Here is a 61429-nt window from a genome sequence, read left to right as displayed (position 1 = left end):
ATACAGTATGCTGTGAGGGAAATTTTGCCCGGGCAGCGGCACTATGGCTCACTCTTATATCGAATTCCAACTGCCAAGGGATCTTTTACATGCATGCCAATGTATACACGGGGCCTCAGGTTTTTTTGTCCCATCCGAAGGACTAGACAGCTGTCCTTGTCAGGCCCTCCGTCCTGCACCACTGACCAGGATGAACCACGTTGTTTCAAATACAACTGGAAGGCTATTTTTCTTCTCACCCATTGTAAGACTTGGAAATTTCTGCCCCGAGACTGAATCGATCATGTATGCATGTAAAGAATTTTGTAATGAAAATTCATCTTAGGTGGCTGACTCGAATTCCAATCAACCATTCAATCGTTGACAGTTCACAGAGACGTAACCATCGGGAGAAATTTTTGAAAATTTAACTGCTGCAAGCGCATTTTCCTGTCCTTGAATACAGCAACTTCAATGTGGTCCAATATAGCCTACCTTAGGTGGCTGACCCGAATCCCAAACAAACAACCAATCGTCACGGCGTATGGAGACCTCGCCTTCCTGGAGAAAATTTTGAAAATGTAACCGTCACAAATCTGTTTTTCTGCTATTCTAGCCTGTGAGTTAAGCAACTCCAAAGTTGTCCATTGGTTTTGTAACCGAAATCCCCCTCCATGCCGACCTGTATTCCAACCATCGAATCACACTGTACAAATGCATTCACAAATAATATTCGATGTTCGAAAATGTCCCACAAAGTAGAGCGACTCCAGACAAAATGTTTTAATCCATAGTCAATTCAGTACAAATTCGTGGTAACATTGATGTTTTATTAGATTTCGGGCACTTTATTTTGCCGAAAAGTCAGACTGCTGCCCGCTGGCTCCTACGCCTATGTGATTAAGTCACACCGATGTCATCCCTAGCAAATATTCACTGCTGATCAGTGTGCTTTTATTTATGTTACACACAGAATAACAATTTTTTTATCAAATGACATATTACCGGTAATAACAAAGCAAAACTGGGATATGGATACATGTACATGTACGACTCAATTTACTGACAAACTCTGCATTTACTTGATTGTTGATTTTGTCCACAGATATGAAAGTCTATGAATGCTTGTTCCATTGAATAAGGGGTTCTTTCAATAACTACAAACAAAACATTTGTAAATAAAGTCTTAAGATCTTCAGTGAACATTATATTTAACATTGAATGTCAGACTCAGATGTGATAACTGGTCGGGAAATGGGGTTTAACGTCCACTCGGCACAAACTAGTCCAATTATGGACTAACACATGGTTCAATTTTATTTCAATAATCCGCTTACACGTAGGGGTCTTTAACAGTGGGAGGAAACTGAAGAAAACCCACGAGGTTGGATAGGTGATCCTACTCCTTGTCACGTACAAAAGGGAATAAAAACCACACCAGCTGACTCAATCACAGACCTTACGATTTTGCGCACATGCTAACCATTCGGCCATCCCCCAGATGTCGCATGAACAAATCAATAAAATAAGTTTTTCGTTTCTTCACACTCAACAGTTTATTTACAGTTATTTATTGAACCATTTAGTCTTCGACTTCGACCCAACATTAAATAACAAAACTTAATCTGCTTGTTTTCATTTTAAGTACCAAAGGCTACAAGTATATTCAACATTAATAAAAAGGCCATATATAAAAAAATATTCCGGTTTTCAGATACTGCAGTGTCACTTTAAAATAAAAAAAGCTGCATGCCTCTTATTTAATTTCGGTACAAAAACAATTCTCACATTGTCAGCTGTAAAGTGAAATTTCTCTATTAAATGTTTTTGAGAATTACAAATGGTATTGAACTATAAACTTGACTTGTGGCTATCAGAAAATGTCAACCACCCATTAATGCTTGAAGATTGTTTAAGTACATTCTACATGTAGTAATGAAGATGAGGAAATGATTGGAATTATACTCCATTGGCTTTGGAAAGTGCAATATTTACATTAGCAACTAGAAAATCTATGCAAACTTGAGTAGACCCAATGGAAATTAGGTGCATAAACTTGTATCCAGCTCAGCATACAGTAACAGAAGTAAATCTAAGCTAGGTAACATGTGAATTACTATTAACAGTATGAACAAGCCAAGGATGAGATAAATATAGAAATTTGAAATATGATGTTGGTGAGAATTTATTCAGCCCAGGCATCCTTTCACAAATTAAAAAAAAAACTCATTCCTGCATCAGACTTTTCTAAAGGATTGTCTGAGAAACCAGAATACTGCTTTCTGTATGGCCTAATGTATTAGAAGATATGTCTAATTCATAACTTTTTAATTTAATTAATTTTATTAACTGTTATTAATGATATGTTCTACGAAACACAAACATCATGTAATGTACGTTTGTCATTAGTAATAACTTAAAAGAAATAAACAAAAATTTTACTAATATAGAAATTACAATCATACATGCTTATAAATCTACTTTCTTTCTAAAATCACGAAGGAAACAAAAATTAAATTTGGCAGTTACTTGTAGGTTTAGCTATGTACAATATATTTTTTTTTTTTAGAGCGACAGATTTATGTTACAGGCATAGATGTATATTATCTAACTGAAAGTAGAATTAAATCAGTTTCTGATGGCAGTCAATAGAACATTAGGGACCATCCCGATTTTAACAGTCTCAGAAATAAAAGTCTGTGTACGTATGAAATTTAAACGCCAAAATATACAGGAATGGTGTATTTACCTTGTCTAAAGATATCAGCTTAAAATATTGAGTTGTTTGCACGTGAACGTCAAAACCGCTTATCCAAACACACAACCCTTTCGGATCAATTTTTTCGTTGGGTGACCTGATAATTTATTGCCATTCTTTTAGAGGTTTATACAGTGCATGACCCACATGCAGCTGTACTTGATAACGAAAAGATAAATTTCATCTACACATTATTTTTAAAAAATAAAAGTCTGGTTTATCCAGACACCATATACCACAGCTTAGGACATCGGTCTCCATTTCTAGATGAAGACTGACAGGTTTAAATTATTTGAAAACGTATCACGTATATTGAATTAGTTGCTTGGCCTCAAGATAGGGGATTTTAAGGGTTTTCCACACAAAATTAAGTAGTTTTATTCTCCAAAATATAATCGAAATTGGCCATTTAATACTAATGCAAATTTGGGTTACTTTTCTTAGCGAGTACACGTACACTTTTAAAACTTTCAGGAATGAAGTTTGTAAGGATCATATTCATAATCCTACACGACGATATGGTTAACCAGGTCTATTTAAGGTAATCTGAACTGTTTTTTTTGTTTTTTTCCAACACGGAAGAATGATCCCCAAATGTGCATATGATTATCAAGTTATTTATGTATAAAATTACAGTTATGACATACGCATAGTTTACACCACTCTGATTAAAACACAGATCCTATTTCGATTCATTTTATATAGTTAAAATTTTAATTTTACTTGTCTTTGCAACACTAGGATCTGGAAGAGTTGTTATATAACTTGCGTTCTAGTTGATGTGAGGAATTAGCCAATGAAACGGTCTGTTACGGTGAGTTCTTGGCTTGCTCTGCACGGAACTGTTGGTAAACCCCTAGAAACGTCAATGCTGATTGATTAATCAATGGCTGACGCGACCTATCACTACAACCGGTCAGATCTTCCTGTAGTGTAGGCCATCGAAAGTATAAAGAAAAACGAGACGAAATATAGATCTGTATTTTAATCAGATTGTGTTTAGACCCAATGAAATCTGAAAACCAAATTATCTATGACCAATTTGTTCTATTGACTGAGAACCACCACAAAGATATTTTACCCTTAAATATAATACACTTAATTTATCAGACAGGTTATAAAAATAGAATTAACATTTACATTTTCATGGCACTTTCAGAAGAAACAAACTTTAAACAAAGGAGACAGACACCAACAAAAATTTATAATTAGGGGCAATTACATACATGTAGAACTAAGCACACAAAAAAATGGTTTAATTACAAAAGAAAATTATGCATATTAAATTGTTAGTATCTACTCTTTCAACATCAGTTGCTCTCCTATACATTTAATACCAGGTAAAAATCTGGCCTGCATGAACGAGATTGGAGCCGAACATAACTTTTGTCATTGAAGGACATGTTTTCCATGTATGCGTTTTCGCAGCATTTCAGCCGGTTGAGTGTAAACGGTTTCATCACATTTGCATTAGACTGACTTTTTTGCCGCCGAAACCACGTACTTGGAAAATGAGCCTTACACATGGTGGATTAAGAAAATGTCCTTGACGTGGTGAATTAAAAGAGTAATAGAGTTTTACACTGCCGTGTACGAAGCAGACTCCATGTTGAGCATGGAACTACTGTTGTGGTCTATGAATATGACTTGTATCTAAACTGAAATCAACGACATCATACAATAACAGATCAACATGTTAATATATAAAATAACACAACCGCATCATCTTACAACATCCAATTATTCTCAATTCCCCACTCTATATAAGGCAACAAGGGTATGGGTTCTACTCTATACAGACTACAAGATTGACATTTGTTGTTGGCCCGTTGAAATATACTCCATTGATCGGATCATACATGTAATGTATTCCATATATATATTTTTCTGAACTAATCACAATCAAACAGCATCCTCACTAATCACTGCATATAGATTACTTCCATGTTAGTTTACTCAGCTAGCTAAGAGAACAGTTCACTAGTCTTTAAAAGGCTTTAATATGGAACGTTCGTTAAACGAACGTTAATTAAACAAGCCTCTTCACTGACTTTGTTTCATGCTGAATAAATAAATAAATAAATAAACACTACAGCTGCTAGTCCTCTTCTTATTGTTTAGTATTTATCTATATAATCACATAAATATATATATATTTCAACGTCAAACTCAAAAGCGGGTGGTGGGTCCATATATTTAGATAATAACTCTGCACATATTACACGTGTGGTCATACGTTTTGATCATGCATGATGATTGACTGACGAGTCAGGAGAAAGTAATAAAACTAGTTGAGTCTTTGATCGGTAGTAATGTCGTAAAATGAGTTTTCAAGTCTTGAAATAAAAGCGTCCGCATTAAAAAAAATCACACAACTGGTTATTGAATCAACAAACATTCGGAGACAACCTTTCCTATCGTCTCTTTTTTTTTTTATATTCCGTTCGTCTGCTTTACACTGCAGGTTTAAGTGTTAGGTTAGCGAAGGAAGCAGGTCATACTGCTCGCTGATTGGATGACAGAACACCATATCTATTCCCCATTAACCATCTGTTCTTTCTTGCCGTCAACTTTAGGCCGTGCCTTTGAATCGGAGTCACTTCCACTTGGGTTAGCTGCTTGCTTGAAGTGGCGACTCTCTCTTGGCTGTCGTTGAGGTTTGCCATCTGGTTTGGTGTAACCCTGATCTTGCCGTGAATGGCTAGATTCAGATTTAGTATTGGCTTGCCCGTTGGCCTGTCGTTCAGCAGTTGGTTCATTGGTCGAGTTACGGTTGGCTGAGTAATTGCTGGCCATTCCATCTGTTTTAATGGAACCAGTCGAGTGAGATGGTGGTAATCCTCCTCTAGAACCACGATATGAAGGGGCTGGGTTGCTATAGCGAGAAGTACGATAATTAGAAACACTTGTATCAGTTTCCGTTCCTGAAGCCCCTCCACCATTACCACGGGTTCTATTTTTTCTACGCCGCCGCCTTCTATCGGGTCTATCACGACGTCGGTCATAATCTGAAAATATAAACAGCAAACAATATGAAAGAAGAGAGTGAAATGGGGTATAACGTCCACTCAACACGAACTAGGTCATTTCAGGAATAACAAATGGTTCAATTTTATTTCAATAATTTGTTTGTGTGTAGGGGTGTTTAGGATTGGGAGGAAACCGGAGAAAACCCAGGAGGTTGGGCAGGCGATCCTACTCCTCGTCATGTACAACCAGGGAATCGAAACCATACCAGTTGACTCAATGACATACCTTATGATACAACGTACACACGCTAACCATTCGACCATAGAATCCCCCTATCGTGAAATGGAAATGTCCAGAGATGAGTGGAATCCAAGATGGTTTATTATCACAATTTAGTTTAAATTGCTTACAAGTTTTTATTCTACATAGTGGATACATGTCAATCATTATCCAGTTAGATCTAATATTTCTTATAAACAGGAATTTATCGTAACAAATGCAGATGCATCGAGTATTAGTTCTCCATGAATTGCCCGACAATTTTTATTTTGTGCAACATGTACAATATACGGACCTCCATCTTGACTGTTGACACTGGCGTTGTCTAATACTGTATCATCATCATCTGTCATACGTCGTCTTGATCTAGCATCACGAGATTCATCATCATCATTAACTACAATATACAACATATTACAGATTTTTCTTTCTTTATTTTTAAAAAGTATTATTCTTCATTAATCTTGTTTGTGTTTTGGGATCAAACAATTCTACAGGAAAAAAAGAGTTGGTACATTATAATCTTCGGTTGGATGTGGCAAGAAATGATTCCTTTTGGTGAACAAAAAAGAATCCTGGTGAAAAATAGACCGTAAGCATTCCAAAATGGCCTTAGAACCAAAATAGCCTTAGAACCCTGATGGAGAGAGAGAGAGAGAGAAAGAGAGAGAGAGAAGAGAGTGTGTTTAAATGAAATGGAGTTTAACCTCCTACTGTTCTGCTCCTAACCTGGGCTAATGAAGACGGCAAGAGTGTGTTTAAAGTCTACTCCACACATAATAGGTCATTTCGGGAATAACATATTGTTTAATTTTATTTCAACAATTCGCTTGTGTGTAGGGGTCTTTAGCAGTGTGAGGAAACTGGAGGACCCGGAGAAACCCCACGAGGTTGAACAGGCGACCCTACTCTTTTGTCACGTACAAACAGGGATTCGAAACCACGCCAGTTGACTCAATGACAGGCCTTATGATACAGCGCGCAGGGGAAATCCTTATTTTCATATTGGTTGTGTATAGGATCAGCCAGTAACGGATAGAGTCCACAGCTGATAAGAATCCATTACTAAAGTAACTAATGTGAGATAGGTCATGTTTTGTTCATTCAACCTCTCCAAGTACAAAAGATTCCACACAAGGGAGATAACTCCCAAGGACTCCAATAAAGAACCAAGGGGAAGAAACTCTTCCATGAAAGGTGGTATTACTATACTATTCAAAAAAAGTAGGGGATATTTGATTTTGGGGGCATAATACTAAAATATGCAAATGACTACGAAAAAAGTCACTATAGAACCTAACAGAAGAAACATTTCCAGTTACATGTGACGCCCAAACGCACCAATAGCTATCGCATGGAATGCAGGTGATGCTTGGGATCATCATGGGGGTCCAACCCAAGATTTGCACGACTCTGACTTTGAATGTTACAGTCATTGTGGCATTGAATTCCAGGGTGGAAACATCAGTTTAATTGTTTTAGTGACCAGAAAACAAATTTTGATATACGTCGGCTTACCCAAAATGAAAGGTTACGTGCCCTTGGCATGCTACAGATCGGCACAACACAGGCGGTTTTGGCGCGGGCGATGAATGTTTCTCAGTCTGTCATAAGCAGGCTATGGTCCAGATACCGTGATACACAATCTGTACAGGACAGACCACGCTCAGGTCGACCAAGGGCGACAACTCAAGCCCAGGATCGATTTATCCGTACCTTGGCCTTGAGAAATCGTGTCATCACAGCAAATCAGATCAGCGCTCGTCTTCAAACAGACACTGGTGTGAGAGTGAGTGGCCAGACGATTCGGAATCGACTGCATAAGGGTCACCTTCGCGCCCGACGTCCTCGCGTGATCCCTTGTTTGAGAGATCATCACATTCAGGCAAGACGTTGTTGGTGTAAGGATCGTCAACACTGGGATAATCGACGCTGGAGCAATGTGATGTTTTCAGATGAGTCAAGGTTCACTGTTGATTTTTTGGACAGACGTAGGAGGGTGTGGCGTCGTCGAAACGAGCGCTTCCAAGACATTAACGTCATCAGACATGATCGATTTGGGGGTGGTTCTGTTATGGTGTGGGGAGGCATCATTGTTGCTGGAAGAACGGCTTTACATGTTGTTGCAGGGCGTGTTACAGGCCAGTACTACCGGGACAACATCTTGGCAGTCCATGTTGTGCCGTTCGCACGACGTCGTGGACGCCGTTTCATCTTCCAGGATGACAACGCAAGATGTCACAGGGCCAGGATCGTTACAGGTCACCTCCAACAACAGAACATCACCACATTACCTTGGCCAGCACTGAGTCCCGACCTCTCCCCCATCGAGCATGTCTGGGACATGCTTGGACAGAGGTTACGTCAACGTCAACAACGTCCTGCCAATGTCCAAGAACTTGCTGCTGCGTTGCAACAGGAATGGGACAATCTGGACCAAAATGACCTTAGACGTCTCATTAGGAGTATGCCACGTCGGATCAATGCTTGTTTGGCAAACAGAGGAGGATTTACCCGTTACTGACTTGGTTGTGATGCTGTGGTAACTTTGCTGTTTGACCCCGGGTATCATTTTACCCTTATAATGGTCAGTCTGTGCCTTACTTAGTCTAACGATCATTTGGAATAAATCGATGAATGTGAACTTCATTTCATTTTGTCATTTGTTTCTTCGTCAGTTTCATTAGGTGACTTTAATAACACTTAAAAATCAAATATCCCCTACTTTTTTTGAATAGTATATATGCTTTATGACATTAAATATAAAACTGAATTGGTATAGTCCAAATGACCCAAGTTTTTTGAGTGGTCAGATTCAATTAATTCCTAATAATGGAGACTGGAGACAGACCCCAAATGGTTGACAAGAAATTTTTTCATAACATTTTATTTCGTGAAAGATTAAGAAATGAAATGAAACCTACATCTTTCTGACATATAACCATTTCTAGCAGGATAATCTCGTGAATCACGCCATGCTGTATCTGTTAGTATAAATAAAATACATGGGATGGGATACAGAACAATGCACTATATTTCAATACAAACAGTAATGGTAAGCCAGTTCTAAAAGATTATCATTAACATTGTCAAATAACAGTAAGTTGTTTGAAAAGAGAGAGACAGAGAGAGAGATGGGGTTTAATGTCCACTTGACACAAACTAGGTCATTTTGGGACTAATATATAGTTTTTTAATTTTATTTCAATAATTCGCTTGGGCCTAGGGATCTTTAGCAGAGGGAGGAAACCGGAGGACCTCGATAAAACCCACGAGGTTGGACAAGCGACCCTACTCCGTGTCACGTACAAACAGGGATTTAAAACCACGCCGGTTGACTCAATGACAGGCTTTATGATACAGGGCGCACATGCTGACCATTCGGGCACTGGTTTGAAAAGAAGCTCCAAATTACATGGATATTATAATGACTTCCAAAAAGTCAAATGAGAAAGTATTCAATTTCTAATAAAGAATCAACATCTAATTAGTCAATATGATGTAATATTTTATTTTTAGTTTTAACTGGCTTAACCATAGTATTTTTATTAATTTGACTAAATGTATTTAGAATAGGATAGAGTTAGGTTAGGATGAAATATAAATACTATCAATTTCACTATAGGTTATTAGTATAACTTTCAATCTATTTACCATACAATATTCACATGAATGGGTTATAAATAATCATTCTAATCAAGATGCATGCCATTAGTGTTAGATAATATTCTGACTTTGATGTGAACAGAATTCAATTCAATTATCAGAGTAGTGTATAATTAATATTTATATAATATTTATACCATGTTTTTCTAATTAAACACATTTAAACCTCATTTAAATATATTAACAAAGCATGACATGAATTACTTGTAATATCATGCAATAGTTAAGCTGAACCATGCAATAACACCTGGAGAGCTCTATTATTGCATAGTTAGTGTGAAATTAAGTTCCTTGAGTTCATTGAGAATCAGGGAGCCATGGTGGCTAGTTGGTTAAGACGCTGGCTTGCTAACCTGGAGGTCGCGTGTTCGATCCCCGCATTGGCCGAGAAAGTTCATCAGGATTTCCCGACGTGGTTTCCACTTATCAGTAGTTCAGGATGTCTAGTCTTTCGGATGGGATGAAAATCTGAGGTCCCATGTATAACTTGGCATGCACTTAAAAGATCCCTTGGCAGTTGGAATTTGATATAAGAGTAGGCCATAGTGCCGCTGCCCAGGCAAAATTTCCCTCATAGCACACTGTATGGCTTATGCCTGTATTTATGGATAAATATATTAGAACTCATTTAAAAGATGCATTATGTAAGATTTAGATAAAAAGCTGGTCATTCTTGTTATAGTTTAAAAATAGATATTGCAAAATGAATATATTGAAAACTTCATTCAAATTACTTTATTCTGAGCAAAGTTATGGCCATCTAAAGTTTTGACAAGATGTAGCATAAATTGTTTATTATCGTAACAGAGAGAGAGAGAGAAATGGGGTTTAACGTCCACTCGACACAAACTAGGTCATTTCGGGACTAACAAATGGTTTAATTTTATTTCAATAATTCGCTTGCGCATAGGGGCCTTTAGCAGTGGGAGGAAACCGGAGGACCCAGAGAAAACCCACAAGGTTGGACAGGTGACCCTACTCCTTGTCACGTACAACCGGGGATTTGAAACCACGCCAGTTGACTCAATGACAGGCCTTATGATACAGCACGCACGTGCTAACCATTCGGCCATCCAACCCCCCGATAGTTGATAAAAGGCTTGTCATCTGAATAAATGTCTAAATAATAGTTTATATAATTTTTTTAAGACCTGCAATTGGCACATTTAAGTGTTACATAATGCATATTTAAGGGGTAAAAGAACTAATAGTACTGGGGCTTGTTTCATGAAATTTTAACTAAGATAAAATTTTAGTAATTTGATTGGATAATATTAGATTGATTTTAGTGCTTAGCCAATCAAAGTTGAAGCATCTACTAAAATTTGAGTTAAGATTTCGAGAAACAGGCCCAGGCCTTTAACTAAATGCACAAATATATCTCTACACTCCAAAGCCATACCTGAATCTCTCCTTAATGAAGAATAACCACTATATCTTCCTCTACCCCGCCCTCTTCTGTAGCCACGCCCCCTACCACCACTTAACACACTGTCAGTCAAGTAGCCGGATTGACGTCTTTCTTCTGCCATTACCTCCGCTGACCAATCACCTACATGTACAGGTTCTGTGTCATCACCTTTAATAAAAGATCATGAACACAATAAAGCAATGGAAATGAAATGGAGTTTAACATCCTACTGTTTTGCTCCGAGCTGGGCTAATGAAGACAGATATACGCCATACAGTGTGCTATGAGGGAAATTTTGCTCTGACAGCGGCACTACGGCCTACTCTTATATTGAATTCCAACTGTCAAGGGATCTTTTACGTGCACGCCAATGTGTACACGGGACCTCGTTTTTTTGTCTCATCCGAATGACTAGACAGCTGTCCTTGTCAGCCCTCTGGCATCACTGACAAGGGGAAACCACACTGGACAATCTGGATGAACTTTCTCAGCCAATGCAAGTAAAGCAATGATCCATGGTAAATTATAGATTTATAATGTAATCAGTCTTTCTTTGATATTCTCATCTAAAAGTACAATCTGATTCAAATACAGATCTATATTACGTTTCGTTTTTTTATACTTTCGATACTACATGAAGATCTGACCGGTCCTACTGGCTCTATGACGTCAGACATTGATTAATTAGTGTTGACGTTTCTAGTGGTTTACCCACAGTTCTGTGCATTGCACACCAAGAATGCACTTCAACTAAAACGTGGGTTATATAACAACTCTTTCAGATCCTAGTGTAATAAAGACAAGTAAAAAGAAATTTTGAACTATAAAAAAACGAAATGAAATAGGATCTGTGTTTTAATCAGATTGCTAAAAGTGACGTTTTTCCCTCAGAACCTGACAACTGTTTTACATATAAGCTTTTCCTGCTAATGGTGTTATTTTTACATATTATATCTTTTCTATTTCATAGGTTGGTATCATTATTACCTGTTCTATCATTCCATCTCCCTCGTCCACCTCTTCCTCCCCTTCCTCGACCACGCCTTAATCCTCCTCTTTCATCTGAATAAGGGTCGTTGCTACCTCTATAAATATCATAGAAATACAGAATTTAAATCACAATCATATTTCATAGCTGTAATAGATTCTCAAGTACATTATAAACCATATGAATAACATTCATACAACTCAACGTCATTAAAATGATATATTTTGGAGATGTATTCTCTAATTTTAATTGGAAGTTGGATGGTCGAATGGTTAGAGCGTGGGTGTTGTATTACAAGTTCTGTCATTGAGTCTACTGGCGTGGTTCCGATTCCCCGGTTGTACGTGACAAGGAGTAGGGTCGCCTGTGCAACCTTGTGGGTTTTCTCAGGGTCCTCCGGTTTCCTCCCACTGCTAAATGCCCCTACGTGCAACAGAAATAAATAAAATTGAACCATGTGTCAGTCCCAAAATGATCTAGTTTGTGTCGAGTGTACGTTACACCCCATTTCTCTCTCTAATTGTTAAATATCTAAAGTTGTTACCTGCGTTCTCTAGGTGGTGGAAAGTAAGGGCCGGTTGAAGGACCGGACATACTACGTAACTGTATATCAATCTCTTGTTTGGCTTGACGTAATTGTTCAACTTCTCGTAAATGATCAAGATTAAAATCCAGCAGTAATTTGGCATTTTCAATACTTTCTATAGTTCCAACAAAAACAAATGGCAGTTGACCCTGTAAGTAAAATATAAAGTTTTCATATCTGAAATTATAACCAATAACTGTTCAAGATAAACATACATTATACAAGAGCTAAATCTGTCTATTTCAGGTCTTTCTTTAGGCCTAAAATGTTATCTAATTTATTAATTAGATATTAATTAACTGATCCAGGCCACAACTCGATGTCATCGCTAGCCTTCATTATTTACTACATTTGAATATATTTTGTGATGGATGTTTTAACGTCAAAATGGATAATCGAGACATTGTTTCTTATCGTACCGACATTAGTTATGACCAGGCCTAAAATTCAATCGCTAATATCTCAGTTCACAGTAGAGTAATTTGACTGAAATATTCAGCATATTCTCTTTAGATTATCTATTTTTTAACTATTATAGCAAGAAATGTCAACTCTTTATCTTATCTCCCATAATGCTCCTTTAATTTTACTGCCAACAGACCTTTATCATGCAGTACACAGGACCTTCAATTGGAATGCCTGGGGAAACTTTCCCCCCTTGTTTACTTTACCATCGAGAAACAGGAACTTGTATTACAATAAATTGAAACTAGCACTAAGATTGTAACTCCGGACACAAACAGATTTAAATGTAAAGAAATCCATTGTAAATCAGATTCCAAGTTCATAAAACATTCTCAGACTTAAGTTAAGAATTTACTCAAAATTGTTCGCCTTATTTTAACTAAAATATAGCCCTTTATCAAACTTGTGTTGTTTCAATGTATCAAATACATCAATAAGAAACTATGTACAAAGTTTTGTGTTTCTGGATCAAAGATATTTCTCATATAAAGTGCATTGAAAGTTGAGTAAATTCTTAACTTAAGTCTGAGAATGCTTTGTGATCTCGGGACCAGTTCCTACTTACGTCTGCTTTATTAGCCTCCTGTTCGTTATCACCTTCAATCTTGACCCGAACAACACCAGATTTGTCTACGATATCTTGTATATTACGACCATTTTTACCAATAACTTTAGCTGTTCACGAAGAAATTATTATCAATTTTACCAATCAGAATAAAAAAATAATCTGATCATAGGCAAGTACATATGGATGTCATACAACATAATTATTATAACAATCGGATTAAAATATAGATCTATATTTCGTTACGGTTTTTATACTATCGATGGCCTACACTACATGAAGATCTGACCGGTTGTAGTGATAGGTCGCGTCACAGGTCACATGAGCGGCTTTTGACCCTATGATGTCAGACATTTGATTAACCAATCAGCATTGATGTTTCTAGTGGATTACCCACAGTTCCGTTCAAAACATGCCTAAAGCTCGCCGTAACAGACTTTTTCATTGGCTAATCCCTCACTTTATCCAGAACACGTCAATAATAACAACTCTTCCAGGTCCTAGTGTAGTAAAGACAAGTAAAACTATAAAAAACGAAACGAAATAGGATCTGTGTTTTAATCAGATTGGTATTATTAATAAATCAGGATATTTCGGATAATAAATCAGTGTTTATTATCTGTTCCAAAGTATAACCTGAAAACTTTTGGCTGCAGATCATTTGCCAATAATGCGGCACACATACATGGAACTCTCTGCCACTACATCTACCGACTGCTCCATCTTTAAGCATCTTCAAACAAAACCTCAAAACTTACTTGTTCAGTGTTCATATTCTTAACTGTTTCCTGTAAACTTTGTTAGCGCTTTTAGCAAACAGTATACTGTTTGGAGTCTAGCGCTTTATATGAACCCTTATTATTATTATTATTATTATTATATTTCTGATCACAACTACTTAATCTCATATACAGCGGACTCTGTCACTTCCGACATCTGAATACTACGGCATTCTGTGAAATCTGTCATTTTTTTCATGTCCCGATTTATTTTCTTATTACTTTAAACAAAAACGTCTTGAGTAGTCCGAATTTGCATTCAATTAACATTGGATAATCTGGCCTTCAATCAGTGGGTGTTAACCGACAAGCAATCACCAATCAATTATCTGCGAGCATAAAATATGTTGGTCTTTGTTGATTACCTTGACAAATTTATAATCTCTAGTAATAGAGTGCTTGGTATTTGATTTGAGTTTCTCAAGCGAATTCATAATGTGTGATTGTTCAGCAAAGGGTGTCTGTACAGATTTGACATTATAGCAGATTTTTGAGAAAGTTCCACAAACTACACAGAAGGAAATAGCCGTTAAGTATTCAATTAGTCGTACTAAGATTATTAAGAAAGTTCTACGACCTACACAGAAGGAATTAGCCGTACTACAGTATCCAACATTTTAAAGCGAAAAAATGAATTCAAACAAAAGTTTACAGATAACTTTAACAGTCGTAAGAAACGATTTTACTCAAACGCTAAGTTTGAAGACATCAAAAGAATGATGCACGAGTGGATCAAGGGGGTGGACAAAGGTACAATAATACTTCCAGTAATGACGCAATTGAGTATTCCGACATGCTGTGTAATCCGCCATATTGTATCGATCCCGTATGATGTCGGAATTGACAGAGTCGACTGTATATATTAATTTAATGAAATATTTTAGAAATGTATAATTACCAACTAATTCTTTGGGAACTTGAAAAGTTTCTTCAGCAAATTCTAACATTTTCCTAGCACGTTTCACCGATTCTTCATTCTGTAAAACGTAAATGTTACCTGGCATTAAATATTTCAATTTATTTCCCTTTAATCCATCCAGTCTATGCAATAAACTTTATATGTGTATCAGTAGTTTACAATATTTAGAATAACATTGATCAAACTCCAGCGAGAGAGAGAGAGAGATTAACATCCACTCAACACAAACTAGGTAAATTCGCTTGTGTGTAGGGGTCTTTAGCAGTGGGAGGAAACCGGACGACCCAGAGAAAACTCACAAAGGTGGGACAGGCAACCCTACTCCTTGTCACGTACAACCAGGGAATCGAAACCACGCCAGTTGACTCAATGATCGACCTTATGATACAGCACTCATGTGCTAATCATTCCGCCATCCAACCCTATTCTTCGTCAAGTAATAATAAAAGAACTGTATTCATTACTTACCTCACCATAAACTTTAAACGTACAGGAAGTTTCATCTAATTCTATACCGGTAATACCCTCTACTTTACGAGCTTGTTGTATATTGGCACCATGTGTTCCTATTGCTAAACCCATCAATGTATCCGACACAGAAAATTCTTCCATATAACCTGATCGAATCTTTGTACTCTGAACAAAAAATGGTAAACAATTCAACTAATATTGTATTTTATATATTACATTATATGAAAAGAAATTTGCCATTATGTTTGAACATCTCTGTCATTCCCTCTAATTAATGTAGGCCTACAGAGAGAGAGAGAGAGGGAGAGAGAGAGAGAGAGGGGGGGGGTTAACATCCATTGGACACAAACTAGGCCATTTTGGTCAGGACTAAAACATTATTCAATTTCATTTCAATAAACCGCTTGCGCGTAGGGGTCTTTAGCAGTGGGAGAAAACCAGAGGATGAGGATAAAACCTACCAGGTTGGGCGTACTATTATAGAAATTAATCAAATAAACAATAGCTGTGAAATTCTGTTACACTTTATGCATTATTTTCTGAAATCTATTAAATACAGGGTTTAAGAAACGAAATGAAATGGGTTTTAACGTCCAAATGTTCTGGGTTTAAGAAAGAGGTAATGCCCTTTGATGTTAAGAAATGAAAATGAAATGGGGTTTAACGTCTATCTTGGCTAATGATGACGGGCATACGCCATACAGTGTGCTATGAGGGAAATTTTGCATGGGCAGTGGCCCTACGGCCTATTCTTATATCAAATTCCTACTGCCAAGGGATCTTTTATGTGTACGCAAATGTAAACACAGGACCTTGGTTTTTCTGTCCCATCCAAACGACTAGACAGCTGTCCTTGTCATGCCCTCTGTCTTGCACCACTGACAAGGGGGAAAACACGTCAGAAACTCCCGATGAACTTTCTCAGCCAATGCAGGGATCAAACACGCGACCTTCAGGCTAGCGGGCCAGTGTCTTACTCACTTAGCCACAGTGGCTTCCCAGTAGTTAAGAGCTTGTTGGATGTGACTAATGGACAAAGCAGTCAAGCTGCTCACAAAAAAATCACATAAAATGTAAAACTGTACAGAAAAGAAAATTCAAAAAACAAAAGTGACCATGCTAAAATCTAAAATATCAAAGTAAATGAAGCTGTGAAAGACAATTCTAAACTAAACAGATTAGTATCCGAAACCTGTTCTCCTTTTACTTGATATTCCTTGCGGAGGTCCTGGAAAGATGAAATTGATCAGGCCAAAAGATGATTATCCCACAAAACTAGGTCATTTCGTGAATAACATAGGGTTTAATTTCATTTCAATAATTTGCTTGTGTGTAGGGCTCTTTAGCAATGGGAGGAAACTGGAGGACCCAGAGAAAACCCATGAGGTTGGACAGGCAACCCTACTCCATGCCACATACAACTGGGGAAACGAAACCACATCAGCTGACTCAATGACAGACCTTATAATACAACGCGCACATGGTAACCAACCGGCCGTCCACCCCCCACCCCTCTTGTATCAGTAAATATATGAAGAATATGCGCATATCTGGCATAAAAATCTGCATATTTTGAATAAATGGTGAATGCTGTATAAGAATATTTTCTGATTTCTACCATGGTGATATAAAATAATAGTTTATTTACCTGTAATTTTTTTACTGCTTCTTCTGTACGTTGTTTAAGTAATATTTTTTGCCTAAGGTTGCGTAAAAACATATCTCCTAATATGGAAGCCTTTTTAATCACAGATTCATTTGTGGACTGAAAAATAGAATTAATATAATCGTAAATATCTTGTAGCATGTTACTCACTGGAAAATTAAGGTCGGTATGTGTTGAATACATGGATATTATTTCTAGTTTTCGTAGTATTAAATACACTGCCAAGTGTAAATTAAAGATAATATAAGTTGCCAGGAAACAAAACATGTCCCACAGCATGTAAGTCATCCGAGCAATAATTTAATTAGTATAAGTAATTATTATAATTTGTTGTAATCATTATTCGTCACATTTCTGTGTTGCTATATAAAAACTTGTTGCCAGGCATGTTGGGGGCATGTTGGGGGCATGGGGGTGAGAGAGAAAAAGTGAACCTATGAATAACCCTGGCGGTATTCAGTGGTCATTTAGTTTGCTTTTTACTCTATAACTACATGCAAATCTCAAAATAAGAACATATTCAATGGTCATTGAGTCAAGATTATCCGCGTGAAAATGAAACTTGCAAGTAACAAGCCATTTTTAATAAGACCAAATTCCAGATCCAAGAGGAAAACTCAAAAATAGAGAAAGCGAGAGAGAGAGGGAGAGAGAGAGAGAGAGAGAGAGAGAGAGGGTATAACATCCACTCAACACTAACCAGGTCATTTTGGGACTAACATATGGTTTAATTTTATTTCAATAATGGTGTTTAACATCCACTCAACACAAACCAGGTCAAACATATGGTTTAATTTTATTTCAATGATTCGCTTGCGCGTAGGGGTCTTTAGCAGTGGGAGGAAACCGGAGGACCCAGAGAAAACACACGAGGTTGGACAGGCGACCCTACTCCTTGTCACGTACAACCGGGGAATCGAAACCACGCCAGTTGATTCAATGACAGACTTTATGGTACAGTGCGCACGTGTTAACCATTCAGCCATCAAACCCCCCCTCAAGAACATATGCTTATGGTTTATCAAACCATGAATACTATATATATACAGAGATAATTACCAGAACAACAAGAGCGTCCTCGTTTGGATGATAAGATACAACACCAACACCACAATGGCGTTTGAATTCAGCCAATGACGACTCTTCCTGACATCTATAAACAAAATGAAAGAAGTTAAAATATATTTTCAATTTCAAAATATTACATTGAAAATAGAGACAAGTTAATGGTGTCCTCTAATCCAGCAGTTATAATCTAATTCATGTGCTGATTTGAGACAACATAACACTAAATTTTTTAACTCTCACGATTTCTTCCTGCTTATCGCCCATTTCTTAATCATTAGTGCTGGACATGGAACAACCCAGAATAAAACCTGTATAAATTTATAGTGGAGTACTTACGCCTCTGCTAGGTCTGGAGGAATTTCTAAAGAAAACCTAAAAAAACTATCTTTATGAATGGGTACACTGTAAAAAAACAAAAATAAGCAATAAATTCAATCGTACATGTAGCGTACGTTGCAAAATAATTATGTTAGGAGGTTCTGCAGCATACATCAAATTGTCAATGAGAGAGAGAGAGAGAGAGAGAGAGAGAGAGAGAGAGAGAGAGGTTTATCATCCACTGGACACAAACTAGGTCATTTCGGGACTAACATATGATATGGTTCAATTCTATTTCAATAATTCACTTGCACGTAGGGGTCTTTAGCTGTGGGATGAAATCGAAGGACAAGTAGAAAACCCACAGGCGACCCTACTCCTTGTCACGTAGGACCAGGTAATCGGTAATCGAAACTACTATGTCAGTTGGCTCAATGACAGACCTCATGATTCAACGTGCAAGCCATTCAGAAATCAACCCCCCACCCAAATTGTTTTTCTTATACAATGTACATGAGAATGTTTTTGCTTTTAATTTACGAAAAGTACAAATTTTTGTGGTTTTCAAGAATTTTAAAGTATTCTCTGAGGTTAATATTAGTAATATCACCAGGGCCCTGTTTCTCAAAATCTAACTAAAGATAAAATCCAAATTTTAATAGATACTTCAGTTTTGATTGGCTAAGCACTAAAATCAATCTAATATTATCCAATCAAATTACTAAAATTTGGATTTTATCTTAGTTAAAATTTTGTGAAACAGGCCCCTGGTGTACCGCCACAAAACAAATTCTCTTGTGTATACTGGTAAACAACATGGCTGTTTGGTTCTTGTATAAATAAACTTTATATATTAGATACTTACTGTACAGAAGATGGACGTATTTTTTCTAAAGGGAGAATATCTGAGGCACTTTGACCACCTTTATAATCTATTACAGCAAATTCGCCTTTTAACATCTTTAATTTAGCTGGCCACCAGGCATATACTATATCATCCCCTAATTTATTGTATGCCTGAAAAACATTAAATGGAATCTTTAAAAAGAATGGATGAAATGAAATGGGGTTTAACGTCCTACTGTTCTGCTCCGAACTGGGCTAATGAAGACGGGCATTGAGTGATCACAAGGTTCAACAAAGTAAAACAAGGGCCATAACTCTAGAAGTAAATGAAAGAAATTCAATAGGATTCTTCATTTCATTAATTTAAATGATTATATAAATTTCAAACAGAATGGATGATAACTTTGTTCTTCAAGTGATCACAAGGTTCAACAAAGTGAAACAAGGGTCATAATTAACGGAAATTGATGAAATTCGACAGGCTTCTTTGTTTCATTAACTTAAATGGTACATATAAATTTTATACAGACTGAATGATAACTTTTGGCATTCAAGCATTCACAAGGTTCAACAAAGTAAAGCAAGGGCCATAAATCTAGAAGTAATTGACGGAAATTACTGAAATTCAATAGGATTCTTCGCTTAACTAATTTACTTAAGACAATTTCATACAGATCAGATTATAATTTTTGTCGTTTGAGGGTTCACATGGGTCTATAACCTGAAATGAGGGTCTTAACTCTAAAAGTAATTAAAAGAAATTGCTGAAATTCAATAGACTTCTTCATTTTACTAATATCAATAATGCATACACATTTTATACAGATCGGATGATAACAAAGAACAGCAAAGTGAAACAAGGGCTATTACCAACTCCAGAAAAAATCAACGGAAATTATTGAAATTAAAAAGGCCTCTTCATCTCACTTATGTAAACAACGTATTTCAATTTCAAAACAATCAGATGATAAATGTAGACTGTAGTGTGTTCACAAGAAATAATGGACAGGCGCGACCGCAATTTACATGTACTACCACATTTCCATGTGGTTGTATAAAAATGAAACAAATTATTAATAATATACTGTATTAGTATATTCTGAACAACATCACTCGATATAACTGATATAAGAATGTTTCAGTTTCATGTATTGAAATCTTTAGGTGTGGTCCATATGACTACCTGTATCAATGATTCAGAAGCTCATCAAAAAGAAATGAAAACCTGTAGTTTGTGATGGTGAAATCAGTATTCAATAACTTATCTCCAATATTACTGGACCAATCTCTATGTCTCATATATTACAGACCTGTGTCTATTTCCATTAGTCATACAATATTAACACACACACACTGTTACAAGTAACGGTAATTACACTAGTTGACAATGGACGTGTTTAGCAGTGTATAGCAGGCATTTTTTTCCTTACATCAATAAGCAGTTGCCTTGCAATATACGCCCACATTTTGCAAGAGGTGGACAGAAAACTAGCTAAAAAATTGATTTTGCATACAATCAGTGGGTATAATCCAAGATACTACAGTCCGACATGCGTTAATATCGAGGGAACCAAGATCTGTTTAAGTTTTATCAAAATCATATAAAAATTGTGACCTCTAGAGTGTCCAAAAGCTAAAAACACAGTAGGTCTGTGATTGTATTTTCAATAGGACAGTCTGGTTTAAGTTGGTCTGTGGTGGAATTTTAAATAGGAGAGTAGGAGAGTCTGTTTGGGTTTTTTAAAAATTAAATCGAACTAATATTAAATACATTTATTGTCTTAGTAAAAAAGGTACCGGTAATAACTCTGAGTAAAACCCTGACTTCTGTACTGTATGTCATAGATATCTAAGTTGGCTAATTTGGTCTATTTCAAAGTATTGAATTCCATTATAATATGTGACGATTTTAGTCCGATAAATCAAATTTTTTTGATATCTTTGAATATCTCCGGCCCACTTGGAGCAAAATCTTATAGCCCATTCAGACGCTTAAATTGAACTGGTTTAAAAACCCTGGGGATTTTTAAACCAGTTTAACTTAAGTGTCTGAACGCAAATGTGGGGCAAATAAACCAGTTTAAAAACCCCAGCTCGCGACCTGTCTTCGAGAAGGCTTTTTATTTTAAACTGGTTCATCTTAGCTGTCTGAACGGGTTGGCTTAAAACCCCAGCTCCAGCTTGCTTTGAGTATGCGCAGTACGCAGTAAGTTACATTCCTGTGAAAATGTTGGGGTCAGACAGTGCCAATGTTATCGAAAGCGTGCGAGAACGGAATAAAGAATATGAAGCTACCCATGCTTAGTTAACTCTAACCTCCGACCGAAGAGGTCAGAATAGTTAAACTGGTTTGGCTTATAGTACACGCAACACGATGCTGTCTTAAAAACCCCAGTGATTATGAACTGGTTTAAAAATAAGCGTCTGAACGGGCTATTAGTTCATGTTAACCCTGAATCGAAATGATTTTGACACCCCTGGTAGCTGTTTCTCAAAATCTTAACTAAAGATAAAATCCAATTTTAGTAGATACTTCAATTTTGATTGGCTAAGCGCTAAAATCAATCTAATATTATCCAATCAAATTACTAAAATTTGGATTTTATCTTAGTTAAAATTTCGTGAAACAGGCCCCTGGTCTAATTATACATGTATCTATCCACATCTATAATAAATACCAATTATATCTGCAGAAACTAAAACATAATAATTGATTTTCATTGGATTTGCTTTATCTACCATTATGACAACAGCTTGTATTCTAACAATACAATCTCCAATTCCATATAATACTACAGCAACACTGCAATTCAATATCTGAATTTTTTTTCTCGATTTTTTGAATTCATACCAGAAGACTTTTTTTACTTGCATCATAATCTAGATATAATATCTAGATCAAGATCTGGAATTGTGGTAAAGAAAAGCAACAACTAATATCAGCAGCCACTGTCCCGTTATCTTGTCTCAACCTCCAGTAGCACTGGTGGAATTAATGGTCGCAGTCATCTTTACTTTATGTTCATATAACAACACAGGGAGCCACTGTGGCTAAGTGGGTAAGATGCTGGCTCGCTAGTCTAGAGGTCGCGATTTCGCTGTTGATATTGGCCACGAAAGTTTATCGGGGTTCTCCAGTTTGGGTTACCTGTTGTCGGTGGTGTAGGATTGATGATCTAAACAAGGACAGTTGTCTAGTCGTTCGTATAGTACGAAAATCCAAGGTCCCATGTACACATTGGCGTACACATAAAGATCCCTTGGCAGTTGGAATTCGATATAAGAGTAGGCTTTAGCATCGCTGTCTGGGCAAAATTTCCCTCATAACACAATGTATGGCTTATGCTCGTCCTCATTATCCCAGTTGGAGCAGAACAGTAGGACATTAAACCCATTTCATTTTATAATGATATACATAACATTAACTGAACCCTGTCAAACAGAAAATGAAATGAAATGAAATGAAATGGGGTTTAACGTCCTACTGTTCTGCTCCTAACCTGGGCTAATGAAGACGGGCATACGCCATACAGTGTGCTACATGTATGAGGGAAATTTTGCCCGGACAGCGGCACTAGGGCCTACTCTTATATCGAATTCCAACTGCCAAGGGATCTTTTAAGTGCACGCCAATGTGTACACGGGACCTCGGTTTTTCGTCCCATCCGAACGACTAGACAGCTTTCCTTGTCAGCCCCTCCGTCCTGCATCACTGACAAGGGAGAACCACACCGGAAAATCTGGATGAACTTTCTCGGCCAATGCAGGGATCGAACACCCGACCTCCAGGCTAGCGAGCTAGCGTCTTACCCACTTAGCCACGTGATCCCCGAAATAGAAAATGAAAGAGAGCAGCAAGCTGGGGGTTATAAAATGCCCGGATGATTTTCTTATTCAAAACCGGATTTATAATATTAGTATAGAAAGTTATTATTGGGAGTAGAGATTAATGGTTAATTTTATATTCTGAAAAATTTTTTGTCTCATTTTTTGAGAAATAGTGAAATCTTACATTTTTATATCTTTTTCCATTTTATAAGACATGATGAAATTTTAAGAAAATATAAATGTATTGATATTGTACGGTCCCTGATGTATTTTTGTTTCATTAATATTTTATAAGGGGACAAAAAAACCTAGTACATACATGTATGGATCAACTTACAGTTAAGGTTAATACATGTACATTTATAAGCTTTTAAACTGATACTTCAAGTAGTAACATTTATGTTCATTTATCTAGAAATTTAACAGGCAGTTAATGTAAGATTGAAGTAGTAGTAGACACCTCTTCCATATCAAGTTACAATAAATGGGTTTCTATCAACCATCACATAAAGTACATTAATCACTCAATTCCTCAAATAGAATCAGGCCTTCAAATTATTTTTTTTTTTTGTTGAATCTGACAAATTTACAGGTGCATCTAACATGTTTAACTTTTTTCTTGACACATGGGGAGGGGAGGGGGTGGGGAGGGGTGAGAGAGAGATCCAGTGACACAAACTAGGTCATTTCGGGACTAACATGATTCAATTTTATTTAATTAATTTTCTTGCACGTCGATAGAGAGAAACGAGTTTAATGTCCACCCGACACAAACTAGGTCATAACATATGGTTCAATTTTATTTCAATAATTCGTTTGCACGTAGGAAGCGGAGGGAAACTGGAGGACCCGTTGAAGCCCATGAGGTTGGACAGGTGATCCTACTCCTTGTCAAGTACAAGCGGGGATTCGAAATCATGCCACTTGACTGAATGACAGACCTTATGATGCAACGCGCTGTGCGCTAACTATTCGCCCCACCCCCTCCCATCTTGAAATATATTTAGCATTATAATTATCCAGAAAAATAAAGAAATATGATGTCGTCAGTATCGTACAAAGTGATTGGTACCAGACAAATTATGTCTGACAAAACCTGAATTTAGGCTTGACATTGTACAAGGTGCCTTTATTTTAAGCTTGAATTCAATGGATCTTTCTTTACTTATATTCTTACAGAAAACCTTTAATGGAAAAGGTTTAATGAAATCTGAAATGCCACAATTCATCCTTTATACAAGAAAATTTCTCAAGCAAAACAATAATAATAACAGCTACATGTATCTCTGAGTAGTCCATAAAAGTCTTGTAGGTAATGGGAGGATTACATGTAACTACATGTAAGAACTCATTAAGGGCAACAAACATACCATACTCAACGCAGTGCTTCGTTTGATTAGACCTAATCCCACTCAAACACTGCTGTAGCGAAAGCAAATTTCTGTTCCAAATTATGACTGGTCAATAGTCCGATTAACAACCAATACCTAACTGTGTAACAGAATTATTTGAGTTTTAACAGAGCTCCAGATATGTTTACATAACGTTACGTGATGACTGACGAAATTTATTACATGTACGTCCAATTAACCAATGCATAGCAGAATATTGCAGTAAACTAATTGTGGGATAAACAGCTCATTGTAACCAATAGTGCTTGGAGACGAACACAATCTGGTTAAAACACAGATCCTATTTCGTTTCATTTTTTATAGTTTAAAATTTCGTTTTACTTGTCTCTACTACACTAGGATCAGGAAGAGTTGTTATTTAACTCTTGTTCTGAATGTCAGGGATAAGCCAATGACACGGTCTGTTACGGCGAGCTTTAGGTGTGTTTTGCACGGAACTGTGGGTAATCCACTAGTACATGTAACATCAATGCTGATTGGTTAATCAAATGTCTGATGTCATAGGGTCAAAAGTCGGTCTTTTGACCCCTGACGTGACCTATCGCTATAACTTGTCAGATCTTCATGTAGTGTAGGCCATCGAAAGTATAAAAAAACAAAATGAAATATAGATCTGTATTTTAATCAGATTGAAACGAATAATACTTTCGCCGTTTTTAATACATGTACCTTAAATCAATGTCCAAAGTTTTAGGGAAGACCCTAGACAAACGAAGGGCTGCCATGTTGCTGTACTTAGGAGAGGTTTGATTGAACAGGAAGAATAGATACGCTCCCTCAAAAGCTCAAGTATCAGAAGTCAATCCAGCAATGATCAAAGAGGGATTTCTTTGGCCTTTACTTCAGGAATATGATCTCTGAGTAGTCCATAAAGCCTTGACACATTTTTATTTTCCTTATCTTTTGTAAGTAATGGGAGCATTACATGTAACAACAAAATAAATGATAAATTTTACTCATTTTTTTAATTTCTTAAATATTAAACATACATTATACAAGTATATGCTTGATAACGACTTGTGAAACCTTGTTGAAACGTCTCAGTGAAATAAACCATAGTAATTGTTATCCATAAAAGTGTGTTTATGAATACATTATACAAGAGCTAAATCGGCCTATTGCAGGTCTTTCTTTAGGCCTAAAATGTTATCTAAATTATTAATTAAACATTTATTAACTTAACCAGACCATAATCAACTCTCGATGCCATCGCTAGCCTGCGATATTTAGCAGATTGGAATATATTTTTTGAAAAATAATTAAACGTGAAAATAGATAATCAAGACTTTGGGTTTTTTTTTCGTACCGTCTTTAGTACTGACGATCGAGACTAGCCTAAAATTCAAAAGCTAATATCTCGATTCAGAGTGGAGCAATTTAACAGAAATTTTCAGCATATTCTATTTATGTTATCTATTGTGTATTATAGCGAGAACTGTCAGATCTTTATCTAATCTCCCATAATTCCCTTTAATAAGAAATTACATTTTATATAAAATGGATAATTAAAACAGGGAATATCCCATCATTATGTGAAGTAATCTCAATGGAGCTTTGAAATAAACCAACTGTCACGGATATTGTCAGACACAAATTCAAGCTTTGTCAGGCATAATCCCTCTGGTACACATGTACCTGGCACAGATTTTTTTTCATTAATCAGTGGAATTAATAATATTTCCAATCTGATTATAACACAGCTCCTATTCGTTTCGTTTTTTATAGTTCAAAATTTCGTTTAACTTGTCTTTACTACACTAGAATCTGGAAGAGTTGTTATCATTGACGTGTTCCAAATGGTGTGAGTGATTACCCAATGAAACGGTCTGTTACAGCGAGCTTTAGACGTGTTTTTCACAAAACTGTGTGTAATCCACTAGCAACATCAATGTTGATTGGTTAATCAAATGTCTGACGTCATAGGGTCAAAAGTCGGTCTTTTGACTCCTGACGTGACATCAGGGCTGTCGGTAATTTTTCACAGATGATTAGCAGCACTGCTAATCAAAAAGTCCAATTTTGCCAAATTTGATTAGCAAATTTAAAATGTGATTAGCAGTTTTTCAGTTTCAACATAAAACACCTAAATAACAAGATTATTTTAATTTTAATTGATAACAAATGATTAGATTTCATTCTTAAGATTTTTTTTAGAATTTTAGCACTTCTACAAGTAGCTGTTAGGCCTTGTGTCTGGGCAGTGAGTTCTTATTTCTTCGTTAGAAAACAATTTCGTCTGCTTTTTATCATGACTGTGTTATTATTTTTGATCAATCGTATGCACGCGGTATTTTACGAATAATCTCGATTAACTAGACGCACGCGATATAAACAATAATAGTTTACGGGAATTCTTACTTTGATTTCTCATTTTACAATACGTTTACACATATTTATTTTTTATATTTTATTTACAATACGTGGGGGATACACTGAAATTAATTTTTTTCAATTTGAATACGGATATAATTACTCGAAATTGACATGTCTCGCAACGTGAGTGGTACTACTTGATTCCCTATTTCCGGTTTAATAGTTCCGATTCATAGAGTTATGTCCCTGTATTATATAGCATTGTTATATAGTATAATGAATTGAGTCTGGGTAGTTCGAGAAGAAAATGTCACACGGAGAATTCCGTTTTGTTTATAAAATTTATTTGATATTTTATCTACGTTGAAAGCGTAGAGAAATGTGGATAAATCTTTGTGTCAATATCCAAAATGACAGGCATGTTAATGATTCGCAGTTACTGCGAATCAAAAACGTTAGATTTTAATTTTTGATTAGCAACGGACAAAATATGTATCGCAAATTGCGCTGCGATACTGGTTGTCGGCAGCCCTGCGTGACATATCGCAACAACTGGTCAGATCTTCATGTAGTAGAGGCCATCGAAAGTATAAATCTGTATTTTACTCAGATTATGATATTTCTAATGCGTATACGATACGTCATAAAGATCTAAGTCTTAGGGAATAGTTCACTGACGCCGGACACCTGGTGCTTGACATTTTGTCAAATAGATTTAAAATAATTATTTCCGGGTCTGGTTATCCGATTTAAATCAATATACATGGATTCTATTAACTCTGCGTAATTTACAATATGTGTGAAAATTTTTAGTAAACAACTCATTTATCTGTGTGGGATATTTATAGCAATTGTTAGCTGTTATCATTCCGTTCACATTTGTCATAAATTATTGTACCAATCCTCTTAACATAGATCATATTTCCGCATTTCTAATCATTTTAAACAATGTTAGAAAAGATAATTAATTAATGAATTCAAGGAAAATATAAGAAAGATGGATTAGAATAGAATTGATCTTGATGTGGTTTAATAGTGAGTGTATGCTTCATATTATCTAGGTCATTCTGACCTTTACCTATGTTTATATCTATATTGTATGTGGGTCATAACATTCCATGTTAAATATATGAAGCATTGAATGAAAATGGTCAGGAGATATAACCTGTGTGATTTCTATTCTATTACGCAAATCCATCAATTTTTCTGTAATCTTTTTAATTTACATCACATTTTGAAGTAAGAAAACTATTTATGTTCCTTTTGTTAACTAACAGATGCTTAAAGATACATTATGGGAGATTAGATAAAGAGGGGGCAGTTCTCACTATAATAGTTAAAAAACTAGATACATGTACTATAAAGTAATTTGCTGAAAATTTCAGTCAAATTGATCCACTCTGAACCAAGAATTTAGCAATTGAATTTTAGGTCTAGCCTAAATCGTCATTACTAAAGTCGGTACAATAAAAAAAACATAGTCCCGATTATCTATTTTTTGATTTAATCATGACTCATCAGCAGACTGGATTATAATTACTATTTCAGTAGTCCTATGTGATGTTTTAATTTGGTTAATTATCTCTTTTAACTACTACTAGTTAAAATTAAATATTAAACATACATTAATCTGTCTATTGCAGGTCTTTCTTTAGGCCTGAATTGTTATATGAACTATTATTAATAAGACATTAATTAACTTATCCAGACCATAATCAACTCTCGATGCCATCGCTAGCCTGCGATATTTACTGGATTGGAATACATTTTTTGAAAAATAATTACATGTAAACGTAAAAATAGATAATTGAGTCTTTGTTTTTATCGTATCGACTTTAATGATGATGACCGAGGCTAGGCCTAAAATTAAATCACTAATATCTCGGTTCAGAGTGGAGCAATTTGACTGAAATTTTCAGCATATTCTATTACGAGAACTATTCAACTCTTATCTAATCTCACCCAATGCCCCTTTGATGTACGCTATGCTCATTAAGATATGCTTTTAAATGTAATAATAATGGAATGAAATGGTGACTAATGATGGTACATGTACCATGTACTGCTTTTCTGCACAAACCGAGTTAACCATGCAGTGAGCTATGAAGCAAATTTTGTGGCGAATTGCTTTTTTCTAATTACTAGTATTTTTAATTAATTAGTAGACATCTAAAGTACACAAATCAGTTTCCCTTTAAAGGAGCTAAATAGGTCATATTTGGGGCCTAGAAATTGACACAAATGGGTCGCAACGCATATAATAATGTAATATGAATGTACATGTATATAAACTGATTTACATTCGATCATTTCCGTTTTTACTTTAATTTGAAATCAGTTATGTTTGGCGAAATACGGCAGAAGTCTCAATCGAATGGCAATCTCTAGAGTCTGGTTATTCAAGTCTACACCGATAGTATTTATTGCACATGGTCTCCAGATAAGAATATGCTGTCACCGTTTTATATGACTTGTGGAATATGTCTAGCCTTGTTCTTCGAGTCTCCTCAATTGATGCTGAAGTGCATTATGGTACACAATTTGTGTACCAATGGTAAAATTTTTATTTTATCTTAAATATTGGATATCAGAAGCCCATCTTCTATCGGCAAGATCACAACATCAATGTAGATTTAAATTGACAAATAATTTGAGTTTTCAATGTCGAAGACTTTGGACAGGGTTAGAAATTCGTCATTTTTTTGCGAGAATCCAAGAGAATACTCATATATGGAATTTGCACGAATCCTCCGAATCTTAATTAATAATACTGTCTAAAAAACAAAATTGTGTTTATTTTGTTAATCTAAAACACCAAAATACAACAACAATGATAAAAATAAAACAATCAGATGGAGTTTTTGGTAAACACTTAAATTGTGCCAAAAGTAATATCCAGAAAATGCCGTAGTCAAAATAAGCTGATACAGCACCCTGGCATTTCTTCTTAGCATAATTTGTAGTCTGTTGTCCATCACGCAACTAGTCACGTAACTTGCAAAAGTTTTTATTCATTCTTCGATGAAATAAAAAAATAAATAAAGTTAAACGCTATTTAGAACTGGTTTATTGACCTAATTTCAACCGATATGCAGGGCTGCCGACAACCAGTATCACAGCGCAATTTGCGATACATATTTTGTCCGTTGCTAATCAAAAATTAAAATCTAACGTTTTTGATTCGCAGTAACTGCGAATCATTAACATGCCTGTCATTTTGGATATTGACACAAAGATTTATCCACATTTCTCAACGCTTTCAACGTATATAAAATATCAAATAAATTTTATAAACAAAAAAGAATTCTCCGTGTGACATTTTCTTCTCGAACTACCCAGACTCAATTCATTATACTATATAACAATGCTATATAATACAGGGACATAACTCTATGAATCGGGACTATTAAACCGGAAATAGGGAATCAAGTAGTACCACTCACGTTGCGAGACATGTCAATTTCGAGTAATTATATCAGTATTCAATTTGAAAAAAAATTAAATTCAGTGTTTCCCCCACGTATTGTAAATAAAATATAAAAAATAAATATGTGTAAACTTATTGTAAAATGAGAAATCAAAGTAAGAATTCCCGTAAACTATTATTGTTTATATCGCGTGCGTCTAGTTTGTTCGAGATTATTCGTAAAATACCGTGTGCTTACGATTGAACAAAAATAATAACACACGATAAAAAGCAGACGAAATTGTTTTCTAACGAAGAAATAAGAAGTCAATGCCCAGACATAAGGCCTAACCAAAAGTCTACATTCATTCGGAAATGTTCACAGCTACCTGTAGAAGTGCTAAAATTCTAAAAAAATCTTAAGAATGAAATCTAATCATTTGTTATCAATTAAAATTAAAATAATCTTGTTATTTAGGTGTTTTATGTTGAAACTGAAAAACTGCTAATCAATTTTTAAATTTGCTAATCAAATTTGGCAAAATTGAACTTTTTGATTAGCAGTGCTGCTAATCATCTGTGAAAAATTACCGACAGCCCTGCCAATATGTCATGTGTCATTGGAATTTGGCATTCGAGATTCTGTTGGGAAAATATCCACTGTTTCTCTCTCCGTGTATTCGGTGTTATATCAGGGGATTATATTCAATGAAGATTTAAATTTACCTCACAACTGGTCAGTGAATCCATCAATGTATGATCCAGTAACATGTATTATTTTAATATCTATCGGTACCTGGAATTCACATGGACAGAGTGTGGAAGATGCGCGATTTGCAAACCATGCCGAGATCGTCTTCATTCACCATGTGGCGTATTTTACTGAACCTATTATGAATTATCAGCAAGCTTGGGTTTTTTTGGGGTTTTTTTTACCGGATTATCAAAATCACCATTAAATGTGCTAATTACTCGGATTATGAACCACATATGTCCAATTCTCACTAAGGTACATATATGACTGTTGTTGTAGCCGACACTTCTTTATTAACAAGTAATAATTAACGCATTGTAATATAAGCCAAAAGTAGATTGATTTATTATACCATGTGGCCGATTCAGTGTTTTAGCAATCGGCTACATTAAACATCAATTGGCTAAATCCCACAAAATACAGCCGATTAACAACACTGACCCTAACTGACATTCAAAAGTTGGACTTGACAATTCTTCGAGATTTTTTTTTTAAAGAAAATTTGTGCGCGAATCCTTGCGCCAATTAGATTCAGATATTCCCGTGAATTTCTAGCCCTGTTGGATGATATTGAGTTAAGAGCAGTGGTTCTCAGCCTTTTTTTGCCATCGGCACACCTTGAAACACATGAAAAAAAAAATAGCGGCACACCTGGCTAAATATATATGAAAAATAATTCAATTTTGCAAGATAAAATCATGGCAAGTCATAGACAGTATACAACCGTAGACACAGACTAGTCATAGACACATAGAACGACTCAAAACTAAATAATACTCAAATGGGATCATGTGCTTTTTTGCATTTTCTTAGTGTGTCATTCCAAATTCTGCGGCACACTGAGGAAGATCTCACGGCACACCTGTGTGTCGCGGAACAATGGTTGATAATCTAAATGAAATGGGGTTTAACACCCTACTGATCGCTCCTAACCTGGGCTAATGAAGATGGACATACACCATACAGTGTGCTATGAGGGAAATTTTGCCCGGACAGCAGGACTACCAGAAGTTGCAGGCACGCAAAAATCTGTGTTTTTCACACATCTTTTTTCAAAATAAACGCAAATATTGACGGACGTTGCATAATCTACACGCAGAAAATTTCCTCGACGTAAGAATAATTAGATTATTCTATGTCGTCGTTTGTACCCTACTTCATCAATTTATGTGCTTCACGCGGCATTTACATACCGCTACTGTATGTAGTCTCCGTAGGTTTTTATATTTCCTCTTATTTCATTCATAATCATGTCAGTAATCCTTCTATACGTAGCTATTCAGAGACATCCCCATTTTGCCGCACTGGATGCAATAAAGCACATTTCATACAAGACTTTGGATTGGCTAGAACACGATAAACTGTCTACATTCAGCCAATCAAATATTGGCTTTCATAGTCGTCATTAGACTAAATACAGAATCAATAAAATAAGGACGCTTAAAATAGGATTATTCACGTAACCATTTTATTTGCTACTATTGAGTATTTTGAGAGGCTCTAAGTCACGCAGATGTAGAGGGCAAAAATGCAAAATTTTGGAATGTCTGCATCTTTTTATGCAACTCGAAATTGATCCACTGCGACCTCTGAGCACTACAGCCTACTCTTATAATATCGAATTCCAACTGTCAAGGGATCTTTACATGCACGCCAATGTGTACACGGGACCTCGCTTTTTCGTCCCATCCGAATGACTAGACAGCTGTCCTTGTCGAGCCCTCTGTCCTGCATCATTTACTAGGGGGAACCACGCTGGAAAATCTGGATGAACTTTCTCGGCCAATGCAGGGATTGAACACCCGACCTCCAAGTTAGTGTGCCAGCGTCTTACCCACTTAGCCACCGTTACCCTTGGTTGAGAATCACTGAGTTAGAAACTTGGCTACTATAATAATTAGTAATATGTTATGTATTAACATAGTTTTCATTGTAATATTAATCATATCATTAAATATGAATCACAAAGTATACTGTATCGAATGTTCAGGTATTGTTGAAAACCTAATAATAGTACATGTACATGTAAATTAAAACTATTAAATAATGTGTTTCCTATATAAACAACAGAATAATCAAATTACATAATTAATAAATTGCTAGAGAGAGAGAGAGAGAGAGAGAGAGAGAGAGAGAAAAAAAAAAGAGAGAGAGAGAGAAAAAGAGAGAGAGAGAGAGAGAGAGAGAGAGAGAGAGAGAGAGAGAGAGAGAGTTTAACATCAACTCGACACAAACTAATCATTTCGGGACTAACATATGGTTCAATCTTATTTCAACAATTCGCTTGCATGTAGGGGTCTTTAACAGTGGAAGGATACTGGAGGACCCAGAGAAGACCCACGAGATTGGACAGGCAACGTTACTCCTTGTCACCTACAACCCCCCTAACATAGCATAATACCAAGCACTCAATTTTATATTGTTAGAGAAAAAGATTTTCATTTCAAGGATTTAGTCCCTTCAGTAGGAATGTAGATTTTAAAATCAAAATGTTTTTGTACAATCTGAATAAAATAAAGATATGTATTTCGTTTCATTTTTTTATACTTTCGATGACCTCTACTAAATGAAGGTCTGACCAGTTGTAGTGGGAGGTTGTGTCAGGGGCCATACAAGCAGCTTTTGACCCTATGACGTCAGACATTGATTAATCAATCAGCACTGACGTTTCTAGTGGTTTACCCACAGTTCCATGCACAACACACCAAGAACTCGTCATAACAGACCGTTTCATTGGCTAATTCCTCACATTATGCAGAACGCCTGTTATATAACAACTCTTCCAGATCCTAGTGTAGTAAGGATGTAAACGGTCACTCGGTTAACCGGTCACGGTTCGGTTACACTGTTGAACCGGTTCAAAAAATTACTAATCTGTATTTGTTTTCATGATATCTGACCTTCAAACCCAGGAATGATAGCCAAAACATTGTTTTTTTTCACTAAGACCACATAAATATTTCAAATAGCACTTGTCACTTGTAATAAGTCTCGGGAAGTTAACGACTTTAGATTCTCCCCCCCCCCCTCGAAGTTTTGACATTTGTATAGGTTATTAGCACTCGCTGTCAAGTATTAAATCTCAATTGATTGACAAATTAATTGTTTTACAGTTAACGTCATCACTCCATAAACAAAGTCTGGAAATGAAACAAGTTTGATGTGATGAAATAATATTAAAATAGAGAGGATATAATAGTAAAATTGTTTATATTATCAATCGAGTGCGCGATGCTGTGCCGATGGGGTCAAAGTTGACATACGGTCACTGGTACCATACGATAAATTATTTGGAATTAGCTGATGTATTTAAAAATCCAAAGCTATGATTTCAAATACTGATTTCATAACTAATCTTATGAAGTATTAGTGAAGCTTTTTTTTAAAAAAATAAATCAACATGATTTCAATTCAACTGGTTTATGGGGCCTGCGTGACCTGTCAACGGGCAAGATGGAGAAATGAAACATCAAGAATGAATGAATGGAATTTGTACATTATGAGAAATTAATTGAATATTATACAATCTTACCTCAATGTTTTCACCTTCTGAATATTCCAGACGCTGCGAACTATTAGTGGGAGGTAACCTTGCTTGAAGAAACCTAATTCTTTCATCTGCCTTCATACTGTCATGGAAAATAAAAGTACATGTAATTATAATACAAACTGTGTAGATGAACATTTATTAAGGGCCCTCATTTTAAAAGTTTGCAGTTGGTCAATGTTTTTCTCCATGTCAGATTACCTAGAGATTTTTTCTTGAGAACAGGATGATTTTCAGCAATATCCGAACTAATGAATCAATTTGATTATAATTTTTCAAATTTATAATGCCTGAAGATGGTTAAATTCTATGAATTACCCAACTGACGTTGATTTAACCACATTATACGGCACTAAATTAATATAAACTCTTGAAATCCTACTGCTGTGCAAACAAATACAATGAAATGTGTACTATGAGAGAGAGATTGGGTTTCAAGTCCACTCGACACAAACTACATGTACATGTATAACATTTCGGGACTAACATATGGTTAAATTTTATTTCAATAATTCACTTGCACGTAGGGATCTTTAGCAGTAGGAGGAAACTTGAGGACCCGGAGAAAACCCACTAGGATGGACAGACGACTTTACAACCGGGGAATTGAAACCATGCCAGTTGACTCAATGACAGACCGTATGATACAACACACACGCACTCACTAACCATTCGGCCCTCTGTACTATGAGAAATATAACAGGATGTATGTTATTGTATCAATCAGATTGGAATACTGTACCCGGTATATGATTAATACATGCAGATCGAGAGTAAGATAGTAAGTCTTGCTCAAAAACTGATAAAATATAGACAAATTATCTACATATATGCCATCTTGTATAAATAATATGCACATTGTCTGTAACATTAATAGAAATGAAGATATTTCAACAACAAAAGATGGCGTTTGGCTTACATCTGTAATTTAAGGCACATTAAAACACCTGAATAAGAAGAACAAAATACCCATAAATAAAAATAAACTCACTTATGCTCATAACAAATAATAAGTTCATCTTCCAAAACATCTTTTACAATAGCCTACAAAAATAGAAAATATATAGCTCTTATTAATTATAAACAAGATTACACACAGGTAATACTGTAAGTCAAGAATAAAACATTTAAATTAATATTATTTATTAATATATTAACCAATACAAAAGAGATATGCACATGTGTGTGGGGGGGGGGGGTAACTCCCCTTGACACAAAAGAAATTAAGATCACGAATGCTAGGGAGAACTGGACTCAACATAAAGAAACCGAAAGTATACTTCTAAGAATTACTGTAGGAAGTGTTCGGAAAGTATGATGCCTGGATTTTACTTTAACCTTAAGAATCAAGGAAGTATCACAGGAATTGTTTAGAAAGTCGGACGGATGGATTTTACTTTAAGATTGAATCAATGGGTGGATTTTATTCGAAATTACATGTATCAAAAAACTAATGAATCCCATGCATCACTGAATATAAAAATTGGAAATTCCCAGCAATAGTTATGGTTCACAGGTACAGGCGCATATTGCAAGGTACAAGCCCACAATCTGGGGCTGCCCGGGCAAAATTTATCTCATAGCACTGACACTGTATGGCGTATGCCCGTCTTCATTAGCCCAGTTTAGGAGCAAAACAGTAGGACGTTAAACCCCATTTCATTTCCACAATCTGGGTCTTCATTGACATAAATAGAGTAGCTAAATTATATTAATTAGGATAATGGATCTATCCAAATCTACACTAAGTTTATTATACATGTAACACATTTCGCAAACTCCATCAATCTCACACACATGTAAATTAATAAATCATCACAATGTATTTTCTCCTTCAACATTTGTCTTTTGGATTGTAACTTTTTACATACAGTAGAACATGAAATCAAGTCAGTATGCAGACAAGTTATTTACATATGAAGGTGCAATAAATATTAACCAAAATGGCTAAAACCATAAAGTTCTTGTATATGAAAATGTCACTTTAAAACACAGTTTTAAAAATCGCTGTTGTGAGAAGAAAGTGTGTGTCATCTTCTCCCTTTTTCATCATGAAAACAAGTTAAAACAGACGATCCAGCTGATTGATGTTTGGTGTCATCCATGCAGATCAAATAAATTTTATTTATTACTTTATCTGGCTTCCTCCATATATTTAGGTGAAATACAACTTATCTCTCACTCCAGTTATTTACATGTTTTTATTATTAATCTATAAAGATTTATTTAACGATAAGTTACATGTAGATCTCAGTTAATTAACTCCTATTGCAATAACAAAGGGGATGAAACAGCCGTGTCAAAAAATTGTTTTTTTGCGATGAAACAACCCACACCAGATAATATTTATGGTAACTTTGGAGTTCTTGAATAACCTGTATTAAAAGAACACTCTTGTCATTGCTATAATTGAGCTACAGTTACTGGAATAATGTGTTCTCAGTTCTGTATGTATTTTTAAAGGGACAATAACACTCTTGCTGGCTTGACAGCTCCAGAAAATAAATAATAGCCTTATTCTAAGTATTAGATGTTTAAGTATCCTACCTGTGGTGTAAATTACCCATTAAATTCTATTTTACTTGTCCAGAGGGTTCGAATATATTTTTAAATCCAAGTCACATTTGAAAAGCTTTACGTTAGGCTTTTCAAATCATTTAGTTGAATTTTTCCAATTTTTTAAATTAGGTGTGTTAAGATGAAATTTGTATCATCAATTAATTGGAATATTGTAAAATAGTACAATTTGTTGACCAGAATAAAGATTGGGACATATTATTCAGTTACAACAAGAGTGGTATTGAGCCTTTAAGCTTTTATCTATAAGTTTATCCCTCAGTGTTTTTTCTTTTGTCTCAAGGAACATTTGGTTTGTCAATAAGCATATGATATGACAACAGCTGTAACTTCATAAAACATCCAAATAAATACAAAATAAGTCGAGACCAAGAGAAACTATTATCTCAAACTTTATTCAACCTGAATTCCTGACCTGACTTCTTAGCAGGAAGCATTTAAACTTATTACAAACTGGTGTTATAAGTACCATGATTTGGCCAAGACATTAAGAATGAGTGCATCCAACAATTATAATCCGTATTGGATGGCGGGAATTTACAGGATAGATGCTTAATACTTAGGCTCTAAAAAAGTATAAATGAATGATAACAATTTTGGAAAATTGATCTTCTGATTGGTCAAACTCACATTACAACAATAAATTGCATGACTGAATGGGGATATTATCTTTCAATTGCATACAAAAAACTCGAAGAGTGTATTGGTCTCATATTCAAAATTAAATTGAGTAATCATTCCATATTTCTGCTAGGATTATAGATTATTTTCAGGTTATTTCTAGGCTATTCTTCCGAATAAGGCAAAATGAAAGCAGCACACGCCGTTTTGCCGGCCTCAAGCACGGCTGAATTTATATCCTAATGTTTACATAATTACACGCACAAATGGTCATAATTATGACGAATAAAGCTTTCTTAATCGATAGATGTAATAAAATTTTAAAAATAACTGCGTGAAATAACTTTATACCTTGTAAAATGCCCCGTTAGATCCACAAACTTCAACCACAAGTTCCTCCATTTTGGAATACCCTAAAAGAATTCTGGGAAATGTTATGCGTAGAAGAAGCGACCAGGTTTTTAAAAAAAATTATTGATATAGCTAAAGATGAATGAAAATTTTTATCAAAGAAACATTTTATGTCAAATATTCAATGTATTTGAAAAATTTAAAGAGCTATTCAGTGAAATAATTAAAAGTCACGCCTTTAAAAATTGCGAGATTTGGCATGAAAAACCAATATGGCGACCTACTGAATTCCACGAAATTTGTTTACATTTACAATTTTCAAAATTTATTTTGTGTGTGTAAAAATGCTTTAAGATTCAACGATGTCTTCTGATAGCGATCAAGATGAATTTTTTGATGCAGAGGATAGTACACCATTCCAGTACGTGGTAACACTTTATTTTGGTAGACGAATTTGTTGTAAACTCAGTCCTGCTGTCACTCAGCAGTGTCACTGTCAGTGCTAGGCTAGTGGTTCAGCCAGAATCAGTGCTCAACTGACTTGACAGAGGAGACTAGAGTGCACGCAGACATAATAGGCCTAATGCCAGCAACAATATTATACTATAGTGATAATTCATTATTGTCCTGGCCAATTTGTAGGCCTATGTTGTAATTGAATAACAATTACCGTACATCTCAGACTGTAAAGAAAAGAAAGATGGTTACTGTAGGGCCAAATCTGATTGTGATGTGCATATAACACTATAATATGCCCTAAGTCATTAATAATAATTGATAATAATATGTGTTAGGCCTATTGCATGGCAGAATAGTATGTGCATAGGCCTATAGATATTAATTAGTACAGACACTGGGGTGTTTTGATGTTTGAGACAAAACGTGAGTTGTCAATCACGTGTGTTGATTGCTATTGTTAACTACCAGTATCAAAATTGTTTCATGTAACACTGTACAGTAGTTTTCTCACACGTTCAAAATGGATCCGTGTGGATCTTCAAATTTGGATTTATGACTGCATAAGTAATATTTTTAAAATTGTAGCAATTATATTTAATATAATCACGTATTGGGTGTTTAAGTTACGTGTATTACTAAATTAAAATACACAAATTTATTCATTATTATTTATCATTGTTTGAAAGCGAGTTAATATTGAGTTAAGATCTAGTCTGACCAAGTCTAAACCGTCGGCAAGTACGTATGTAAGTCAGATCGAGTTTGAACCATCGTCAGTCTGAGTCCGAACTGTCGTTTCTGTGGACTCCAAAACGTTGCGGGACGAAAACGTCATGATACTCTTCAACAGAAGACTATACAACCTGATAAAATAAAGAGAGAGAGAGAGAAATGGAGATTAACGTCCACTCGACACAAACTAGGTCATTTTGGGACTAACGTATGGTTTAAATTTTTATTTCAATAATTCCCTTGTGCGTAGGGTTCTTTAGCAGTGAGAGGAAACCGGAGGACCCGGAGAAAACTCACGAGGTTGGGCAGGCGACCCTACTCCTTGTCACGTACAACCATGGAATATACCTTATAGTTAATGGTATCCGACTTTACTGCATGATTTTCAGATAAAGGTGCTTTAAAAGCCTGTTAAGATTTTTATCTGATATTTTTCATTACTAGAGAGAGGAACAAATTCATGCTTAATTATATTTTCTTTTTTTGGTAGATCATTTCTAGTAGTTCCATCACCAGGATTTACTGCAAGTTCAGAAACAGTGAGTATTTAAGTTTACATGTAGCTATGGACAAATTCCATAGCCTTTATTTTAATTTGAGGTATTTAAATGACGGTCTGAATATGAATTGCTGATCAATATAGTTTGAAGAAGTATGTGACATAAACCTCGAAAGCGCCTCGTCTGTGGAGAAAGAAATCAAGATTAGAAAGCAGAAAGATATTGACTTTGAGAAGTTTGTGTCGTCTATCAAAGAGGCTGTAAAATGTATTGATTCTAATGATCCTCTAACTCTACTGCACTGGTGTTCTCAGTTCATTGAGCCCACACTTGACATATTTGCCCCTGTAAAGTCTTGTAAAAGTAAAGGCAACCATCCCAACCCCTAGTATACTGATGTTATTCACCCTGAAATAATTCTTAAACGAAGAGTAGAAAGAAGATGTGTACATGTAAAAACAGGTCTTGGAGTTGATAGACAACTATTCAAGAAGGTCATAAAATTGATATTAGATGCTACATGTAAGACAACTTTTTAGAACAACAAACTCTCTGCAACAGATGATGATGATAATGAAGATTTTTGGAAAAGGAATTGAAATTACATCAGAACTTAGAAGAATTATAATACATGATTTGAATTTAAAGTACCCGGTACTTGAAAAAGTAAAGCACGCAAGAGATTTAAATGTTAAGTGCACATTTTTGGTGTAAAAAATACGGAGTGATTAACCATAAATATCTGAATTAACTTTAAACCAATAAAATAATGAACAGTCATTGATGCAACCAATGAGCAATGAGTTCAATATCCAATAATCTCAAGCCCATTAAAGTCACAGTTTTGTACCATTACATGCAACTGATTAAAACACAGATCCTATTATGTTTCGTTTTTTATAGTTCAAACTTTTGATTTACTTGTCTTTGCTACACTAGGATCTGGAAGAGTTGTTATATAACCTGCGTTCTGATTGATGTGAGGGATTAGCCAATGAAACGATCTGTTTCGGCAAGTTCTTGACATGCATTTCACGGAACTGTGGGTACCCCAGTAGAAACATTAACGCAACCTAGATATTTAGATTTAATTATGTATACAATCTGATTAAAATACAGATCTATATTTCGATTCGTTTTTTTATACTTTCGATGGCCTACACTACATGAAGATCTGACAAGTTATAGCGATAGGTCACGTCAGGGGTTAAAAGACCGACTTATGACCCTATGACGTCAGACATTTGATTAACCAATCAGCATTGATGTTACTAGTGGATTACCCACAGTTCCGTGAAAAACACGCCTAAAGCTTATCCCTGACACCATTCAGAACACGAGTTAAATAACAACTCTTCCAGATCCAAGTGTAGTAAAGACAAGTAAAAAGGAAATTTTGAACTATAAAAACGAAACGAAATAGGATCTGTGTTTTAACCAGATTGTTATGAATAATATCTGATTTAGACATGTTTTAATGAAATGAAATGAAACAGAGTTTAACGTCCTACTGTTCTGCTCCGAACTGGGCTAATGAAGACAGGCATACGCCATACAGTGTGCTATGAGGGAAATTTTGCACAGACAGCGGCACTACGGCCTACTCTTATATCGAATTCCAACTGTCAAGGGATCTTTTACGTGCACGCCTATGTGTACACGGGACCTCAGTTTTTCGTACCATCCTAACGACTAGATAGCTGTCCTTGTCAGGCCCTTCGTCCTGCATCACTGACATGGGGGAACCATGCCGGAGACATGTTTTAATAGTCATGATATTAGAATTTGTACATGCATTTCTCTTTCTGTTCTAGTTGAGCGATTTTGAAGAAGAAGAAAAAAGAATATTGGAATTAAAGAAGAGGGCTGAAGAGCGGTATGCTTATAGTTTAATGATTGATAACCATTTTAAATTTGAGCCTGTATTTGTAAATTAATTTTTTTTGGGTTCTCTGTGCTGTGTAAGAAAGTTTTGATAATAAGTAATTAAAGAAATGATTGCAATAAAAACAAATTTTTTTTATAAACAGTATTTTATTTGCGATTGGATCGAGGAACGGGCTAGGCCTGAGTTGACCCCTCTCCACCAGGATTTGCATGTCAAGGGGAAATACTCACAGACAATAAATATAGTTTGGTAATCAGGAGAGTTTCCCAGGAAAATCTTTATTTTAAATTGAAAAAGAATCCAGATTAATAGCATTACATTGAGGTTGGAAGGCCGAAAGGTTAGCATGTGCGCACTGTATCATAAGGTCTGTCATTGAGTCAACTGGCATGGTTTTGATTCCCCAGTTGTACGTCACAAGGAGTAGGGTCGCCTGTCCAACCTCGTGGAGTTTTCTCCGGCCACCCACTGCTAAAGACCTAGTTTGTGTCAAGTGGATGTTAAACCCCATTTCTCTTTCTCTCTCTCTCTAATAGTATTACCACTATATTCTTGTCTTAAGTGCTTCACTCTCATATTTTTTCATATAGAAGAAAAAAAGAAGATGAGGATCTAGCGAGGAGATTATCAATTTTACGAAAGAAAAAAGCGGCTGAGTTTGAGGTGAGAAGACTGTCATAGTCATACTAGCATTTGTAACATTACATACTCCTCGCAGTGTTTCATTTGATTAGACCTAATCCCACTCAATCAAACACTGCTGTAACGAAAGCAAATTTCTGTTCCAAATTATGACTGGTCAATAGTCTAATTAACAACCAATAGCTAACTGCGTAACAATATCATTCAGGTTTAAACAGAGCTCCAGATATGTTTACATAACGTTACGTCATTACTCACGAAAATTTATTACGCCCAATGACCAGTGCATATCAGAACATTGCAGAAAAACTAATTGTGTGACAAACGAGGCTATCAAAAAGGGCTGTCATGTTGCTGTACTTAGGAGAGCTTTGATTGAATGGGAAGAATAGACGCACTTCCTCAAAAGTCAATCCACCTGCCACCTTCCCTCCCTCCCCTTCTAGTTGTTTATTCTCATTTTGTATATTGTTACAACAAACTATTTCAACAGATTTTAAATGTTTAAAACTTTATTTTAGGACACAGTTGAAAGTGTTTGTGAAGATGAAATACGAAGAAGAAAACTGTTTGAAATGAGACAGTTGATTGGTACAGAAAGTACACCAGTAAAGACTACCGAGACATCAATCTCTGTCGAAGAATCTACGGACGACAGTTCCATTTCTGATAACAGAAATGAATGCAATACACCGGGCACAAAATCACACACCATTGAGAAAATGGAGAACAATTGGGGGGACTGTGATGAATATTTATTACGTTTGCGACGAAAACGATCGGGTTCGTTCGGAGATCTACCTCGGGACACATCACAATTGGTTTTGGACACGAGTAGTATTTGTGAAATTAGTAGAGACAATATAAAGACGAATATTAGTGAATTTCATCCCGAAAAAGGTAAATTAGATAAATCACTATCGTTTGATCTGGATAATACATCAACGTCGGCGGAAGTTGTCGTTGATGATATTATTAAAGAGGAACAAATCGCCAGTAATGAACCAGATATTGTGCAAAGCACAAAAACGAAAACACCACCTACATCGTTTATAAGACCAGTAGCTCCCCCTAGAAGAAAACGAAGAAGTAATGAAGATTCGGTAAGTAACGGGTGTAATGAACAGTGTTTTGTAGTATTTTAATTTTACTCTAAAAAACATTTTTAAAAACAATATTTTATTCATAATAGAGGATATGATAACAAGTTTTATAAGCTTATATACAACCGTTTCTCGTAATGATCTGATTATATAGTTGACAAGTGCATGGTATTCATTTTGTTTCGTTTTTTATAATTCAAAATTTCGTTTTACTTGTCTTTACTACACTAGGATCTATAAGAGTTGTTATATAACCCGCGTTATGGTTGATGTGAGGGAATAGCCAATGATACGGTCTGTTACGGCAAGTTTTTGGCGTGAGGTGCATGGAACTGTGGGTAACCCACTAGAAACGTCAATGCTGATTGGTTAATTAAATGTCTGACATCATAGGGTCAAAAGCCACTCGTGTGATCTCTGACGCGAGCTTCCATTACAACCGTTCAGATCTTCATGTAGTGTAGGCCATCGACAGTATTAAAAAAAAGAAACGAAATATAGATCTGTATTTAAATCAGATTGATGTATAATTTGCCTGTAAATATTCTTCAGGTTGCATTTATTAACAGATTTTATTCAAATTTCGGCATGATCAGTGATTTCAATAATCTTTATTTATTTTGCCAGATATTTCTGAAGAATTTATAGCTCCTTAAGTAAACCAGCTCTCAATCTTTTTGATCTTGTAGATTATAATGCGTGGTTAGTAGTAAGTGCCCTTGTAGGTTGTGGTGTATGTTTGTTGCCTGACAATGTCATTTTACTATAACACATACTTATGGAAGAGCAATTACTGATTTATTTAGACAACGTTCTGTAGGGTATTCTATCAACGTACTTGCTTGAAAACGTTGAGAGAATACTCTTCGAAACGTCGCCTAAATAAATCAGTAATTGTCCTTCCATAAGTATGTTTTATAGTTCATTGCTCTATCCAGTTACTAAATGCCTGTGAAAGATTATATTGTGATTTCCTTTTGTTTTCTCTAGGATAGTATTTCATCCATGTCAGAAATCATGAACCCTGGATTACCTCCCCCTACTCCAAGTACGTCAACTAAACAGTCACATGATGCAGTGACATCACTTGATATAGATAGTGTGATTGGTGGAACAAGACATATAACATCACAGGTAAATTAACATTCTGTCACACAATTTATCTTAAAAAATTTGTTATCTTAAGGCATCGTGAAACGCAAATGTATTATCCAGTGCAGGTTTTTCCTGAACACTGAAAATTCAGATATCTCAGCTTTTAGATAAATATTATTGAGAATGATAACTTTATATGAAATTTGCCTTGTTGCTATGGAAAAAATCAACGATACATGTAGATAATCTATTAGTTTGCATCGAAACAATTTAAAAAGATTTTACACAGCACGAGAGAGGGAGAGAGGAATAGGGTTTAACGTCCACTCGACACAAACTAGATCATTTTTTTACTAACATATGGTTCAATTTTATTTCAATAATTCGCTTACACGTAGGAGTCTTTAGCAGTGGGAGGACAGACGATCCTGCTCCTTCTCGTGTACAACCGGGGAATCTAAACCACACCAGTTGACTTAATTACAGACCTTATGATACAACATGCATGCGCTAACCATTCGGTCATTCAAATGGCTTGTTTATGTTGTCATCAGAGGATGTAGAATGTTGTAAAATTTTCATATTGATTCCTTGGACATCGAATTGATTTTTTTATGTACCGGTATATATATACTTATTGTATTAATGAATTTTTATATATATAATTATTTTCTGATTTTCATCCGTTTGGAGATGATAATACACTTTTTTCTCTGTCATGAATTTTAGGAAGCAGAGTTGGATGCCAAGCATTTAGATCCTGATGTCGATTCACTGGACATGCGTATCTTCTCATTTGAAGAAGTGACAGACGATGAATTATTAGGGGGAAGTGATACAGAATCTGGTCGTAAAAAATCATTACGTCCAACCATGAGACCGAAGAAAAAGAGTGTAGATCAATCATTGTCTCCTAGCGCATCAACATGTCGTCCAAGATCTAATTCAGGAAGATCTTTGACAGATCAGGTATAATAATAATAATAATATAATAATAATAATAATAATAAATAGATAGAACTCAATGACTATTGAATACCGCTCGGGTTATTCAAAGGTTCAAGAGAGTGTATCGCTGCGCTAACGTATGGAATGCGACATGGATACACTCAAGTGAACTATTGAATAACCCGAGCGGTATTCAGTGGTCATTGAGTTCTGTTTTTATTCTATAACTACACGTAAATCTCAAAATACACTGTACTATCCAGATTATTAAAAACAAAATCACTAATAACATTAAAATTCATCATAGGTTCCGCCCTTTTTTCTTTCATTTTTTAAAAAAAAAATTGTGGTTGCTAGTGTTGACGTCATAATAGTTTGACGTAATTCTGAAAGTGACGTCATTCTGGACAATAGTAGTACGTATACAAGCCATTGAATACAACCATAGGTTATTCAATGGCTGTATTCAATGATATTTGCTTGTAGTTATAGAATAATTATCTGTATCAATTCAACATATCAATGTGAGCCTAAATTGTTGTTGACACAGGGCTGAAATTAACATTGTCATCGTCAACATTGTCCGAAAAGTTGTTGGTGATGTCCCATGACAAACGTCTTCAATGCAACGTCTCACGCTTTCCGGTTTCATTGTGGGGGCTGCCATTTTTAAAACAAATGAAATTGAGGCTGTGCAGTTGACAAGGGAGTAAAATTGGTATAAATGTTTAATTTGATTATTTTGTTTTGTAGGAAATTTTGGATTCTGTGATGATATTAGATTTAGATACAGGAGATAAAATACCATTAAGTGTTGCGGAAGAAAAAATACCAGCTACTCTAAATCCATTGGCGTTACATATAATGAAACTTGCTCAAGAATTTCAGTCTGATAAGTAAGTAGACCTACATGGTTGGTTGGTTTTACTGTTTGCTGGAGTATATTAGGTCTTATCTTTCACTACATCATGGCCTGTGTTATCATTTTGTAGTTAAAAGACAATATTGGTGCCAGTCATTATCACATATGTGATAGAGCTAGTTAAACACATTCCAAATATAATTTTAACACAGAGATCATTGATACGATAGCTGAGTAATACAGGTTTCCCAAATGAGAAGTGACGAACGCCAAAGGAAAACACGAGTCATCTCTCTATATAACTGACTGATGTGACGAGTGATAACAGATACACGGCCGAATTTCTGCTCACTAATAATTCCTTTGAATACCAAAAGTTGTTATATGAGACTGTAAGAGGATACCTGACAATTCAATAAAGTAATTGATTGTCATTAGATAAGAGAACATGAGAAAAATAGAAATAATCCGTACATTCCCTTGTTTATATTCATTCTATACCTTATAAAAACAGGGTAATGCACGGACTTTTTCTGTTTTTCTTTCGTGTTCACTTATCTAGTGACAGTCAATTCTTTTTATGAATTGTCAGATATCCTCTCACAGTCTCACACAACAACTTTTGGTCTTCGAAGGAATTATTAGTCAGCAGAAATTCGCCCGTATATCCTTTATCACTCGTCACATCAGTCAGTTATATAGAGAGATGACTCGTGTTTTCCTTCAGCGTTCGTCACTTCCGATTCAGGAAACCTGTATTACTCAGCTATCGTAGCAATGATCTCTGTGTTAAAATTATATTTGGAATGTGTTTAACTAGCTCTATCACATACAGAGGGTCTGGGACCGTTGTCAATATTTGACGTAAAGTCCATTGCCCATGCATAACCGGGAGTTTGGTTTTTTATGTGGTTGATTATCCAAGTCTGGCCAGGTCAAGTAAGAGTTGTGCCCCTTCCCGCGATAAATTCTTGCATTAATATAAACAAACATGAATCGTGTCTATGAATTAGGATAAATTTGAAAAAAAACAAACAAAAAAAACATATATATGGCCCATGAAGAGACAAATTTTACAATAAAAATATTAAGAGTGTTGGATTTTGAAATGGCTATGCAGTCAAATGGATTTTTTTTATATGGCATTCTTAGATTAATTTCATGGGCGGCAACATCTTGTTTTAAGACTATCTAGTCAATGACCTAATATTCTCAAATGTTGACAATGTATCCAGACTAATATTCGTAGAATATTTTTTTGGATGATAGATACTACATAGTGTTGGGATTTAAATATTGGTGAACATGTTACCGAGAGGTTGATAGTGTATGATCTCCTTAACTCACTCAGCCTCAATATATGTTGTAATTTTCCTGTATTTTTTCAGTCAGTCTATAGTAACGGGAATGGAATCAGATGAAGAAGATACACGATCTGAAAAGGGAACCCTGGGTACATCTGGTCTTAAAGCCAAAGAAAAAGCGTAAGTCTAACTTGTGACGAGACAATGTTATGAGTAGAGTTTGTCAAAGAAACGATGCGCCTTTAGCATGAGTTACTAAAATATCAATCTGAATAAAATGCAGATCCTATTTCGTCTCATTTTTTTAGAGTTCAAAATTTTATTTTATTTGTCTTTACAACACTAGGATCTGAAAGAGTTGCTATATAACTGGTTAATGTGAGAGATTAGCCAATGAAACGGTGAGTTCTTGGCGGGCGATGCACGGAACTGTGGGTGAACCACTAGAAACGTCAACGTTGATTGATTAATCAAAGTCTGACGTCGTAGGGTCAAAAGCCATTTGTGCGACACCTGACGCGACCTTCCAGTAGTCATTCAACCCCATGTCACAAAATAAATGAAATTCTATTTTTTCCAGAATTAAATTAAAGAAGTTTTTAGGAAGGAAAATGGGTAGAACAGTTAAAAAAGTAAAAAGTGCAGCTGATAATGGTAAAAAAAATTTATATTTATTAGCGATCGAATTTTAGGCCTAGCCTCGATCATCATTACTAAAGTCGGTACAATAAAAAACAAAGTCTCGTTTATCCATTTTGACGTTATTCAAATCCAGTAAATATTGCAGGCTAGCCATGACATCGAGAGTTGATTATGGTCTGGATAAGTTAATTAATGTCCAATTAATAATTTAGATAACATTTCACACCTAAAGAAAGACATGCAACTGGCAGATTTAGCTCTTGCTTCATGTATGTTTAATACTTTAAAAATTTTACAATCCCTCTTTAGAATCATTTTTTATATCAAGTGATATGAGAGTTTTGATATTTTAAGTTTTACATGGAGAAGAACAGAGTATAGAAAAGGAAGTGTTATTTGATGGAAAAATATTTAAGGTAAACTTTCTTTGCCATATACTCAGTTCTGTTAAACAATACACGATTGTCAGCCAGTAACATTCCGAATTGACAGAATTACAATCGTGTGACGTGGAATTTAGTCCCTTCACTGTTTTGTCAGTCCCAATAACGGAGGTGGTGTGAGTAGAATTGTGACGTAATTAAACACAACGAATATGTTTGGTTGAGATATTATCTTATGCATTCAATGCGCAAAATCCCCCTTTTTACTCGATTGTCACTATTTTGGGGATTGAAAGAATTCAATTCCGGACCATAAATCGAGTATCCCCCATGTGAATTTGAGAAGGACTAGAACATGCATTGACCTCATAAGTTAGGTTTGTTTTAAAATTTCTTTTTCAAACTTGCATTTATTGATCACTATTGAAAATCACTATCCCTTGTCAATTATTCATACCGTTATTGCCCACGTAATGGAAGTCTTATAAATAATCTATGATCTGTAGTTTCTAAGATTTCTTTTTGAAACTCGATGTCAAAAATCGTTCAACTGGTTATGTGACATATTATGTTAAATGCCTTTATTACTAATATTCCATATAATGTCTTTTCAAAAGTTATAATAGCTTTGGGGCAACGGAATTGTTTTTATAAAAAGTTTTGAACCAGGCTTTGGTTTTACTTATATGACAATTATTTCACTGATGTTTTATTTATAATTGTTTATTTTAATTCTACAGATCAAATCATCTGGTAATAATAAAGGTCCACATGATTTTACACAGTTACAGATGTTACAAGATATGAGTGGAGAACATGTCGTACGTATATTTCACAGTCATTGTTTTTTAAGGCGAGCGATCGCTCTCAAGCGCCTGCCATTCACCTTAATGTTGACCGAGGGGAGGTTTTTTCCCCTCTCCTTAAAACTGAAAATCGCTCTCCTTTACAAAGTCATGGGGGGCTTATTGTCATTTATGAATTCAGGAATGACCACCTAACATGCAGTTATTGTTCTTCAGAACCATTTCTCATTCACACGAGTAATCACTTTCCTTAATATCTGATCACTCTCCTTAATTTCTAAATCACTCTTCTTATCGAAATTGGGAGTGCTTTTTTAGGGGAGCGATTTTTTCAATTTGTTGATTAAAGGGAGCTTTTTTCGTCTCTCCTCTAAAATACAAACAACAACGACTGATTTCATATCTAAATTATTATCCACTCGTAAACTCGAATTGCCACTTCAAGTATACATCCTTTTTATTAAGGTGACTTGGTGGATTTTCCAGTCTGGTTTTCCCTTGTCAGTCCGACAAGGAAAAGTAGTCATAGTCACCAAGGACCTCCTAGTCTTCAATGTACGGAAGGTCTGGGACTGTTGTCAATATTTGACGAAAAGTTCCATTGCCCATGCGTAACCAGGAGTTTGTTTTTTATGTGGTTGATTATTCGGTATCTTTGGCCAAGTCAAGTAAGAGTTGCACCAATTCTTCGCAATAAATCCTATTGCATGAATCGTGACAACGAATTAGGATTAAGTAAAAAAAACATAGATATGGCCCATGAAGGAAGAAATTTTACAAGCAAAAAAAAAAAAATTAAGAGTGTTGGATATTGAAATGGCAATGCAATCAAATGGATTTTCTGAAATGGCATTCTTATAAATTAATTTCATGGGCATCAATATCTTGTTTTAGGACTAGTTGCCTCCCTTAGACTTTGTTTATAATAATGTAAAAGACCTGATAATCTGGCAAATGACCCCCACCCCTCCTTAAGGCTGATACTCTGTTTAAGTCAAGTGTATTATAATTGGATATCATTTATTTTATGAATTATTTTATAATCCATGATCATTTGCTTCTGTTTCAGGGGGCTATATGGACAATGAAATTTTCACCTTGTGGCCGTTTATTGGTAAGACCCTGTATATTATACAAATATATTTAGTAGCTTTGCAAATGTACAATTCTGATGTTTAAGTCCGCCTTTATGTCAATATAATTTAGATAATAGAATCATGACTGAACTAACTTTATAAAAAGGCTCATGAATTTTGTCAAAGTTTCATAATTTTTTATCACTTCCATAACCTAGTTATTCACCCACCTGAATGGCTGGAGCGTTATAATTTGTATACAGATCACCTAAGGGAATTGTAGAAATTTACCTTGGTGTTATGTGACTTTTACATAAAGGGTACCAAATATTATTATGTGTATAGCATGTGAATTATAATACGTAAATTTTTTTATTTTTTTTGTCATTGTAAACATATATTTTTAACAATTGATTTTGAATATTCGTTTGTTCGTTCCTGGAGTTTTACGTCCACTCCTACCAATGTGATCTGACATTAGTTAAATAGTGATGGAATAAATGTTATTTATTTTTTTTCAGGCAACAGGAGGTCAAGATAGTGTTTTACGTATATGGGTTTTAAAATCAGCTTATTCACATTTTGATGATTTACGGCAAAAATATTCTGATGGTAAGTTGTTGAGAATTTAACATCTGATGCTAAGTTCTTCAGTCTTCAGTATACAGTGTTCATGTCCATGAGACAAAGTTATGCATGACAAGGAGTAGGGTCGCCTGTCCAACCTCGTGGGTTTTCTCCAGGACCTCCGGTTTCCTACCACTGCTAAAGACCCCTACGCGCAAGCAAATTATTGAAATAAAATTAAACCATATGTTAGTCCCGAAATGACCTAGTTTGTGTCAAGTGGACATTAAAACCTCTCTCTTTCTCTCTCTCTCTCTCTCTCTCTCTCTCTCCACACACACACACACACACCCACCCACACACACACACACACACACACACACAGTTATAGCACTTTTTGTGTATGTTTTGTGGATTGGCAACCTATCTTTTGAATATAATTATCTATTGTTGAAAAGAACTAAATTTTGATGATTGTATTTTTATTTTGTTTTTTGTCTCTGTTTCAGTAAAAGTATCACCAGCTCAATCACATGAAAGTCTGAATTCCACCACTTCTGATGCTTCATTCAAGGAAACTAATGTAAGTCTTTAAATAATATTTTCGGTGTTTTCTGTGAATGTGCAGTAATTTTAACATACATTATACAAGAGCTAATTCTGCTTATTGCAGGTCTTTCTTTAGGCCTGACATATTATCTAAATTATTAATTAGACATGACAAGCTCAAAATCAACTCTCGATGCAATCGCTAGCGTGCGATATTTACTGGATTTGAATACATTTTGTGATGGATGAATTAATGTCAAAATGGATAATTGAGGCTTTGGTTTTTATCCTACCGATTTCAGTAATGATGAGCGAGGCTCGGCCTAAAATTCAATTGCTCATATCACGATACAGAGGGGAGCAATTCGTCTGATATTTTCAGCATATTCGCTTTACATTATCTAGTTTTTAACTATTATAGTGAGAATTGCCAGCTCTTTATCTAATCTCCCATAATATATCTTTAATATACAATTATCTTTAGCATGTAGTATTTGAGCAGAAGGGACATAGGTTGACGTTTCTTACAGTTTTCAGCCATGTTGGATGTAATTCTTTAATTTTAGCTTTAATATTAATTGCTTTATTTTATGTTTTAGGGAGCCTGTTTTGAACCTGAAAATACAAATGCACCATTTAAAAAGAAGCCATTTTGCTCATATAGAGGTCATTTAGCTGACCTTTTAGATATATCCTGGTCAAAGGTCAGTTATTTTATTATTAATGTACGAAGACAGGATGAAATGATTTTTATCTTCTCTAATTGTTTTGATGCATTAGTATCTGGATGTTGCTAAATTACTTTACAATTCCCGAACTTATAGCTACATTATTATCTACAGACACGTGAATAGTAGCGTACAATCAGAGGTTGTGACATACAGACTTCCACAGAAACCTTGACATTGAACGAACCTTAAACTTTGCAACTCGATTATCACAGGTAGACATTTTATCTGGTATTCAGGCTGGATCAGTAGCCATTCAAAATTAGTGCCAAAATATGCAGGGTATTACGTGAAGGCCTTGATAAAATGTACATAGTTAAAGCGAGATCAAGCTTTCTATTGAAGATAGAAGAAAACTTGTGTCAGAACATGCCATTGAAGTGGAGGTAAAACTCCAATCCATGGCTATGTCATATATATATATATCAAAATGTCGGGGGTGGGTCAACTGACGTGGTTTCAATTCCCCTGTTGTACGTGACAAGGAGTTGGGTCACCTGTCCAAACTCGTGGGTTATCTCTGGGTCCTCCAGTTTCCTCCCACTGCTAAAGAACCCTACACGCAAGCGAATTATTGAAACAAAATTGAACCATATGTTAGTCCCGAAATGACCTAGTTTGACCTAGTTTCTCTCTCTCTCTCTCTCAAAATGTTGATCATTAAATTTCATAATTTGATCATTAAATTTGTTATATTTCAGAATTATTTTATTTTGTCTTCCTCAATGGATAAAACAGTTAGATTATGGCATATTTCACGTCGAGAATGTTTGTGTACATTTCAACATATTGATTTTGTGACAGCTATTGTGTTTCATCCTAAGGTAAGATGAATGATCATTTCACCATTACCCATTAGTGTTATTACACCTGCATGTCATTCGACCGTCTAGGAAGCCACAGTGGCTATGACGCCGGTTCACTAGCCTGGAGGTCACGTGTTCGATCCCTGCATTAGCCGAGTAAGTTATTAGGGATTTTCCGACATGGTTTCCCCTTGTCAGTGGTGCAGGACGAACAGCCTGACAAAGACGGCTGTCTAGTCGTTCGGATGGGACGAAAAACCGAGGACCTGTGTATACAATGGCATGCACGTAAAAGATCCCTTAGCAGTTGGAATCTGATATAAAAGTAGATCATAGTGCCCCTGCCCGGGCAAAATTTCCCTCATAGCATACTGTATGGCGTATGCCGTTTTCATTAGCCCAGTATAGGATCAGAACAGTAGGACGTTAAACCCCATTTCATTTCATTCGGCCGTCTGATCTGTCGTGAGAATTTAGATTTTTTAAATAAAGAGAGTTTCCATATCACAGTGACCCTTACTTAATTAAAAGGGCAAAAATTGATCACTTTTCAAATATCTTGATTAAAAGAATTACTGAACAAATTTTGATTTTTTTATTGTAAATGTATGTCCTAAACATGGTTCTCCAAGGTTATTTTTCACTTTGTAGTCTGGGTTCCACAATTTTTATCTGATTTTGATGAAACTTAAAATGTATGTTTATAACCCAAAAATCTCAGTTCCTTACAATATTGGCGTAGATTGGACTGTAACATCCTGGATTATGGTCCCCGATAGTACAAAAAATCACATTTTTAGCCTATGGTTCCTCTAGAGGGCACAATTTTTATCCAATTTAAAAAAATGTTCGAATATTTTACTGTTACACCCAAATGACAGTCGAGTTCGAGTTTCATGCAAATCGAACAGAAACTGCCAGACAAAATGGCCGCTCCCTGTACGCAAATAGTGTTAAAGTATTTAATATCAAGGTCACAATTTTTATTCGATTTTAAAAAACAATCAAATATATCACTATTACTCCATACGGAAGGTTGACACGAAAATTGGACCGCATCTTCCATCAAAATGGCCGCTCCCCTTTACATAAATAATGTAAAAGCGTGTAATACCAAAGTTGTGACCCCTCTAGAGGTCACAATTTTTATCCGATTTTGATGAAACTTAAAATATCTTTGTTTAGAATATTGACGCATGTTGGACCGTAACATCCTGGATTATGACCCCTTATTGTACGAAAATAGCTTGTTTAGCTTGTTCATTGTCTATCTCTTTCAAAATGTGGACGTATCTTGCATGGCAACCATGGGTTTCATGTCGGCCGTATATGCCCGTCAAGACCTAGGGCTATGGAAAATGATCGTAACTAGATCTGACCCAACGGTCATTTTGCACGCGGGAGAGAGCCTTTTTTTCAAAACCCAATTTTCAAACATGGCTACGAACGACCTGCTTGTATTTTAATGTATCTGACTAAACCACGTTTTAGCTTGAGTTTATTTTCTATTTTTAATAGGATGATCGTTATTTCCTCAGTGGATCGTTAGATGGTAAATTACGATTATGGAATATACCAGATAAAAAGGTGACTTTATGGAGTGAGGTTAGAGGCTCATCTAATCTTATTACCACAGCTAATTTTTGTCAAAATGGAAAATTTGCTGTTGTAGGAACATACGATGGAAAATGTATATTTTACAATACAGAGGTGAGTTGTTAATGTATTTTGTGGGGGGTTGAATGGCCAAATGGGTAGCGTGTGCGTGCTGTATCATAAGGTATGTCATTGAATCAACTGGCTTAGTTTCGATTCCCCAGTTGTATGTGACAAGGAATTAGGTCACCTTTCCAACCTCATGGGTTTTCTCCGGGTCCTCTGCTAAAGACCTCAACATGTATCTAATTATTGAAATAAAATTGAACCATATGTTAGTCCTGAAATGACCTTGTTTGAGTCGAGTGGATGTTAAACCCCATTTCTCTCTCTCTCTCTTATTCGATTCTTGGGATTGTGCTCCGTGTTTTTAGAAATTTTACTTTACAGTTTAAATTTTCATATTTTGTGTCCCAGTTGGTAACATTTAATGTACTATATATTAATAATTTTGTTGTTCACAGCATAATGGATTAATTTATCCTTTTCAGCAATTAAAATATTTTACTCAGATTCATGTACGATCAACTAGGGGTAAAAACGCTAAGGGTAGAAAAATAACGGGTATAGAATCTCTACAAACAGAAGATAAGGTAAGTTGACTATCATCTCCACCAATTATAATTCATTAATGACTCAATCTGATTAAAACACAGATCTTATTTTGTTTCGTTTTTTATAGTTCAAAATTTTTGTTTTATTTGTCTGTACCACACTGGGATCTGGAAGAGTTGTTATATAACCTGCGTTCTGGATGGCGTGCAGGATTAGCCAATGAAACTATCTGCTATGGCGACTTCTTTGCGTCCCATGCACAGAACTGTGGGTAAACTACTAAGAACGTCAACGCTAATTGATTAATCAATGATTGATGTCATAGGGTCAAAAGCCACTTGTACGACCCCTGACACAACCTTCCACTACAACTGGTCAGATCTTCATGTAGTGTAGACCATCGAAAGTATAAAAAACAAAACAAAACAAAATGAAATGAAATATAGATCTGTATTTTAATCAGATTGTTGATGGCTTTCCATAAAAAGTGTTTGGTTTAATAATACTGTTCAAATTACCATGACCAAACATTTTGTACAAATATTCTTGGCAGCAATCCTGTTGTCAGGTTAAAAAGGATAACTAAGTAAATGGACTTTGTAAATAAAACAACATTAACATATACTTGCTCTTATTTCAGTACAAAATAACAACACAATAGAAAAATTACATTCTTTGAGTTAAAGATACATTATGTAAGATTTAGATAAAGAAATAAAATGAAATGAAATGGGGTTTAACGTCCTACTGTTCATTTAGATAAAGAGCTGACCATTCTTGCTTTAATAGCTCAAAAATAGATAATATAAAATGAACGTATTGAAAATTTCATTCAAATTACTTCATTCTGAGCCAAGTTATCACTGTTTGTTGTTTTGACAAGATGTGTGCATTGTGGTAACCAGGGCACTGGTATATTCAAGACTTAGCCTCCCTCTCCCATTTTTAAATTAAATTTTTAAATGGCGAATCATTTTAATCTAGTTAAAATCTCGAGTATCCGATGCCATCGAGAGTTGATTATGGTCTTGTTTTGTTAATTAATGTCTAATTAAAAGCCTATAGAGAGACTTGCAATAGGCAGAATTAGCTCTTGCATAATGTATGTTTAATGATAGTTTCAACAACTATCTACAAATTTGTGCTTCTCTTGTGATAGTGACATTGAGTCTGATGCGATGGTGGAAATTACACAGAAGCCATAGAATTGACCTCCAGAGTTTGAGATAATGATTATTCTTTCTCTCTTCAGTTACTAGTGACATCGAATGATTCTCGTATAAGAATGTATGATTTAAGAGATTTAACATTATCATGTAAATATAAAGGTAGTACCAATAACAGTAGTCAGATTAAAGCTAATTTAAGGTAAGATTTGTTTATATTTATTTAATAAACTACAGTTCTTATCGTCGTTTTCAGTTGAGCTTACTACATGTATGTGAGGGGTTGGATGGCCGAATGGCTAGCGTGTGCGCGTTGTATCATAAGGTCTGTAATTGAGTCAACTGGCGCGGTTTCGATTCCCCAGAAGGGTCGTCTGTCCAACCTCGTGGGGGTTGGATGGCCGAATGGCTAGCGTGTGCGTGATGCATCATAAGGTCTGTCATTGAGTCAACTGGCAGGGTTTCGATTCCCCGGTTGTATGTGACAAGGAGTAGGGTCGCCTGTCCAACCTCGTGGCTTTTCTCCGGGTTCTCCGGTTTCCTCCCACTGCTAAAGACTGCTTTGCACAAGCGAATGATTGAAATAAAATTGAATGTTGTGTTAGTCCTGAAATGACCTCTCTCTCTCTCTCTCTATTATGATGAGTTATGTTATCCTGTTTAACTATATTTTCAGTCCATCAGAGAAATATATCGTATGTGGATCAGAAGATCATTTTATCTATATATGGAAAGTCCACCATGATTACACCAAGTTTTCTTCGGCTAGAAGAGATAGAAATGATTACTGGGAAGCTATTAAAGGTAAACTTAGCCGACTCATTTGGCTGAATCAATTGGCGCCAAATTTTATTCGGCCTAATGGGTGCACACACTAGGGGAATGCTTTGCCCGATTCATCAGTCGATTCCATCACCTTTCACGTCACATGACTTAACATGGTGGCAACCATGTCTTCAACAGTCACGTGACTTCTCTGTATGATTGGATGATGAGTGGTGATTGGCTAATGAATTCTAGACACACTAGGCGAATTTCGACGAAGATTGATTCGGACAAATCATTCTGCCAGTGTGTCTGCCACTTTACGGAAGCATACATGTATAAACATCCCAGCTGAATTTCCATATTTGGAAATGCCTGAACAAACAATTCAATATTTATAAATTTTTTAAAACATGTTTATTATTGAAAATCATTACCATTATATTAAAGGTCACCGGAAAAGTTTCATTTTTTAAAAAAAATAATGCATCTCCGTGGGTAGTCATAACTTTCCGTCAATAAACAATCTGTAAGAAGGACTAAAGTGACGTCACAGATTGTTTATTGACTACCCACGGAGAATGGTGGAAATGAATAACGTTGAAATTTACCTGTTGCAGGTAATATTGACATTCGGGGTCGTGTTATACTTATGGAAAGGATATGTTGACATAATTACTTGTATTATCGTAAAAAAAAGAAAATGAAGCTTTTCCGGTGACCTTTAAAAGTCAAATTTGATTCCTTTTGTCACTCAAATCTATTATTTATAATTCGTATGTTTGATTTAATTTCAGTTCATAATGCAGTAGTAACTGCAGCCATCTTTGTTCCCAATCCTGCGTTGTTTTATAAATCTGAGGACAAGTCTGATCAGACGGCAGGTTTGTTTGGTGGAGAACAAGGGGAGATTATTATATCTGCTGATTTTACAGGAGCTATAAAGGTTATAGCTAATAAACCAAGAAGCTGAAATAGATTTTATTTTATATTATAGACATTATTGAAAGGCTTTATTTTACTGCTGAATGAATATGTAACCAATGCCATGCACAATGCAGACCATTAAATGTGATGTGGTCCCACAGTCAGTGTCTGGAATCCTACGGACTAAGGCTAACATTAACAGTGGGAGCCCACACAAGTCACCAGCTTCATCAATAGGGCAAGATCTTACTGCTTCATCCATGGGGCAGGATCTTACTGCTTCATCCATGGGGCAGGATCTTACTGCTTCATCCATGGGGCAGGATCTTACTGCTTTATCTATAGGGCAAGATCTTACTGCTTCATCCATGGGGCAGTATCTTACTGCTTTATCTATGGGGCAGGATCTTACTGCTTCATCCATGGGGCAGTATCTTACTGCTTTATCTATGGGGCAAGATCTTACTGCTTCATCCATAGGGCAAGATCTTACTGCTTCATCCATAGGGCAAGATCTTACTGCTTCATCCATAGGGCAGGATCTTACTCAACATATATACTGCTATATACATTGCCTTTCCATTAAAGTATGGGAACCTACTTTGAATCAACAAAACCCAGTCAGGTTGTGAACGACATTAATATAACACGTGCTTTCTCTTCAGCTGCTCCCATTGTTTGCAACTCTTTACCACAAAAACAGTGACAATATATAATCATTTAAAAGTAACTAAAAAACAGAACTATTCCGACAGTCATTCTGTTAATTATTTTAACGACGCTGTAATTTGCGCCAAGAGCAGCCTTTTGGTTGGATTTCCAGCGTTATATAAGATAATTATTATGTATTGTCACTTATCAATGAATTCCATGACAGGTTATTGTCTATATTATTATAATTAATTGTACATAATATGTGGTGAAATATTCAGGTTGATAGCGAGCTATAAAAGACTTATATCGAAGTGTTTGGTGTGAAACATGACGGGAGGGAACACGTCCTCTTCTCCTCTTAAACTCAATCTACCATTTAGTTGAAGATATTGTACATCTCTATATTCTTTTAAAAATAAACTTCAAACACATTTATTTAATCAGGCTTTTAAATGACTCTGTATACAATCGTTAACATGTCCATAATCTTGTTGTTTATTTATGATTACATTGTCACTTTGTAAAGTGCTATATGTTATATGAAAGGGCGCACTATAAATATGCTGTAATAATAATAATAATTATTACAACCCCACCTTGCCATTTTCTTTGTAAAATGAACAGTATGCATCTTATATGAAAAAAACAATGAAGCTTCCTTTTTTTTTGGTATTCATATTTCTTGAAAATATTTTTAGGTATTATAACATTCTAACATTGGGTGTGTGAATATGAAATACATTTCATTTTATTAAATTTGAAAAATTTGAAAAATGTCCAAAAATGGCAGCTACAATTTCAAGTATACATGTAAATGATATTTATTACCGAACCAAATTGATAATTAGTAAACTTTATGAGTGGAATGGTATTTACGTATTACAACACGTAATTTTGTAGGAATAATACTGACATAAATTTGAATACCATACAAGAATTATATATGAAAAATAAGAAGGTGCACCTATTTTATTTTTATTACATACGAATTTGAATATTTTGTTGACGCGTGATTTTTAATTGTGGCCTGAAACCACCTGCTTAAATATTGATAAGACTTATGCCCCTTTATTTTCTGTAAAATATATCCGACAAGAAACATTTTGAAATCCCAACACTGGTGCCATGGCTTACTCTGAAATTAATGGTTTGGTTTTCTTGTTATGAACAGTTGATAAATTTGTTAAACAATTAAAAAAGGTCAAAATGTCCATAATATTATTCTGGCAGCTATGATTTCCAAATGTATATGTTAATGATATTCACAAACACAGCACCCAATCTTCAGATAGCTATTTTGTAAATTTTATGAGGGAATGGTATCCATATACATGTCATTGCTTATTCTTAAATTAACTGTTATGGTCAGTGGATAAAATAATTGCTTTGAAATATATTTTTATATCAAAATCCCTAATCAGAACCTTTTTAAAATAGTTTTAATTTGTTTAATTACCTGTATTTAGTCTTTAAGTAGTAGATTACAAACATTACAAGACACAGTTTTTGGATAACTTGTAGATTGTTGTATAAAAATAAAGTTTATTCAAGGTGACGAATGTCTACGATATCACCTTAGGTGGAAGTGGACGTAAAACTCTAGGAACGAACCAACCAACAAAAAGGTGATGTATCAATCTTCATTATCAAGAAAATGATACAAAATTAACAAATGATGAGGACGCAGGTAATAAAACCAGAAACAATGTGTGGAATAAATCTATTAATTATCCATAGAACTGTGTCTTGTATTCTAAATATTTTTACTCCGTGGAGCTAACACCATTGAAAGTCTAATAGCTGCTCGCGTTTGTTTTCTTATGGACAATTTGTTTGTGACTAGAATCTGCTGTTAATGACCACAATATGACGTAGCTCGCTAAAAACCCTTGGCATTGTTTTAGATGGAATATAAGAAAGACACCCAAAAACATTATTAATACATTTTATTTCATTTTCAAGATGCATGTATTGCCAATGCCGATACAAATCCTGATAATTTCTCTGTTGTTATTTAATCCCTTTTGAGAGGGAGACATTACGATGGTCAGTATGTACATACATTCAAACGAA

The 61429-nt window shown here is 35.4% G+C and overlaps 2 protein-coding genes across 3 annotated transcripts; one reads left to right on the top strand and one right to left on the bottom strand.

The window, feature by feature from the left end:
• Positions 1-1509: 1509 nt before the first annotated feature.
• On the bottom strand, positions 1510-38643 carry LOC126827732 (RNA-binding protein FXR1). Of its 2 annotated transcripts, XM_050557236.1 has the most exons (16): positions 38544-38643; positions 35986-36038; positions 34980-35076; positions 19754-19905; positions 18907-18972; positions 18562-18655; positions 17485-17601; positions 15834-16001; positions 15345-15423; positions 13668-13777; positions 12596-12786; positions 12051-12148; positions 11055-11231; positions 8911-8970; positions 6282-6383; positions 1510-5745 (listed from the first exon to the last, which is right to left on the bottom strand). In XM_050557236.1, the coding sequence occupies exons 1-16, from the start codon at positions 38592-38594 to the stop codon at positions 5270-5272; spliced, it is 2091 nt and encodes a 696-aa protein (XP_050413193.1). In that variant the 5' UTR covers positions 38595-38643; the 3' UTR covers positions 1510-5269. The 2 variants fall into 2 exon arrangements, with proteins under 2 accessions (XP_050413193.1, XP_050413201.1); XM_050557244.1 differs by lacking the exon at positions 8911-8970.
• A 171-nt stretch (positions 38644-38814) lies between these two features.
• LOC126827710 (WD repeat-containing protein 44) lies at positions 38815-59054 on the top strand. Its single transcript, XM_050557204.2, has 22 exons — positions 38815-38964; positions 40225-40273; positions 42049-42110; positions 42713-42785; positions 43286-43867; positions 44858-45001; positions 45692-45931; positions 46664-46806; positions 48161-48256; positions 48657-48730; positions 49073-49134; positions 49842-49922; positions 50977-51021; positions 51505-51595; positions 52060-52133; positions 52699-52803; positions 53529-53651; positions 55152-55343; positions 55781-55882; positions 57097-57212; positions 57687-57814; positions 58573-59054. Exons 1-22 carry the CDS (start codon positions 38906-38908, stop codon positions 58746-58748), a joined length of 2817 nt encoding a protein of 938 aa, XP_050413161.1. The 5' UTR covers positions 38815-38905; the 3' UTR covers positions 58749-59054.
• Positions 59055-61429: the final 2375 nt, after the last annotated feature.

Source organism: Patella vulgata, chromosome 1 (genome assembly GCF_932274485.2).
Source record: "Patella vulgata chromosome 1, xgPatVulg1.2, whole genome shotgun sequence".
NCBI lineage: Eukaryota > Metazoa > Mollusca > Gastropoda > Patellidae > Patella > Patella vulgata.
This window is presented reverse-complemented; position numbering and strand designations above follow the sequence as displayed.

Coding starts and splice junctions, on each gene's coding strand:
- LOC126827732 (XM_050557236.1), bottom strand. CDS start 38,594: ATGGAGGAACTTGTGGTTGAAGTTTGTGGATCTAACGGGGCATTTTAC. Junction 17,602..18,561: donor AGGACGCTCTTGTTGTTCTG/GTAATTATCTCT, acceptor TCTATTTTTCAG/TCCACAAATGAATCTGTGAT. Junction 13,778..15,344: donor AGTTCCCAAAGAATTAGTTG/GTAATTATACAT, acceptor CTTCGTGAACAG/CTAAAGTTATTGGTAAAAAT.
- LOC126827710 (XM_050557204.2), top strand. CDS start 38,906: ATGTCTTCTGATAGCGATCAAGATGAATTTTTTGATGCAGAGGATAGT. Junction 45,002..45,691: donor CAAGACATATAACATCACAG/GTAAATTAACAT, acceptor CATGAATTTTAG/GAAGCAGAGTTGGATGCCAA. Junction 49,135..49,841: donor TTGATGGAAAAATATTTAAG/GTAAACTTTCTT, acceptor TTAATTCTACAG/ATCAAATCATCTGGTAATAA.